This window comes from Medicago sativa, chromosome 2 (assembly GCF_051527215.1).
Source record: "Medicago sativa cultivar Bolivia chromosome 2, Bolivia_mono, whole genome shotgun sequence".
NCBI classification, from domain to species: Eukaryota; Viridiplantae; Streptophyta; class Magnoliopsida; order Fabales; family Fabaceae; genus Medicago; species Medicago sativa.
This window is the reverse complement of record NC_140750.1, coordinates 14,731,305-14,797,813: the sequence shown is the minus strand read 5'-3', so window position 1 is coordinate 14,797,813 and position 66,509 is coordinate 14,731,305. Positions and strand designations below refer to the sequence as shown.

Sequence of the window (66,509 nt, the reverse complement as noted above, 5' to 3'; positions counted from 1 at the left end):
ATATTCATCCTCTCTCAACCCATTCAAATATGTTTATTTTATATATAAAAAATATGTGGGTCAAGTGCAATATACATATAATATTGAACATTTTTAAATAGCCCCTAAATCTAGATGGTTTATTTGTCAAAAGAAAAATCTAGATGGTTTAAAGTGAGCGCTTGTGAAGCATAATGACAATTTATTGATGAGTTTAATGATGATAAGTTTCCATTAGATTTCAAGTATTCTACCCCACCCTCCATAGAGAATCAGGTCCACTGGTATGTAAAGTTGCATACTTATTTTCCACTTTTTCTCATTCATCACAACAGTGAAAATTATAGTCTGTGTGTTGTGGCAGGATATGTGGTGGGATTTAGTATGGGAAAGGGGAGTTGTTTCCCACCATGGGAAAGTTGATTATGTCCTTTAGATTAAATGAGGAACACATTCTTATCATACTCTCTCCACACTAGATTATTTTTTACACTATCTTTCATCCTCTCACATGTTCCCACACACCTACACCATTACCACCGCATCACATTCACATTTAACAACAAATCCATTATTCTCTTCATCTTCTTCAAAATTCCATTATGCTTCCAAACAGCATAAACACAACAACCATAGAAAGATATACTAAATTGAGTGAAATTCTTAAAATCAAATTCCAGAAAAATCTGATACACAAATGAATAATCAAAACAAGCATGCGGATGATAAAATTGGAATCTGAAATTTCATTATGCTTCCAAATTCTATGCTTTCCCTTCTTAGTCCACCGTTTTTCTCACCCTTACTTCCACGCCTAATCATATCGGACATGCTTCCGGAATGGATTCTTCTTCTCTGGTTCAAGAACCTGAACCTGTTATAGAATTGGGTATTGACCCGACCCGAGATAGTAGACGGGATGTGAGGGTTGCGTGGGAGAAACTGCCGTTGGTCAAGCGGTCTAAGTCTAATCCTGATGTGTTTTAAAGCACCAACAAGGTTTTGTTTTTATTTTTCATGTTCTTGGTGTGATTAGATTTAGGTGGTGGACCGATGAACATTAACAAAATCAAAGTGAAATGAATTTTGAAGATCCATGGCAGATTGGGTGATGGATTTGTGTTCCTCATTTTAAGAAATTCACGGAACTGAATGATATTGGAACAAAGGCAATTCAACTTGTTATTTTCTAAAACAAAACCCATATAAAACTGAGAAATTTGAGTTTTCCGGCAGCCATGGTGGTGCGTGGTGGTGCAGCGGTGGTCAGAAGGGTTGCTAAATCTGTGATTTAGTGGTGGTGGTGTGGGGACATGAAAGAGAGATGGTGAAAGATAATATAACAAATAATCTAGTGTGGAGAGAGTGTGATAAGAATATGTTCCTCATTTAATCTAAAGGACATAATCAACTTTTCCATGGTGGGAAACAACTCCCCTTTCCCATACTAAATCCCACCTTGAAGTGAAGACCAAAGCATGGGAGAGGGGGGGAAAATGGGGAATAAAGAAAAAGAAAATAAAAGAAAAGGGTCAAAAGATTCAAAAGGGTGTTCCAAGAGGTGGGGAAACGACCGTTTTATTTTGAATTATAAAAGTTTAGCAATCAATCTATGATAGTTTCTTTTTTTACAAAAGAGGTTAGATCATGAGAGAGAGAAAAAAAAAACTATAGGATTAAGACCTTTGCTTAATACATGAAAATGACAACAAAAAAAACAGCAGTAGTTAACTACCGTTGGAGGTATTTTAGACATTTTCATGTGTTATTAGGAACTTCTGAAAGTCAGAAAAGCAATTTTATAAGATTAAACAGACATTTTTAGATATAGATAGATGCTCTAGAGGAATGTCCAAAGCATAATTAGAATCAAAAGCTTCTATTTAATTAAGTTAGATCATCAAATAAAAGCTTTTGCAAAATGCAACTCACTAGGAGGAGTGTCCAAACAAGCACATTCACATGATCCATAAAAATGAAGTTTGAAACTTGATTAACACTCATATTTCTGTAATTTGTACTAAGCATGATTGATTTGCACAAGTCATCTCATCTTCAACAGTTTTCAAATACGCTAGACTAAAATAGAGATATTTATATTGAACTTGAAATTGTTAAAAATCATTTCGATCAGAATCTTCAAGTCATTTTCCAAGATGAGAAATTCCCTCCAAATCATGTTCAAACCCAAATACAACCCAAAGATAGCTTCTATTCTTTTTGCTATGTTTTTTTTTCCTTTTAGCAAGTTATTAATTAATTAAAATGAATAAAGAATTAAGTTATTTTACTTTTGAAAACCAAAACAAAAAGAGGCATGTTACATGCAACCCAAAGCAAGAGAGACCAGTGGGTTGGCGCAAAAATGCTTTGTTTGCACTGTCTATTCCATTCTCTCATTCTCATCATCATAAACACATGACCTTTTTTTTTAGGAAATAAACACATGACTTGTAATGGGCTACCTTATAAATCTCTTTTTTTTTTCTTTTACTTTTGCCCTAACTCCTTTTATAGTTAAAACATACTCTCATTTTAGCTTTTTATGGTTAGATATCAAATGGACTTTTATTGATGAATTTTTTTGGATTAATTAGTAAGTTGGCGCTACATTGGTATTTAATTAGATGATTCGTAATTTCCTTCTCAACCTAAAAATCAATTGCATTTTCATACCATAAATTTAAAAACAAATGTTATGTTTATCCAAGTGAAATTGAGCTTGGATTCTTTAAACAAGCTCGATCAAATCTCGTGGATGGTAAAAATATGGTTGAGATATTACACCATTAAAGATGGTTAGTCAAATTAATACTTCTTGTTCATGATCTATAATCAAAAGAATACTTAGTTGAGGGTTTAGTAGCTCAACAGGTTTAGACTAAGGGTTAAAGAGTTGAAGGTTTAGGTTCAATTAAAAAAAATACTCAGATTTAAAATCTATGTTCAATAACCTTCTAATTTGCTCCTAATTTGTAAGGAGTTTTAACTTTGTGTATTTAATTAGAGAATGAGAGACTAGTTAGAACTATTGTTCATAATTTGCTAAAAAAAAAAACTTTTGTTCACAAGTTTGTTTAATTAAGGAATTTTGTATTTTGGTAAAATAAATAATCTCAACCATTTATAAATAAACAAGTTAATAATTAACATTTTACCGATTTTCAAAAAAATTAACATTTTACCGAATCCTCTAAATTGTGAACTCATTTGAATGAAAATTGCTGTTCACACATTTGAGAAGGCTGGGACACACATGTAAAATACGTTTTTGCCCCCTCGGCAGTTAACTGCCGAGGAATTCAAAATCCGGCTGCAGTTAACTGCCGAGGAAAACCTCGGTAGTTAACTACCGAAATCTAATGAAAATCACAAAAGCACCGTAACAGTTATTGGCTTCCTGATGTATCTTATTGTTTTATTTTAACAGAGACAAAGAACCCCAACCAAACCTTGCTTCTTCTTCTTCTTCTTCTTCTTCTTCCAACAACATGCTAATAGTCCTCATCGCCAAAACGTTTTCCAAGCATTGTTCTTAACCATTTTTCACATCAATTACTGCATTATTTTTTCCAGAAGGTTCCTCGGTTTCTAGCCAAAAAATGCAAATCGTTGTCTGTTAATGGACGAAGAGAACAACATGGAAGGGTTGTTATTTTGTGCATCGTGTGATCATGCCAGGAAGCCAATTATATGAAAATAGTTCTTAAAGTGTAGAATGGATTTAAAAATTAAATTAAAATGTTTAAAGAATTTTCCAGAATCAGAATAAGAAAAATTCAATTGAAAATAACTCTAAAATTAATGTGGATAAAACCCATCTTATGAAATTTTCAAATATGTTTAATTTTCTTCAATTGATAAAGCTGAAAGATAATGAAAACGCAGTTTGTTGTTTTGACACAAGAAGCCAATAACTGTTACGGTGCTTTTGTGATTTTCATTAGATTTCGGTAGTTAACTACCGAGGTTTTCCTCTGCAGTTAACTGCAGCCGGATTTTGAATTCCTCGGCAGTTAACTGCCGAGGGGGCAAAAGCGTATTTTACATGTGTGTCCCAGCCTTCTCAAATGTGTGAACAGCAATTTTCCATTTGAATTGAAAGAGCCTATAGTTCAGTTCAATTATTAGTGAGGCAAGGCATGTTGTGAGTGAAAAAGTAAAGATAAGTGAGGCAACTAAAAAGTGAATTATTCTGTGTAGTCATAGTAGTAGCTTCATGTGCTTTTTTGAGCTTGTTGCTTTCTTTACCTTCTTCCCTTTCAACTGAAAAAGGATTAAAAGTCCCATTGATGATTGAACCGTGATAGAAGTCTTTGAACACTACTTACTCTTGTTTGTTCTTTGTTTCTTTCTCTTATTTCTTTCCTTTTTGTTTTTCGTTTCAAAATATCTTTTTGCTGTCCCAAAATATCATAAAGAAGAGGGGCCTAAATTACCTACATATTAGGTTAGGTTATGTGTGGGATTTAGCATGGGAAAGGGAAGTTTTTTCCCACCATGGAAAAGTGTGTTTTAACCATTTGATCAAATGAAGAACACAGTCTTATCATACTCTGTCAACATTAGATCTAACCACCAACTCTTTACAACTCATCTCCCTCTTTTCCAAACCACTACCAGCAAACTTCAAAATCTACACTGTTGTTCATGATCAAACTCAAGCTAATATTCTCCTAATTTTAGCATGAACTGTTCGACAAGAAATCAACCACCACAATGAATTATAGAATCCTATATAAAAATGAAACATTTTAATTAGGAGTGGATTTTCCAGTGACTAATTAGCACATCACAAGACTGTTTACAATCCATAGCCAGTACCTCCGTTTTTCCGGCGGCGTTGTTCAGTCCCTTACAACTTAGATCCATTCGATTTTCATGTAGAAGGATTCGAACCATGATAGAACTCACAGCGGAGGTGACCATAGGAGTCTTCGTTGGCCGTGATTGTCAGAAAAAATACTCGCCGGCGATGCATTTGGAATTCACCATTTTCTGACCCACTTTAATATTCACTTTCAGTTTTTGTTTTGTAATTTTAACCAATAGTTTTAATATTACTAGTTATGCACTTGTTTTGTGTAATATTTGGAGTACATCGCATCATTTTTTAGAGATATTAATAATAGTGTCAATTTTGTTTCTGGGTTTGTTTAACAGTTTAGTGAAAATGAATGAAAGAGGGAGATGAGAAGATGGGTTGTAGAAGATGAGTGGTTGGATCTGATACCGAGTATCTATGATAAAGATATGCTCTTCATTTGATCAAAGGGTTTTAAACACAATTTCCCATGGTGGGAAAAAACTTCCCTTTCCCATGCTAAATCCCACCTAGGTTATGTAGTAAAAAAATATCTTCAAATGATCTTATAATACCATAACCATTTACCCATTTTATTTATAAAAAAATGCAATTTATATGTATTACATCGTTAGTAGAAATGAGAATAGGTTGAATCGAGTCAAGTTTTGTATCATACAAGTTTACGATTTTAAAAAATGCTTCAACTACTAAGTAATGTCAAGAAAATTTATAATTTAATACAAATTAAAAAATTAGTGTAATAATAATAGTAATAAAAAATAGGCTAAATTGCATTTTTGGTCCCTTAACTATTTAGATACTATTCCTTTGGTCTTTTAATTAAAATTCGATTTATTTTTGCCCCTTAACTTCCCTCTGTTACACATTTTGGTCTTTTCCGTTAGTTTTAATTCAAAAATGTTAGGTTTTCTTCATTTTCTTCTCCTCTTTTTCATTTTCATATCATCTCCATCAACCTTCAACAACAAGAATCCCAGAAAAATTTCAGAAGAAAACCTAACGTTTTTGAATTAAAACTAACGGAAAGGACCAAAATGTGTAACAAAGAGAAGTTAAGGGACCAAAATAAATTAAATTTTAATTAAGGGACCAAAGCGATACTACCTAAATAATTAAGGGACCAAAAATGCAATTTAGCCTAAAAAATATTATACATATTTATTTAAATAAGTCGGATTAGTAGGCTTAAAAGACTTTTTTTTGTGGCTTGTAATTTTATTTTTCCTTACTAAATAGGCTTCTAAGAACTATAACATTCTCTATTAATAAAAACTGGTATAGCTTCAACCTGACATAGGTTAGATCCTAGAGCCATATAAAACACTTTAACCTTCTTTCAAAAAAAAAGAAAAAACACTTTAACCTATTTTCACCCTAATTGTTAGTGTGTCAACCAATATGATAATTGCAACATCATTCATAATATTTTACTTTATTCATACATAATTACTTGAAAGTTTCATATAAAAATGATGTAAGACTAGCTGTCGGCACAAAAAAAGAATTACATCGACAAATGCATCAAAAATTATAGATTCATTAGAAAACATAAGCATCCAAACTCAAAGCAAAATAAATAATGTAACATTGTCTAAATTCAATTACAATAAGTTTAAGAAATAGATTCCTGCATGACAGCACCTGAAGACAAAATCTATCCAGATGGAATGATTTAGAAGGGTCTGAAATCACAATCTGCACCTAATTGTTGGATTATTCGAGTTAACAAATGCACAATTTGAGCAAGTAATTAAGAAACACACTAGCTAGGAGAAATAATTGTGATTAGCATGAACATATTCCATGAATATAGCAAGTTTTTGTCCACGAAACATAATCAAATTCAAATTTCTGTCCATGAGTTATTTGGAATATTTAGGTAGACAATGCTTTTGTTCACATGTTTCAACCTAGACATATAACAACCAGACAAATGATAAAAAGCAAATAATATCCAATTTGATGTCTACATGAGTTGTTCAAGGTTCTCAATCACCAAACTTGAATATGCTATTTTTAATGCAGATTCAGTGTCAATGATTAAACTGGATATAGACATGCACAATCTGACTAATTTAAATCAATTAAAATTCTATTTAAAAAGATATTTTAATCATGATATGGACAAGACTTACATGAAGTACTTATAAGTTATAATACCGTTCTTATATTTTTCTCTCACAAAATGATTTCTTTTTAATGGACAGTTTATCCCTTTTTTGTAAAACTTATTTAAATATAAACTCTCCAGGTAACTTATAAAAATATCTTATACCTTTCATGGAAGATATTTTAACTCCATTTCCTCTTTTGTTAAAGAAATACCAGTGTTTAAAAAAAATTTGTTCATAGCCGTTTTTTTTTTTGCATGGCTAATCAAAACAAACAAACAAAACGAAAAAAGAAAAATAAAAAGCACAAAAACTACTCTGTAAAAAAGAAAGTTTCGGCCGCGTCAATCTTAAAGAGACTCAAAAAATCTGGTAGAGAGTCATGGAGGAGGAGGTTCTATGTCTTAGAAGCTTCAAGTTTAACCATAAAATTTGCACATTGGTTTTCCCTCGTGAAGAGTGTGGCAAATTTTGACATTACTTTGCTCAATAAAATCCTTGATGTTTTGAATTAAAACGGCATAAACATGGAACATCGTGTTGGGAACTTTAATAAGATTGATGCAATTTAAAGAATCCGAGTAGCAAACTAACTTCGAGATGTCCATCTCTTTGGCCAACATCAAGCCCTTGACAACAAATAACTCAACATGAAGAATATCAGAGGAATGTTGGATGTAGACAGAGAAACCTAATAAATAAAACCATGCATTATTTCTTAAGACACCACCATAACCAGCTCTAATAGGAGCGTCAAGACAACTACCATCAACATTAAGAATGATGTGGAGTAATTGTTAATGTTCCACTTGGTAAATATATAAGTTAAAGTGTCAATCGAAGCCGAAGGAAAGAAAATGGTTAATGTTTCAGCCATGTTGTGAATGTTAGAGGAGATACGGTTGATAGGCCAATTTCCATTGGTCAAACACATAAGATTTTGGTGGCGCCAAGCCCACCAAAATGTAGCAACAAAGTTGGCAGAATAGGATCTTGTGGTGCCAACCTTGAGCCAATCATGTTCGTTCAGGGTGATTGAAACCTACATGATTCCAAATGCTCGTTCATAGCCGGTTTGTTCTGGTTTTATTTTGTAAAAAAAATTAATAAGCATTTTTGTAAGTTTTTATAATCGTTCGTTCTCCTAAAAAAAGTTTTATATGTTTGTTACCGGCTTTTTAAAAATTAGAATATGTAAGTTTTTTACTAGATAAAGCAAGAGTATGAACTTGCATCAAAGCGGCAATAGACTTCTCAACTAAGTTGACACTCATAGAACCACAAATCCTTTACAAGCTTACGAAAAATTTATTAATAAAAGAGAGAAATCAGAAGAGTTGGGGTATATATGTGCCCGGACACAAGGCAAAGGAATTAGAAGATAAGAAGAACAAATAAAGCGCTAAGGAAACGGGAATTGGACAATTCTGGGCGATCTCTAAATGATGTTTGAGTTGAGAAACTATCGTAAACAACTTCTCTTAAAATTACTTCTTTATAACTGATTTTTAAAATCTCTTAATTGTTTTTTTTTTTTATGTTCATCTTGGTAAACAAACACAAATTATTTTCTATTTTTTTGGCCGGAATACCCCAATCTTTCACGAGCTTATGCTAAAACCTAAAAAGTCATAAAAACTGTTTATCAGTCAAAGTTTTAGATAATTTCTTAAACATCAATGAAGCATTCAAATTTTGAAACTTTTCAAACTCAATTAGCTTATCAAAAGTGGATATTTTTCTTGAAAGCAAGTTGTACTAGTAGAGCTAGAAAACGATAGATGCACCAAAGGAAAATAATGACATTGGTGAGAACTTAGGGAATCTCTCCTTTTGGGAATGACATATGAGAAAACAGTTGGTGATCCTCTTGCTTATCAAAAGAAGGTAAAGGGTAAAAGTTCATTGTGTCCCCGAAAACTTGTTGCTTGCTAGCTTACAAAGAAGAAATGTGTCTTATTGTTTGCTTCTATTAGTTGAATTTGACCTGGTCAAATCCATATTTTATAAGGGGCTTGAACTTGTATTATTATATGCATGCATTATGAACATTATGAACATGTTTCTCTAGGCCAACACAGGTTGGTCCAGTTGGTAAGGGTAAGGGGTTGATACCTCGTAGGGTCCCGAGCTCAACTTTCATTTATCGGCATAAATACGTATATTTGCCGATGCTCTGAGTCTTGAGACATTGCCCTAACTCTAACGAGTCTTCGGACCAAACTCACCTAAATTTTTTCATATCATACTTTGTTGCCGTCTTTGTCCATATCTTTTTTCTTAGTCATGAATCATAAATAGTCCTTCCTTAATACAAGCGCCTGATTTCATGGTGGTTGTAATTAAGAGGCATAATTTTGGCATTTTCTAATTGTTTTGACACCCTCACTTTTGATAGTCTATTAATCATAACATGGTTGGATTTTACGGATATGATAGTCACTTCTGAATTTTTTTGTGCCTACTTGGACCACAACATAAAGTGATAAAGATAAAGAAAGAAACAGTGATACATGCTACTTTAGAAATCCCATGATTAGAATGGAATGGTAAATCATTTGTTTATTTCAATTTTATTTGGACTTTGTAACTTAACGGTAAATAACACTTTTACTTTTCACAGTTCTCTATTCCAAAATAAAAAAGTCTTCCTCCTATCCCAAAACACCCTCATATAGTTATTGGCAATCATAGTAAGCCACTTATAAAATATACATTATTTTGGGGTGATAATATATATCTAACTATGGTTAGTATTAAATTATTGGTAACTAATCTATAGGCAGTAAGTGTTCTGCTGTAGTAAAACCCATTCAAAGGTTGAAGATTCAGTTTCAGCAATCAGTAAATTTCCTCAACCTGGGGATGAGATCTCTCCCCTACACAAAATGTATGATTTTTCTCATTTCTCACTTGTGCAAACTCATCCCATTGCCCTTCTGCAACATATGCATTAGCGTACATATCCTCCAGAACTAGATGATTCTAAATCTAATAGAATGGAATTGGCTAGTGGCTACTATACTATCCCCATGAATCTTGCAAGCACCAAGCAGTGCTACAAGAATAGCTTCATCCCTCTCAGAAGGAGGGATAGAAGATACTACATCCATGGCTTCATCGACAAGTGCTGCTCGACCTAGAATGTCTAAAAGGAAAAGTATTTGGTCTTAGGATTTAAATTATAAGTATCATTAATTGATTAAAACACGCTTCTACCTTGCTTGACAAGACCAGCATGACTACAAGCCGACAATAGTCCCACAAAGGTGACTTCGTCTGGCTTAGTTCCTGATATGAGAATGTGTGCGAATACCTGTAACGCATGATGACCATGACCATGATTTGCATAGGCTACTATCATTGCAGTCCATGACACTACATCTTTTGATTTTAGTAGCTCAAAAATAAGAATAGAAGAGGGAAGTTCCCCACTTTTGGAATACAAAGTAATAAGAGAATTTGCAAGCCTAATGTCTTGCTCAAACCCTAGAGATATGGCCATATAGCATGTCATGAGCTTGCATGATTTCCACCATGCCATCACAGAGTGATTACACTGGTCATAGTTGTTTTTACTTTTATTGGGTCTAAAACAAGATCTAAGCATCAAAAGAAGGGCAATGAGTTGAGTAACCATCGATCATATGCGGTGATCATTCCTTGAATAACCATCATCATTCCTTGAATAACAATCGATCATCGCATTCCAAGTCACAGCATTCTTCTCAAGCATTGAGTTGAGAAGTCTAGGAACTTCGCAGCCATGAAAAGCTAAACCTGAGAAAAGTGATTATTATTGAATGAATGAATTCAGTTACAGATCATGGCTTATATACAAGCTAGAAATGAAACCTCGGCATAACTAACTAGTAACAAACCTAATGCAATCTAAATGAAACTGAAATTTACATGAAATTCAAATTCACAAGATGTAACTTGCGCCCTAAGTCATCTCTAGCTTATCTTCTAAAACTCCTTCCTTCTTCTCATTTTTGCCTTGCTCTAATAAAAAGGTCGCGAACTTCATCCACCTGCTCCTCATCCACATACGCAATGATCATTGCAGACCATGCAGCAATGTCTTTATAAGGCATGATATGAAAATACTTCCTTGCTAACTCAATATATCATCTTGTTTTGCGCCAAACCCGAAACCATGGACGTCCATGAAACATGATACTTCTCCGTCTCCTGCATCGACTCAAACAACTGTATAGCTTCATAAAAGAAAAGTACATATATTCACTTGGATTTGGCCACATTATTAAAAGAAAAGTGCTTTATAGTAGTAATTGGTTTTGAGGGTTCAAACGTGGAGTGTGGCAAAATTGCAAAAGATGTAATAATTGAAGAAAAAACAATGTTTGATTTTGAAATGAATGGACCATTTTCAGAAGAGTGGAAAAATATGGGGACCAAAAGTACAATCAAACTTAAAATATATGTATCAGATTTCGTTTGGTTTGATTCAATTTTGAAAAAGGAATCTAAAATTTGATCTCAATGATCAGTTTCAATTCCTGTCAATTGTCATGCTTATATGTTGTTGGATTTGCTACTAGTTGCTAACCTCCGAATTTGTGAACTACAAAGGATGCTTAATCAAATAAGCAGAAATCTATACTTCAATGAAAGTGAACATTTGATCCCATGTAAAAGCTATTAGAAACCGTGAAGGACTAACTCTCTTAAAAGTTGAAACAGTTAGGTCAAGGTCATGCTAGTAAAAGATTATAACAGGCTTCTAGAGAATTATTGAAATTGAGCTTAACTCAACATTGCTTCATTGAGTATAGGCTTCATAATTCATGATCTGCACACAAAAGATACATTTCCTCCATATTTACACCAAACAAACAATACAAACATTTTTAACATGTAAAGCTTGAGACTATAAGACCCTGTTTGGATAAATAGCTTAATTAACACTTATTAGTGTTTATACATAAGCTTGTTTTCTTATAACGAAAGATAAAATAAAGTCAAACTGGTTTCATATAAACTATAACTTGGTTTCATAAACGCTTGCATATAGTCAAGCAAATGCTTATGTAAGACGATAAACTTGAATAAATCAATCCAAATAGACACTAAACACGAAATAGCACGAAGCAAGAAACCCACTATTTGTTCTACCTATAACTAGAAACCATAACATAACACGTTTCAATTCTTTAAACGGGAATGTTCCTTGCTCATTGAAAAAAAATAATGGATGAGAAAATATACTGCTACTATATAGTATAGTCTATCTAATTTATGTTAAGACATTCAAAGTTCAAACGGACATATTAAATAGTCCCACATCGGGAGTTTTAAGATAATAGAGAGAAGGATTCGTGTATAAAATCGCAGCGCATGTCTCATCAAAATTAACTTAGAAAAGTGGATTCAAATGCTTGGGAAAATATAAAGCGTTTGTTTTCACACTATCATTTGATGTTTTTCACTCAATCATTTGATAAAATCCACATAGATTCTACTACTTTACATTGAATCTATTTTCAAAGTGTAGGTTCCTACAAAGTGTGGGTCTTTGTTGATTTCATCTCATGAGAGAGTCCTAAAAAGAAAGTGTTGCTAACATGGTGACAACTAGGGTGCCCATGGAAGAATGGTGGGTAATTTATTTCAACCAATAAACATTAGTCACATAAGCACATTTCAATGAAATCTAAATTGCTTATTTTCATTGATTGGTGGGCTCATTTTCATTGATTGGTGGGTAAGTTACCCACCATTCTTTAAAGGTAATCTAGAAAAAACCTGCCAATATTGCTTTTGTTAAGATGAATCTTTAAAAAAAAAAACTTCTATTATATTTTAGATTTCTTCATCGTTCTTTAATGTTATGAACATGAAAATGGTGATAGAAGGTTTTCTTGTTCAAAACTATTAGAGAATAATAGAATGGAGTTATATTGAGACATTTTTAACCGTTTGAATATTTCAAAAGCAGAATAGAACAAAGATTCCATTTCGTGACCAAAAAACAAAGATTTCATTTCAAATTGGAACAGGTATTCATTACTTCTATATTTAAATATGTTTTTGCATGCACACCTAAAAAAGTTGATATTTTTATTAATTGTCCCATAATTTGTCAAGCTTCATCAACTAGAGATGTGGCTGCATATATTAATTTACCTAGTTCCTTATGCTTATTTCTTTGCAAACGGCGGTCTCTTGTGTGTTTGAGAATGTTTTACTTCAAAAGTGATGGCCTAATGATTATTATTGAACGAATGAATTCAGTTACAGATCATTATGGCTTTTATACAAGCTAGAAATGACACCTCAGCATAACTAACTTGTAACAAACCTAATGCAATGTAAATGAAATTGAAATTTACATAAAATTCAAATTCACAAGATGTAACTTGCGTCCTAAGTCATCTCTGGCTTATCTTCTAAAACTCCTTCCTTCTTCACATTTTTGCCTTGCTCTAATAAAAAGGTCGCGAACTTCACCCACCTGCCCCTCATCCACATATGCATTGATCATTGCAGACTATGCAGCAATGTCTTTATAAGGCATGATATGAAAATACTTCCTTGCTAACTCAATCATATTGTTTTGCGCCAAACCTGAAACCATGCATTCCATGAAACATGATACTTCTCTGCCTCTGGCATCAACTCAAACAACTGTATAGCTTCATTAAAAGAAAAGTACATATATTCACTTGGATTTGGCCACATTATTAAAAGAAAAGTGCTTTATATATAGTAGTAATTGGTTTTGAGGTTCCAAACGTGGAGTGTGGCAAAAATTGCAATAGATGTAATAATTGAAGAAAATACAATGCTTGATTTTGAAATGAATGGACCATTTTCGCAAGAGTGATAAAATATAGGGACCAAAAGTACAATCAAACTTAAAATATATGTATCCGATTTCTTTTGGTTTGATTCAATTTTGAAAAAGGAATCTAAAATTTGATCTCAATGATCAGTTTCAATTCCTGTCAATTGTCATGCTTATATGTTGTTGGATTTGCTACTAGTTACTAACCTCCGAATTTGTGAACTACAAAGGATGCTTAATCAAATAAGCAGAAATCTATACTTCAATGAAAGAGAACATTTGTTTCAAATCTATTCTGCTAATATAGACAAATTTCTTTGTATGCATAAGTTTTTTGGGTTCTAGACAAGGAAGAACATAAATACAAATTCAACTTCAAAATGAACCTCAGCTTCTAGTAGTTCCTGCACCTTGCTCCTGCATTATCTTAATTGTCTCCTTCATACGCGCCGCATCGCTGCTGCAAGCAAATGAAATCAACATACCAACTCATCCTAGATAACCTCTTTTGAAAAACAGAAAACCCAATTCAATGTCACACACCATAAGCCATTCAAAAAATTAAAATTAATGTCACAGCATAAAATTCCCAACCTTTACAGTATAAGTTCAAGAATCCAATCCAAATATTGGAGCTTTAGGTAAACTTTCAAAGCATCTTTCTTCTCTGACTTACTCAATGGCCGGTCATGAATCATGAACTGCACATAAAAAAATACATTTCTTCCTTTACACCAAACAAACAATACATTTTCATTTCAAAACATGCTGTGATAGAAGCACAAACATTTTTAACATGTAAAGCTTGAGACGATAAGGCCCTGTTTGGATAAATAGCTTAATTAACACTTATAAGTGTTTATACATAACCCTATTTTCTTTTAACAAAAGATATAATAAAGTCAAACTGGTTTGATATAAGCTATAAGTTGTTTTCATTAGCCATCATAGAGAGCATATGAAAACAACTTATAGACATGTCATAACTTGGTTTCATAAACTCTCTCAAATAGACACTAAACATGAAATAGCACGAAGCAAGAAACCCACTATTTGTTCTACCTATAACTAGAATTCATAACATAACACGTTTCAATTCTTTAAACGGGAATGTTCCTAGCTCATCGAAAAAAAATACTGGATGAGAATATAGTTTATCTAATTTATGTTAAGACATTCAAACGGACCTATTAAATAGTCCCACATCGGGAATTTTAAGATAATAGAGAGAAGGATTCATGTATAAAATCGCAGCGCATGTGCCATTAAAATTAACTTGAAATAGTTGATTAAACGATTGGGAAAATATAAAGGCGTTGTTTTCACTTTATCATTGGATGCAATCCGTGTTACTTTACTACTTTACGTGAGATCCATTTTTTAATGTGGATTCTATTAAAGCGATGGAGTTACATTGATTTCATATGAGAGAGTGAATGTTGCTCACAATTTTTTTTTATTAAAATGAGTCTCTAAAAAAGACTTCTATTTTATTTTAGATTTCTTTATTGTTCGTTAATGGTTTGAATATGAAAATTGTGATAGAAGGTTTTCTTGTTCAAAACTATTAGAGGTTAATGAAGTTTAATCTTATATTCTTTAAAGTTTTTTTTATGACCCCTTTCTTATAGTTTTTTTTTTTAAATTGATTTTTATTGTAACATATTTTTGTTATAATTTTTTTAACAGACTTTTATTTTAAGAAAGCTTCAAATCAAAAAATTTGTTTGAATACCTTATCTTAAAATGCTATTTTGAATATTTTTTTTATTTTGTTATAAATTTGTTTTAGATAATAAGATTTTAAAAATATCTAACTAAATAGCTTCTTATAAAGATGTCTTTTTTAAAAAAATGTAATTTTTATTATGTAAAATCTCTAACAATCTCTAACAATAAATATTTAAATTAATGAATGTCAAAATCTCTTTTTTAATTTATATCAAATGAGTTTGAAATAACTACTACTTTTGAAGTAAATTTCCAAATTAAAATAAAAAATCATTTCTAAAAATACAAAGAATAAATATATTTTTTTAAAATCCATAACATACGGGCCATTATTTTTTTTTATTTTAGGAACATTAAATTATTGTTGGAATCTATTAGCTTTTATTGATTTGATGAAATGGCACCACAACTCTTTATTCATAATTGAAATTTGAAACTTTACGACATACTGTTGGCCTAATGCTTTTAAGTGGATTTTTTGTATCTTTTTGTTTTAATGCTAACAAAGAACTATCAAGAGAACCTTCACTTGTGAGGGCTTGCTTGATTGAGAAAATTGTTCCTAATTTGGAATGCATTGCTTAAAATTTTAATCATTAGTTTCTCCCCAGATTTATTTTGCAATATTTATTTAGATATTGTTTGTGGCTTTGGGCTAATTACAAGGATACAGTACCAAATACCAAAGATAGGATATGAGTTGTTTGTTTAACACAAGTTAATTTGTCTATAAACTGTGTAAATGACTGTTTCTGTTTGCTGGTAAGCAAATGAGTAAATTGTCATTAAACATTGACGCTTATATTAAAACTAGTAGTATACTACATTAAACTTCACTTGTTACGGTGCCAAATTAATGACGAGTAATAAAAGCTTTTGTGGCCTTTTCCTGTCCATTTCTACGCATCATAGCTGACTCACTTGCCTTTTGTGGCCTTTCAAAGCTCTTGGTCAAATTAAAAGATCACTCTGGTCCAATTATAAGAAAAAAATATTCACTTTCTAGATTTATTATTATATATTTAAGGCTATATTAAATATTAGACAAACATTATATCAAAACAAATCCAATACATTACTACATTTCGTAACATGACTGTATAGAAGCATAGAAAGTTTGTTATAGTGTATACGAAAAAAAAAAAAAATTGAAATACAATGTACAATAGGGTCCAATCACAGTATCTATATAAATCAGTACACAGTTAAACTGATGTGCAAGGAAAAATATGTACACTAAATTGTGGCTAAAATAAAATTTCATACAGGGTAGTGTTAACTTGTGCCCTTATGGCACATGTTAAGAAACCCAAAAGAAGAAATATTCTTTGAAATTGCGTGCATTCAAATCATTAAAAAGTTAAAATTAAATATAACGCACATCTTCCAAGTCAACATTTCCCTTTCATATATTGATGGATTGTTGCCATCACATTCAGCAAAAGCTGCGGCCAATGCTTGTTTGATAGGTCTAGAAACAAGTAACAAAGAACATGCATGGCAACAAGTGGCTTCCAGAATCCTTAACAAGAGAAAGTTGTATGAGAATATGTGAAAAACAAAACCAGCGTGAGTTAACTCACGGTGGTGTTCAGAACGTGATTCAGCGTGATTTAACTCATGCAGCGTGAGTTAAGTCACGCAGCGTTTAACACCTGCGTGACTTAAGTTACGTATGGGCATTTTTGGAAGTTCAGTTGGGAGCGAGCAAAACGTGATGGGAGAAGAGCATTTTTCCTTTGAGTTACGTATGGACATTTTTGGAAGTTCAGTTGGGAGCGAGCAAAACGTGATGGGAGAAGAGCATTTTTCCTTTGGGCTTTGTTGTCACATTTATAAACAAATAACTGTTTTTTTTTTTTTTTAATTCATTGAATGTGTAATGTATTTGGTCTATGTTACTCTTCTTGCTTCTCAAATTGCATAAAGTTGCTCATAAATAATCAAATTGAGACCACTATTACATTCCAAGTGGAATGTTAGGGACACTCTTTTGTCAACACTCTCTCTAACGCCACTCTCTTATTGGAGGAAATAATGTATGCCCTACTATTTTTAGTGGAACCTATTTCCAAAGTGTGAGACACACCTTGATTAAAACCAATAAGAAAATGGGTGTTTCGGAGAGTGTTTAAAAGAGTGTTGTTAACACTACTCTACATCTCAATGCTACTAACGCCAACATAGGTATTAGCTTCGCGTGCCATTAAAAAAAAAGGATTAGCTTCACTATAAGTTACTCACAACCACTTGAGAATCAACATGCAACTCCACCATGTTATGAGTAACTTTTTTCTCCACCATGATATTTGTCAAAAACAATAGAAAGAGAAAAAGGAAGAGAGAGAATAAGAGCATGTAAGTATAAGATAGTTATCAAAAAGTTATCACAAAATGGTTGTACAAATATCATTTCTCCCATGTTAAAACCATAACTTTGGGGCCAACCACAAACTCTCCAAAACACCTCATAACTTTGTGACATATGCACTACAATTGTCCAAAATTTTAGAAAAACCACATGACCATTTCACCCTTCTCTCCTCGAATCAAGCCTCCACAACCCGCATGCAAACCTCCCTATAAGAGGTTATTCCCAATCATCCATGATTTGATGTTTCTCAGGTGCAACATTGAAAAAACCTGGAGTAGCTTACTTATACTGTACTATACTTTTTGCTACTACAGGGAGTTTACTTTCAAAGCTGTATTTTGCATACACATTTTGTCATTCAATATCTAGGTGTAATGGCAAAAATAGGGTGTGTTAATAGTTTTCTCTAATGAGAAAAAAATAGTTTTATTTTTCTCCAAAAGTGAAATCAATATCTAGGTGTAATGGCAAAAATAGGGTGTGTTAATAGTTTTCTCTAATGAGAAAAAAATAGTTTTATTTTTCTCCAAAAGTGAAATGCTCACTTAATTGCTGCTGATATAAGGGAATGAACAATTTCATAATTGAGAAGAGTAATCTTCAAATATTTTATTTATTGGACAGATTTTAACTGGTTAGCTTGAATTAGAGTCCACCGTCACTATCTTCCCAAATTGACCCAAATTTGTCTTAAACTTGCAACGGCACAATCTAGCCAACTTGACAGCTCTAGAGAAAGATTTACACATGATGAAAATGGGTTCCCACCACCATGCCATGACAATTCACAAAAGTGTTGTTTCTTTGTACCTACCATTTATTTCTTTTATGTTTCTATGCTTGTCTGTCCAATTAGGCAACACAGGAATGGGAGTTGGACCCTACCAAATTATGGAATGCACATGATGCCTCGTGTACTACAAGCTACCTCACTTCTACTTTTTCTCTAGTACCAACATTTTTTAACCATTTCCTAAGGAAGGTAATTCCTACCATACCTTCCTCCGTTTACAACTTAAAAATGCACTGTCGGTGTAGCTAATTATTGATTGATAATAACTACAACAAACCAACTTAACACTTTGGCTGCTAAAGTAACATCTACATGATAAACCTTCATTCTCACCACTTCTCTCTCACCAGGCAACAACAACTTTTGAGCTGTATATTGGTAAAATCCACCATGTCTAATTTTATTAATAAAACACAGTTAGACCAGTACACCATGGATCAATTTCTAGGTAAATTTTTCCTGTTAGGATCATAATTCCATACAGTAATAATATCATGCATTACTTAATCTCAGTCATTTGATTTGAGATCAGTTGGCTCAGATTACACATTTACTAAATCTATTTCAAATGATCTTGACCATTGATTTAGATCAGATGTTCGAAATCTAACCACAGTTACTGCAGGAAATTTGTTCCTGTTATATACATGTGCTGAACATAGGCTCTATCAACTAGTATCAAATGAAAGGATGGACTGAAACATGTCAAACAAAAAAGATAAACATGTTCAACAAGAGATTTATGATGAGTTAAAAATTGTTATTGCACCAAATATTGTTACATATTAGCAAAAGAATACTGCAGCCAACACTCGCTATTGAAGAGACTAAGAGAGTGTAAGCTTAAAATGAAACATGTACATATCAACTAATAGAAACGAGACGAGATATAAGAGATGTTCTGAGAAAGACACACTCTAAAACTTAAAGAATAGCCTCTTCATTTCATGTTCCATTTACAAGTACAGTTAGCATCTCTGCACCTTGTACGCTCTAAACCTTCTATGCGCCAATTCAAAAAATACTGATATAAAACATGAAAAAAAACTTAATACAAAAAATGAATTGTGAAGCTTTAAAAAAACAGAAGCCCTACACATTTAGGATTTGACATCACAAAACTTGAATGACGTCATACTGACCCATCTCTATCTACGGATTGATGTTGCATTCTCGCAAATAGACGTGATTATAGTTGACATACTTTGTCCAATAACCTCGAAACTTGGGAATACTTATCTCCAACCATGGCTTCATGTTCCCATTGTAGTGCATAACAGCAGCCCGTTCGATATCTTTTTGGTTGACATTGGGATTGTAGCCAAGACCCAACACATGCCACGCTTTGTTCAGTGGGAAAGTGCGTTTCCAGAAGGTTATGAGACCTGGTGGCAGTGTTCCTAACTTCCACAGTTGTCTATCATGATTCTGAATTTCAGTTAAGTAGAAACAAAATCATTTCACAATTCATTCAAGAAAGAAACAAAACATCCCAAAAACATAGGAATGTAACAGCAATTCCCCTAAATCATATGGTTAAAGTTATTTGACGCTGACACTTCATATTGAATGTGTGTCTAGTGTTCAACACTGATACGACATTGACATGAGTGATTACATTCAATTATTCTGTTTTCTCAAACTATCACTAGTGTCAGTGTCGACATGTCAGTGTTGTGTTTGGTGTCTGTGTCGGAGCTTCATGTCAATCATACCTGATACTAGCTAAAAAATAAACCAGTGTACATCACTTACCAAATTCTGCCAGTTGTGGTACACCTCTGTGATCTTTTGCCTCTTCCATTGGACTAAATCAAATACATTCATTCCGTAGGCCCACCCACAAGCATGTGGATCAAAATTCTTTGCAATAAGAGGATTTGAGAAGTTCAGATAACGATCAAATCGGTGGAAACTTTCTCCACAAGTTTCTACAGCTCCATTTACGTTGCCTTTCAAGTCAATTGACCAAAGACCGGTGAGATCTTTCTGCACAACTATATCATCGTCCAAAAACAGCACTTTGTTGAGCTTTGGAAACACCTCCGGCAGGTAAAAACGAAGATGGTTCAAGATAGATAAATACTTCGGATTCCGAAACTTTAGGTTTGAATCAGAAGTTGCTTTATGAGCCTTGAAGTAATAATCTATCATAGCTGGGGAAGCCAACTGCTTAAGAACAGGGCTGTAACTTGCATTCAACCATGTGAAGTCCTCAATGTTTTGAACCTGAATAGTTGCCTTGCCGGGTGAATTAACTAAAAACCACATCCTCATTGCAGCATAGTTGAGCCTATCGGTAACTATGTGGAAAACATGTTTTGATGCATCCTGAAATTTTATTGGAACAATATTACAATGAGCAACTGGTGTCATTAAGAAATAAAAGCACCATTGGTTTGTTGATTATTGAAAGTTCTCAAACTAGAAAATATTTACCTTAGCATTGAGAACAGTTGAGTTTACAACAACAGCTGTTGCCAATATGTTGTCTGAAAATATTGCATAATGGTATAGTTGCGGGTCTTCTAACTTCTCTTGATTCGGAAACTGCTGCTGAGAAGAATTCAACTTATAATACTCGGTTGTAAGTCGCAACGGAAGACAATGAAGACCTTTTGGCAGTGTTTTTGCTGTCAATTGTGTTAAAAACAGAGTCTGCTTCTTGAGCACATGTAGCTGCTCTTCTGTTGAATGGATCATAGCTCGGAGCTTCTTCACAACAGAAGCACAATCGTCTTGAATTTGCTTTCCTTTCAACAATGTTTGCTCCATTGCCTTCATCCTCTCTTTAGCGCTGCCATTAGTACAAATATACATTAAGACTGAAAAAGTTGCAAATCAGTGAAAAATTTGGGATATTCCACACGTTTATATGAATCATAATAACAGGACAATTTGAAAAAATATAACAGCATAACCTACTTTCTAGGTAAATCAGCATCTTTGGTTGCTTCTCCGAGTGTTCGTGTAACTTCTTTAACCCTTAAACGAAGCTCCCGAGTGAGATGAGGGTTGCTTTTAACCACTGGAAGGGAAAGATAGACCTTGGCTTGGATGAGTTGATCTTTTAGTTGCTGTACCCGAGCATCCGATGGCATTTGGTCATTTTGCTTATTGGTCTCAGGTCTTCTCTTGTTTATTCCGCTAGAAATTTCTGTTGTTTGTTGTTGCTCCAGCATGGTACCCTGAAAAGAGATTAATCACTTATGAAACGGAGAAAACCTAAATGCACTAATAAATGTTGAAACGGGCAACAATACGTCAGCAAATTTATTGTCCACTATCCTTGATCGAAATTAGTAGTTAAAATAACTGCCATTTGTTTCGATCTTTCTCATACTCAAACCCACATTTAAATACAACAAAAATATTATTCAAGAAATCAAATAAGGAAAAGTAGAAGATATTGCAGCCAATCAACTTCTCTATGTCATATCTGCACAAGATTGCACCCGACATCCTCTACAATTAAAACATGGTCGAGTCTTTAAAGATGTCTTTATCGTGAAGACTTTCTGAAAACATGCGCCTATTTATACTCAATGTAGAATTTATTTATCAAACTAAAAAAAACATACATAGTCAACCCCTTAAACATACACGTGTAAAACCTTTATTCCGAAAATTAACACCTATTTAAGACTTCCATGACAATGCAGCAGCAAATGATACAAACTGAACAGAGAAACAACATATAAACCAAAAGGAAAATATATCACCTACCTTGACTAAAGGCTCTTGAGTAGAATCATGAGACGATTTAGCGAGTTTCCCATCATTATCATCAACATCAATAGCATCTTCCCCGTTTACATTTTCACCAGTTGCATCGGCTTTCTCCAAGGTACCCTCACCGCCTTGATTTCCTTGCTTAATTTCATCCGTCACAAGTTTGATGGTGGCATCCTTTTCAGCTTGATCTTCCTTGGTTGTGGCTGACAATACCCTTGCAGACACGTGCTCCCTTGTTTTCGCCAATTCCAAACCTGGGTCAACATAACATAACAATAATGTTACAAATGAACAAAACTTCAATAACCATGACCCCGCAAATCTAATTAAACAACAGAAGAAATCATAAATAAAATACCTCGAGGCAAATTCCTTCTGTTAATTGAATCCTCATTTGTATACACAACTCCAATAGGTTCCTTAAGAACTGTCGAAGTTTCCTATTTACAAAACAACATATATTTCAGCCATAAATAAAAATCATCACAAATTCAGCATTCATAAAAATTTCTTCCTACAAATACACACACACACACACACACACACACACACACACACACACGAACATGCACAATTACACACATACACATACAAATTTAGATATATTAATATATAGAATATAAAAAATTAAATAGAAAAATAAAGGAACATTACCTGAGGAAGCAGATTCAAGTGACCAGAGTCTGCTGTACTCAAAGGCTGATGACAAAACACAAAAACAAGATTTCAAAACTCAAAGATCTCTCTAACTATCACTAATAATCACTAATTAGTCCTAATTATACAAAACAAAAGAAAGAACCAAAGAATCACTTACCAAAACAGTAACATCTTCAATAAACTCTTGTTTAGCTGGCAAAACACATTAAAAAAAAACAAAAATTAACCAAAATCATCATTATGAAATAAATAACCAAAATTAAAGAAATTATTGAGAAAGAAAAACTCACTGGAGGGTGAAGATTCAAAGGAACCAAGACGATCAGTGTAAAGAACAATAGGAGCAACAACAGTGATACAAAGCAATAACAACACAATGTTTCTAACCCCCATCATTGTTCAGATCCTATTGAGTTATATATAAAGAATGAAACTTTGGGGAAAATAAAGATGACCCAGTTTGAGTTATTGTTGTGGGTGTGTTTGAAATTGAATTGAGAGTGTAAAGTTTGAAGCTTTTGTTAAAAGGGTTATGGAAGATTGAATAGTTTCAAGCAGTTACATTGAGTTTTAGAGAGAGAAAGAAGGGTTATGAAAAAGATGCGATTTTTGTTGATGGGTTTGTGAAATTGATGTTGAAAATGCAGAAGCAGGGTTGAGAAAGAAAGAGAAGAGAAAAACGAAGATTGAGAGAGAGAGAGAGAGAGAGAGAGAGAGAGAGAACAAATCTGTGTGTAAAAGCTTGAGAATTGAAATTCTGATTATTATGTTTTTTTATTTTTGCAACTATTTGCAAACGGAAACTTTTTTTTTATTCTTAATTGATAAGTATTTGATATTATAATTAATTTTCTCCAAAAAAAACAACTAATTAATTTTTTTTTGAGGGAAAAAACAACTAATTAATTAAAACGTGTGATAATAAATGGAAACATATATCTGTAAAAATTGAAAAAGAGACAATGAAATAAAGGAAATCACGTGTGAAATCCAGAAAAATTGAAAAAGTTTACTTTCTCCAAAAAAAAAACATACTGTAACCAAAAAAAATATATATATATCCATAAGGTCAATTTTTATCTAAATTCATTCATTTAAATTATTTTTCTCTTTCTTTTGGTCAATTTTTCAGTTTTTCTTTTGTTTTTTTTATGTTTTTGTGTCTTAACTCTTAACAGGATATTGTTTGTTTTTATTGTGTGTTTCGTGCTTTTTTTTATTTTTTTTTCTTTGTGCAGTGTTTGTAGGGTTTATTTAATTTAGATTGAAAGATTAATTTGAGAAATAAAGATTTATCAATAATTTTTGTCTCGTCAATGTTACACTTAATATAGTCATATTTGTGAGTTTGTTTGTTGTTCCATCTTTTTGTTTTTAAACAACTTCAAATTTATGTTGTATCGTTGTACTCTATCAATTTTAATGAATAGATAAATATCATTTAATTTGTAAGAAAAAATGAAGAACGTTAAACTTTTAATTATCAACTATTATGATGGATTGAATGTGTACAAGTTATCTACACTGTGATTTTTTTTTTTTAGCAAATAACTTAATGGTTAGAGGTAACACATTTTAAACGTGAAGAAGTGAGAAGTTCGAAGTTGTGCACTTGTGCTTACATGACTACAAATATAAAATATTATTCGATGATTTCGATAGCGTCAACATTACATACCAGATACATGGATCTTACATCTTCAAAGACTAAATTGATGTGAAATCCATCAATAATTTACATATTCATTTAACAATAACTAAATCTCTCTCTCTCTCTCTCTCTCTCTCTCATTTCTATGTGTTTCATGTTCCTTCCTTCTTTTCTATTACCACATCCTATTTACGTTCTCTCTCTCTCCCCAGCATGAATAAAGACTTTATCATAATTCAGAGACTTTTCATCACCATGATCATTAGAAGCAACAGTTCCAAATGGATTCCCACAATAAGTAACAACAACATACCTTCATGTTCAATTTTTGACAACTCCTTCTCAACTTTATTATACTCACTCAAATCATTCGAATTATCATCTAAACTTACATTCAAACCATCACATTTTTCCTAAAATCTTCCTCTAATTTATTTAGATCACCTTTTTCAAACATTAGGGTTTCACATTCAAACCACTTTGAATGAAAATATTCTCACAACTTTGTCAATAACATTAGAATCGACCGATGTAGAATGGTTTCTAAATTTCGAAGCTACATTTGGTATCAATGATACAACCCTAGGCTTAATTAACACTACCAATATTACCACAAACACTAGTACTACAATTCCTTGAGTTAGCCCAATTCGAATCGGTAACGCTAAAAACTCTATAATTCAAACTAGTCACATGTATATAACATACAATCTTAGCATTATATCTAGAGTATATATGGCTATGGATTGATGTAGGATAGCTTTAGACCATCTCTATTGGGCGGGTCTTAACTATTTAAGACCTGGTACCTATTAGGTACCCTCAATGGGGAGAATCTTTTTCAGGGTCTTATAAGACCCGAGGTCTTACTTAATACCCCTATTTTTAAGTGGGACATGCACTCTTTTAATATTAAAAATTTGAAATATAATGATATAAAGTTATTGATAGTTGATTAGTGAGTCTCATTTAAGAACTTTGTGTGAGATCTGCGTTGAAGTGATTGAGTGCTTATTAGGTACTACAGTTAAAAAATTATAAATAAGTGATGTGTACACGTGAGACCCATTTAAGAACCCAAAAATGGATGTCTCCATTGTGGATGCTCTTATATGGACAAAATACTCATCATGCATTGTTACGCCCAATTGAGCTAAGCTGACGAAAACAATTGTTACAAAATTGTTTGTTTTGTAGGAATATTTAATTTTCCATTTTTATTTACGTGTAAATTTTGTAGTCACGTGATGAATAAAGCTTTGTTTGGCTGGCCACTTCTACGTGCGTGATTGCCGCTCCCTTCCTTCTTATAACATCAAACATTGCTACTATTAATTAAGCTATGATGATAGCTTTTTTTGGGTAACTTTTAAAACCTTTTTTACAATATAAGGTTGAATATGTACTGGGGCTAACAATTGATGTCACTATAGTGACTATACACATAAACAAAAAAACATGTAATGCGTGTGTAGTGCAGCCACTTAGTTGTGCTTTCATTTAAATGTTTGTTAATAACAAAGTGGGGTCAGGCCATTAAGCATGCAGCAGGACTTATTTGCCATAAAGATGATCATATCTTCTACATAAAGTGCAGAGGGGCATGCCCTATTTATATCTGTTATTTGTGGTAGTAGTAGTAGTGCTATGCTGATTGCTGAGCGAGTTGCTATAATTTTTTTTTTTTTGAAGGAAGCGAGTGGCTATAATTTTAATATTTTTTTTTTTGAAAGAGTGGCTATAATTTTAATCTTACTCTATTTTTATTTTATTTTTGTTTTCCATACATCTTGAAATAATCATATTGGGAGATATATAGATGCCCCTCTTCTTTTTTGGTTAGTAATAAAAATTTCACCTTTTTTTAACATATGAACAGATGAAAATTTTCGAGTTTAGACTGACCCTTCTATATTGCAATGTCGGTGTCACTAATCTATGTCCATACAGAGAGTTGCACACCTCTTCTAACCATCACTCAAATTTTAGTTTTTTTATATTATGAGAGTGTAATTATTTTCGTTGTATCCAACTCTAATTTATGAAGGTCAAGTCTATGGTGTACAAGCAAGATAAATCTTGTACCATAACTTTATAAATCTTGTAGAACTGTTATTATTTATAAGCTTTAATTAATATTTTATGAGTACATTCCTTCCGGCCAATAACTTTAGGGGGATGAAATTAAAAAAATGTTGAATTCCTTTTGGTGGGAGGGTTAAATAGACAAAATGGAAAAGGAAAAAATTGGTTAAGATGTGAGAAGCTGGCTATGAGAAAGGAACACAGTGGTATTGGTTCTCGCCATACGTATGGATTTAATTTGGTTATGCCAGGGAATCAAGGTTGGAGCCCAAAAACCAACCAAGATACTATAGTAGCACGAGTCTTCAAAGCTAGATATTTCTTAAGGGGTTTTTTGTTAATGTAATGTTGGGTCATAACTTGAGTTTTGTTTGGTGTAATATTCATGCTTGACATGTATTAGTCAAAAATTCATTTTTCCCACACCATAGAAACCACACGATTTGACAACTCTTCCACCGTGATAAAATAAAAGTTAGGAATGGTGGCTTTAAGATAAATGCACGTCTATTGCTAATTTACCACAAAAACAAACAAGCTATATATCTTCAAGTCGTTCATTGGCTTTCATTAAATAACCTCTTAGATTTTCTTTATCTTTACTCTAGTGTCTCTTCCCGATAACAAGATATATATATATATATATTTTTTTTAAAAGGATAACCTCATATGACTAATGAATGAATGATATATGATAGAAAACAAGATAGGGAAAAACAAAGAGAGAATGAGTGTATAAGAAAATTTAGGAGAAACGATAAAAAATAAAAATTTAAAATCAGTGGTATTATACTGTGAAAGTCACATCCAACTGATCAAATTAAGGATTTGGACGAAATGTGCTTGTGAACCAAAATTTACACCATCAATGAACCAATCTTGAGGAACTAAGCTGGTGAAATCTTCAAGCATTAGTGGCTATTTGGGTTAACAAAAAGAGGTGGCTATTTGGGTTTGAGAAACTCACTATTAAAAATATTCATTCTAAAGTTACCACTTTCCTTCAAGCATATGTGACCCAAACTCATTTTACTTTTATTAAAGACCAATTTCTATTTATTTTATAGTAGACTCACTATCAAATCTGCATCATGTTCTAAATATACTAGATTAAATTTTGTAAGAGTTAAGTCTGATCTTCTTTACAAATTGTTAGACCGTTTTATATATTATCAATCGTAGACTCATTTTTAGGATTTAGTTTAACCTCTTAAAAGCTTATCCGAGAATTCTACTTCACTATTTTTTTTAGTACAAAAATCTACGACATTTTAGTGGCGAGCAATGTAGACTTTAGCAAATAGACTAACAAAGTTAATAGGTCAATGCTATTGAATTCTACTTTGAAATCTAACATGATCTTTTAGAGAATATAACTTTATACGACATCATGCTTTGAATTTTGTATTTAAATATGTCAAAAGTTCATGTAAGTATGATATTTTTGCTAGTAGATGAAGTGACAACAACCATAAAAAAATTAACACACACAACTGCGGGATTCCTTGCTTGAATCTAGATGAAGGTGTTCGACCTAGCAATATCAACATTTTTTTATTAATGAAAAATGTTAACAATTAATTAGTATGTTAATATTTACTCCTTCATCTGAGTTGAACTCAGAACCTCCAAATCTTTATCCCTTAACTCAAACTAATTGAGCTACCAATCCCTTAGCAATATCAACATTTAGCGGTTGAGCTAGGTCATTATGTTTTAATGACACAAAATTTTATCAAATTTATGATTTAACAAAGCACAAAATTTAATATAATACTATGCCCCTAGTCATAAACACCATTTGCAAATAATATTATATCTGAGTATAATTCTTTCAGAAGTATGACTTTGGTGTCTAAATCCGTACCAAAGTGATACTTTTACTATTAAAACTGTTTTTTTTCCTTGCAAAAAATACTATTTCTTAAACAAAACATGCCATGTAATCATTTTATTGAAGGAAAAAAGTTTTGAGAAGCATGGAGTTGTTTATAGGTACAAATATCATCACAACTACAGCAAGCCGCACTCAGTCCTTTTCAAAGTAACGAATAATGCCTTTAATATTACTGCATCAACCATTAAGCCAAAATACGTATGTCCACCACTAAAAAAATGATGAGAATAATGTCATAAACAAAGCAAATTGTGAGTCTATAAGCATGTTTCCACTTAAATCAAAAGTCAAATAGGGATACATCATTGTCAATGATCCATATTAATGTGTAATAACCTTTTGCACGTCGGAATAGTCAAATATCACACTCATGCACTCAAACACGCTAGGATAAGATGATTCAAGTCTCTTTTAGGTTAATCATATGTGTCAAGTTTAAATCTAAACTTATAGTACTTTTTGCGAAAAACGTTGCAAATGTGATCTTAGACAACTCAACCCATGTTTGTTTTAGCAATACAATTGCAGTAGACGCACGTTTGGACAAACTCTACAATTAGCAGCTTCTCAAAAACCACAACAAATGTACATAGGGACGCAATATTTCCCTTGTTGCCGCTAAACCAAACACCCTCTTAAAAGATTAACGGTTGCACATAAAAGATCCCATATTTATAAAATAAAAAAATTACATTTTATTTCAACCTTTAATAACCCCAACAAAGCTACAAATTACTCTCCAATCTATACTATGTTATTCACAAAATTCCCTTTTGTCTTAACTGTATAACAAGTTTTGTTCATTTCTGGACCTAATTTGGAGACTGCCGAACAAAATATTAAGGTTTCAAATTTTCATACTTTATATGAGGGTTTAGGGGGTGAAACAGAATGAAGTCTAATCTTTTGTACTGAGAAAGTATCAGCAATTCCACCCATTTTAGGATACATTCATGTCATAAAGAAAGTAGTAGTAAATGCAGAAAAATATTGAATATTATATGTATTACATCCCCACATTTTACTTGTTCAACATACAAAAAAATGAATGAAAAAGTTTAACAAGAATATTCATGTCATAGCTTACTTAAATAAAGCCTGCAGAAGGAGGTGGGGAATATAGTGAAAGAAAAACTAGAACTAACCACCAATAGGGGTTGAAAATCATGGTTAATAACGTTCAAAATCGTGGTTAATTGTGTTTAATGGATGATTACAGAGTTGCGGCATATTGTTATGTTCATCAATCATCCACTGAACATAATTAACCATATATTTGAACCGTGATAACCATATGAATTCTTGTCGGAAATTTTCCGATTTTGTTTCAAATAACCCATTTCTAATACAAGGGTGATATATTCATCTATGATGAAAAGATTGTAACTAGAACTAATAACATTAAAAAAAAAAATACCCTATGTTGTTTGGTTGTATGAAAGAGGCTTAATTGTTTAGCAAAGAGCTACAAATACAATCCAAATCTTCTGCTTCAAGCTCCAATCTATTAACCTCAAATGGCAGCCACAGATCCTCCATTGATCCCTTTGGAGCCTCACACAATCTATCATTTTCCTCAAAGAAATCAATACCAGAAGAAACCTTGAAACAAGTGTTGTCTTGGTCTTGTAATGATGACAAGAAATTGTCTTCAAAATCAATTAAACAATCTTCTAATTTGTATATGACACCATCTTTCAACCAAGGGAAATCAAACACTCCAAATGCTAAACAACCTTTCTCTTCCACTTCATTCTTTTCCTTGGTGAAACTTGTGCCACATACATCTCTTTTTTTAGCTTTCTTGTTATTATTCTCAAAAGAAAACCAAATCTTTGCTTCAACATCATCATATTCTCTTGCTCTCTTATTCTTCTCTTGCTCCATTTATATTCCTTTTTCTGTCCATGCAAGATCACAAACATTGTTATTATTAATCAAACAAAAGAACATAAAAAAAAAAAAAAAAACTGTAATAATGAACAAAGAAAAACACAACTTAGGTCCATACATACATAACATATAGATAAAAACAAAACAAAACATACTATGAAAATGAACAATAAAACCTCTTTTTTCAATGTATATGAAAAAACAAAATGTGTAAGAAAGAATTGATACAAATTATTGAGAATGATTAATTGATAATAATTCTCAATAATGATGATAATTATGAGTAAAGGGTAGTTGAATACCTATGAGATGAGTATTAATCTTAAGGGGAAATTAAGGGAAAGCTAAGACTTATATATGATTTTGATTTGTATTTGGAACAGTTGGTGGTAACGTAATCTAAAGATAACTGATTAGAAATGGTGAGCTTTGTACACACGCTATGCTTATTTTAAGGAAAAAACATGTCACAACTCAATACAAGCATAACAGCACACACAATTCATCACAGGGACACATGCACACGTACACATTATTTTATTTTAATTTTGTTTCACCTTTCATCATCACCAGCAATGAAATGTGAGATAGGTGTTTTCTCCTCTTTTTTTGGTTCTAATTTTGGCTATAAGGAAATACCACAAAAGAAAACTAAGCAAGGGGATAATTACATCCTTATATAAAGATTTGTTTCCCTCCAATGTTAATCGGAAACAAATCCCTTACAGTGCAACAACCATGGAGACCGTAATAGTTTAAAGGAGAAAATTTCTCTAACTAGATCTAACAGTTTCCACGGTTGTTGCATGGATGGTGATGTTTTTGTGTTGTGACCCAGAACAATTGTTTATTTTTATGGTAATTTTAGAAGAATTTAAGGGTATATGCAATGACGTGTTTACACTATCAATTAATCACAATCGTCGTATCAATATAACATTTGACATTTGCTATATTCACTTCTATAGTCACATATATGATTGATTGTTATGAACTGATAGTGTAAAATTTACACCGATGGTGTGTTGAAAATAAACTCAATTAGCTAATTCATGATTTTTAGGCTAGCCCATTTTCTCTTTTCCATTTTTAAGCTTTTTTGTTGTTCTCTCTAGTAAAAGTTTTGGAGTAGTTAAGTACCAATGGCTTCACTTTGGCAGGTTATCATGTGAGTTCTGTACATTTTTTCTTCCTGTGATGGTCAATGATCTATCATAAGCACCAGGACCAGGATTCCATGACTTTTGGGCGGGAAAAGTCATGTGACTTTCAACAAATCTTGCCCGTTGAAAATTTTTTAACGTACCAGATTGTTTCATTTTGTTTTTATCTTTTTAAACCGGTTATTTGAAAAAGCGATTTTAAAAGTTTTTGTCTTTTTCTGAAAAATAATATTTTTATCTTTATTTTCAGTTTCATTTTTATCCCTTAGGATTGTATTACTGGCTCTGATACCAGGTAGTGGGCAGAATCGTCAGCGGAATTTTCTCGAACTTGATTTAACATTTGTTCGATTTTAATTAAACCTTGAAATGGTTTTAAGAGTGTTTTAGCTCTTTCTTTTTGTGTATTTGTTAGTTTTTCTAAGTCTTCTATATCTCTTAGAAAATCTTCAATATATTCTATATGATATTGTACTAATTCTTTAGAATGGAAAAGAATTTGTCTTAGAACAATTCTTTGGTTATAATATTCTATATCAGAGACTATGTTCTCTAATCTTTCTTTAAAGAGTTTTAATTCTGTTATAAGACCTAAACCAGGCATTATAGAATTTTTTCTAATGATTGTTCAAATTCAAAAAGTTTTTGAGATGGCCATAACAGAGTTGTGGCTCTTTCTTTTTGTGTAACAGAAATATTTTCTGTTTCTTCTAGTTCTTTTATCATTTCATCTATATATGAAATTTGTAAAATCATTAAATCATGGATTCCCCAAATTGTGTTCTTCATTTCTATTCTAAAGAAATTTTCTTCTATTTTGTTAACTAGGGCATCTAGTTTTATTCTGAATAATTTTAGTTCATTTTTTATTGTTATTCCTGGCATTATAATTTTCTATTAATACCTGAAAGTTCAGTTTTTATTTCTGATAAAGCTTTATTAAGCTTTCTTTTTTCATAACTATCTAATGAAGTTCTAGCTGGTAGAAACTTTGGTTCACTAGTATTTTCTTCTTGTTTTAGAAGAGGTGTTCTTTCTATAGTCATAATTGATTTTGACCTTTTTAGTGGTTTTAGAATTGGTGATTCTAATTTTATTAGTGGGGCAAATAGTTCATCTATTTGTATTTTTTCTTTTCCACTAAATTCTATACTGTAATGAGAATTACTTAATGCATAATTCATTTTATAACTTATACTAAAAGGATGGTTTCCTGGTCTCATAAGAGTTTGGTCCTTAAGTTTATAATGAATTACTAAAGATCTGTCTAGATCTATATCATTTAGACTTAAGCCTATCTGTAACTTTATGTCAAATTTTAATTTTCCACACTTTAAATTTCCCTCACCTTGGGTTATTAGTGAATGTTTTTCATTCATCCTAGCATCTTCGATAAGAAGTTCTAGTTCTGCATCTATTCCTTTCATAAAAGTACTTTTTATGATTATTTGGATAGTTGATATATGAATATATCCTATCTTCTGTCTTTTTTCTAACGATAAATGTTTTAATCTACTATTAATTTGTTCATTATCAATCAAGGATATTACAACAGATCCATCTGTTGATTCCATTGGTATGGCAACTTCTCCTACCATCATTCCATATTTTAGAATATTTTCTCTAGATAGTCTTTCTTTTATTAAAGAAAAAATATTTTTCTGTTTAAAATTTTCTTCTGGTTTTAAGGTAAAATCTACCTTTTCTATATGATTTGTTAATACATCTGCTATAAAACCAGATGAATTTTCTTTTATCATGCTATATTCCATGTAAAAATTATAAAATCATACCTGACTTTGTCTTGGATCTTGATGGTTCTGATCTTTCGATCCTTTGAAATTTGAAATAATCTTTCGATTATTGATATTGAAAACTAAAAATCTTTCAATTTGGTAATGACAACCTCAAATCCTGCGAAGCCCTTTCCCACAATGTTTTTCATAAACTAAAGGTACTTACTTCGTTGATTTTAGTCGTAATTTACAAGTGAGCATCGAGGCTCTTATTTATAGAAGGAAAGGACTTACAAGTGGTTCACCTGTCCTTATCCATGACAGCAAAAAAGAAAAACAATTGAAACACGCAAAGAAAAAGAAAACGCATTATCACCTAAAGTGATAATATTCTTATCTCTAAGTGGACCCCATCTGACTCAGATGATAGGGTTTCACTATTACATCATGATAATTATATGACGCGTGTCTAAGCTTTTTCTGTAGCCTTATCTTTTGTTGCTGAAGTTGTCGGTATTTTGTCTTCTTCTGCCGACACTTTGTCTTTTGCACACCATTTACAGATATGCCCTTTGTAGGTTGAGAAGTATTGGCAACATTCCTGTTGTACTTCGTCTGGAATTCTGTGGAGACCATTTTCGAATCCTGAGAATAATTCTTCGAATTGAAGTGTTTGTTTGAGGTGCTCTGTAGAGACCTTTTTCTTTGAGTCGCAGACCATGAAACAATAATCTGAAACATATTAGACTTTATAATTGGTAATGGATGACCCATATTTGATTAGGCAGTCATAAAAACGCTTCATTTGTTGAACAAATGAGATTAATGTCCATCCAACACTTGTTGCATTTGGTTCTAGATAGGTTTTGTTTGAGATACCTATCTTTATAGCTGTTCTTGGTCTTACAGCCATCTGATTATTTTCTTCTTCGAACCATGGATATGTTTGTTCGAATTGGAGAAATATTTCTCTTCCTTTGGCAAGGAAGTCATTAAATCTTTTTGCTGTATCACCGATCTCTTTTGGAAGATCAGCCAGTTCTTGAAATCTATAACCTTCTTTTTCCTCAAGATATACAGTCTTGAGCATTCCATAGTCATAGAATTCTTTAAGTAATTCCTTGGATATTCCTGGAACTGTATTAGCTTTTACCCCATGTTTGGTATTAACTGGATAAAAACATTCAATTGCTAGTTCTTCCTTGAAGTTGGCTAGCCATCTCCATTTTCCCATGAAATCATCAATGGTTTTTATCTTGTTTTTTTCTTTTTGGAGGTTTATAATTGATCCTACTGAAACCTTCTTTTTAGATTCCATTTTTGATGGTTGGCCAATATCCTTTGCTATGGCCATTTCCTTGTAGGAGGCCTTGTAAGCTTCTTTTGCTTTCTCCATTGTTGGATAAGCTTTGTGTCTGACATTTTTGCCATTGATGTGGAGGCTTGCAATTGCCCAATTGTTGTAGATGCCTTTCATTGGACCATCAAAAATGACATACACATTCTTTTCTGGTTGTAGATCGACAGCATCGCTTGGTTGGTCTAAACCATTTTTTGACTCTTCATCTTCTTGTTCAACTTTTTCGTATCTTCCTCTGGCATAGAACCTGCTGAAGATGTTGATGAAAAACTTTGTTGTTCATTCAAAGTCTTTTTTGTTGGTTCTTCTGTTGTTGTTGGAGTTTCAACATTTATGATCTTGGTTAGGCTTTCGATCATTTTAATCATCTCCCCCCTCTCTGAAGAGAGTTGTTTTAGCTTTTGGCTATGAATTTCAATCTGTTCATCTTTTTGCTTCAAGCTATTGTAGAGAACTTTTAGAGCTTGCTCCATTCTCTTGTCAGAGTATCTGCAAAACAATTGTTTTCTGATTTTATTAGTTGAATATAAGGATAGAATTGTTGGATGCGCATTTGCCATCTAACAAGTCTTCCTTGTTTATGATCAACTTTTAAATTGTAGCGCCAAAATCCGCTAGCATAAGTTGAATCAGTTCTTAGTAAAAATCTTGATGGAATTAAATCCATTCTCCATTTTTCTAAAACATTTAAACAAGAAAGGGTTTCTTTCTCATTGATATGATATCTTGTTTCAGCATCTTTAAAAGAGCCTGAAACATATTTGCATAAAACAAGATCTTTATCCTTAATTCGGATATTATTACTTGAATAATCAAGTTTTGAATCAGTTGAAACTGATGTTTTATCTGATCGTCCGTTAGGGATATCTGATTTTAACTGTGGGGTTGCGCCCACAATGGTATAGGATTGTTGTGGGGTTTCATCCTCAACATATCCATTGAGATTTAATCCCAATTTTTGTTTACCATTTGGTAGAGCTCTCATAACTCCAGCCCAGGTAAACTGGTTTGCATCAACATTTACAACCAAAAAATCATTTTCTGTTGGGTTGTATAGTTGTGGTAAAACTTTTAATTTTTCTTTTAAAGATTTTACAGCCTTAGTATCTTTTTGTGTCCATGACCATGGCACTTTTTCAGATATCTTCCTCTGTAAAATTTTTCTATCATTTGCTAAGTCTTGGAGAAATCCTTCGTTAGCAACATAATTTAAACATCCCAAAAATCTTTGGATTTGTTTTCTATCTGCTAATTGATCAGGGAAAAGTAAAAAAATTTCTTGAACATGTGGTGATAGATCGAGTTTTCCTCCTTCTCTTATGATAAGACCAAGGAATTCGATTTCTTGTTTCAAAAGTATTGACTTTTTTCTGGATAAAACAATACCTTTTTCTTTTATTCTGTTTAAAACAGTCGTAACATCTTTGATATGTTGTTCTTTACTTCCTTTAGTGAAAATAAGAATATCATCAATGTATACAAAGCAAATATGATCAAGACCTTTAAGAGTATTGTCCATAAATCTTTGGTATATTGATGGTGCTTGTTTTAAACCAAATGGTAAAACATTCCATTCGAAATGTCCTTCTGGACAACTGAAAGCTGTTAAAGGTTTAGTTTCTTCTGATAACCTTAACTGCCAGTACCCAGATTTTGCATCTAAAGATGAAAACCAATTACATCCTCTTATTTTTTCAAAAATGTAATCTTTTCTTGGTAACTTATATGAGTCACTTATAGTTTCCTCATTAAGTTTTTTATAATTGATCACCATTCGAGCTTTTCCTCTTTTTATTTCATTGTGTTTTCTGACATAAAAAGCTGGCGCTGAATGTGGACTAATTGAAGGACTTATTAATCCTTTTTCTAATAGTTCTGCTATTTCTTTTTTAAATTCTTCCTTATCTTCTCCTGAGTAAGGGATCTTGTATAAGGCCTTGACTTCCTTTCTGGAATCTTTAAGTTTTACAACAATTAAATCTTGTATTTTGTTTACTATAGTATCCAATGGATTTTCAGAACAAACTTGATCTAGATGATGTTCTAGATTTTGTTCAGTTGTTAAGTAAAACTTTCTTTTATCCCACATACATCTAAGTATGTTAAGATTTTCTGAAATTGCCTTTAAAATTTCATTTTTTGTTATAATGTTTGTTGTAACAAATTCACTTTCTTTTGGATTATTGACATCAAACCAATTTAATGTTATAGTGTCAATTTTTTGAATAAAAGGGTTATATAACTTTAAAAAGTTATTTCCTATTATCAAATCTATTCCAGAGTCATGTTCATAAATTGATTTTACATAGAAGTATTTATGTTCAATTTTTATAAAAACATGTTTTAAAACAAACCAAATTTGGTGTTTTTTCTTATCAGCAAAGATAATTTCTTTTGGTTTTTGTAGTCTAATCCATCCTTCCTTTATTATGGATCTCCTACCAAAACATAAAGTAGCTCCAGTATCAATATAACCCATAATTTTCTTTTTATTCAATGTTATTTGAATAAACGTTGCATTAGGGTTTCCAATTTTTAAAATTTTCCTACTCATTCTTCAATTTCTTCTTCAGTAGTATATTCAAAAATACTACTTTCGTCAGAATCTATATCTGATTCTATTGGTTCGAAACCTACTTCCCAAATTAATTTCAAGGTTTCTTTTTTAGAATCTTTCTTATTAGGACATTCATTTGCATAATGTCCTTCTTCATTACACAACCAACATGTGCATGTTTTCTTACCTTTAGGACATGAATTCTTTTTAGGGTATTTTTTATTCCTCCTAAAGTATTTTTGTTTATTAAATTTCTTAGGAAATTTCCTTTTTCTTTTATATTCAGAATGATTAATTTTCCTAAAAACTTTTTTCTTTTTCTTTCTTCTAGGTTTACTACAACCGTAGTTTCCTACTTTATTTTGAATTCTATCACAGCAAACATTTATTTTTGCTTCTCTTTTAGCAGTTTTTTCCATGCATTTTTCGGATATCCACTTCCTTAATGCAGTTATTATTGTTCCTAGTGTATCTTCTAAACCTACAAACATTTCTAGGTGTTGTTGGATTTCTTTTTCCATTATTGTCCCTACGGATGATGGAAGTTTATTGTAAAATAATCCTAAAAGATTGTATTGTAATCTTTTTTGAGGATTTATTGCATAATAATATTTGCTAAACTCACATATAAATGGTTCAACATAACACATATCACAGATTCTTAGATTAAAGATTCTATGGATGTTTGTATTCATTAGGTCTGCTTCTGCTTCTGGCGCATCAAAACCTACGAATTCTTTTTTCAGAATTGAATAGACATGATTTATCACATCTTCAGTTGTTGATGGGAGCTCTGAATCTGATTGTTCAGACATAAAACTCCAAGCATTTCCTATGATTTTAGTTTTTAAATAGTTGAAAATACTCTTTGGACTTAGTTTTCCTAAGGTAGGGTCTAATTGGATAGTTACCATGTGATCATGATACCAACTTCTTAGTTCTTTTTTAGTATCCTCACTACAATCAATATTTAAAACATTATCTTCTTTGTGACGATTTATTGTAGGTATATATTTAGATGGTATTTGTTTGAATTTTCTTTCATCCATTTTATTTTGAATGATTTGTTGGTCGATAAATTTTTCACTATCCTCTTGACGTCCTCTTTTACGTCCTTGTTCTGATGATTCTGGTTGCTCATTAGTTTTTACAAGTCCTACTTGTGGTTCTTCTTCCATACTGAAAGAACTTTCTGAATCAAAGTCGTAAACAAACTTGTTTTCGTCATCAGATTCTTCGGTTATTTGGTTTTTCCTATTAATGTCTAGGGAAGCCATTAATGTTTGTAATTCATTTAGCTGGTTTGCTATCTCTTCTTCTGTTTCGTCCATATTAGGGTAATGGCGCGAAAAAGTTAATTTCTTTTTCTGATTTTTCAATATTTTCTGAAATTTCTATCATGTCTCCCCCCTCTTTTTTGACAAAAGTTTGTAATTGTTCTAGAGTTAGACATTTTTCTCTTGAAGGTAAGAGTTTTAATAGATCAATTAAATCATCTATTTTTACACAAAGTTTTTCGTCTAGTGATCTTTGGTTCTCCTCTAGACTAGATAATTTTTCATTGAGTTTTTCTTCAAACTCTTTTTCTAGTAGGACCTCTACTATTTTATCTAACTGTTTCTGAAGTACTGTTAGATTCTCAAAAATATCTTGTATTTTTTCACTTACACCCTTATTAGCCATGTATAAACTTTTGTATTTTAAGGCTTAAAAGATTTGCAAAGTTTTCATATTCCCAATATGTAGAATAATTATTTTCAATTATTAGGAACCAATATGCTGTTTCTCTTAACCAATTAATTTGATTTCTCATTCTAATTATATTATTATAATTAGGTTCTAATATAAATGGTTGGGGTATTATTTTTCCAAATGGATTAATAAGACCATCCATGATTTATCTGACTAATTTTTGAAGATTTTTTCTTAACGAATCAGCTAATTCTATATTTTCTTTAAAGAGAAAATAATCAAAATCTTCTTTTAGATAATATCGAGCTGTTTCTTCGCACCATTTAATTTGTGCTTTCACTTGAGTAATATCTTGATAATTTGGATCTAAAATAAATGGTAGTAAAATCATTTTTCCTTTTGGATTTATTTTATAAATCCTTAACCTTCTAAGTCGTTTTTTGTAATAGCTGGTTTTAAAAGATTTTGACATGTGTCAAAATTTTGTTGGTCAAAGTTACAAAGGTACTGAGTGCCAAAGGCACTGAATCCGCTTCCCTTAAATTCACTCCAAAACAAGACAACACGTTAATAAAAAAAAAATGCTATTATTGGTGACCACAGTTTCTTTAAACAACAACAACAACAACAATAACCAAGCCTTATCTCACTAAGTGGGGTCGGCTACATGGATCAAATAATGTCATTGTGTTCTATCAAATACCTTTTCTAATGGTTTCTCTAATGGTTTTCTTAGGTCTTCCTCTACCTCTTTTAACCTGACTCTCCTCCATTTGATCTACTCTTCTTACAACAGCATCTACGGGTCTTCTCTCTACATGTCCAAACCATCTAAGCCTATTTTCTACCAACTTTTCTACTATAGGTGCTACCTCCACTCTCTCTCTAATGGTGTCATTCCTAATCTTATCCTGTCTAGTCTTACCACTCATCCAACGCAACATCCGCATCTAATTTTTTTCCTAACGCCAAAGCCTTGTAAAAACATTGCCAAATAACTATATATTAAATAGATCTCAATTAGTCTCTTGCTACCAACTAGAGATACCACCCCTATTGACAGCCAATTTACATAAACTTCTCAACAAGCAAAATAGATAAAAAAAAAATATTAAAATAATTGTAAGTATTTTAAACAATATTAGCTTCTCAATAAATTGAAATCAACTTCTACATCCCTTTTTTTTCAAAATTTTTTTATTTAACTTTTCATAAACATCAACAAACTTTTTTCTAAGAAAATTCATAAAGTTATTTAAATTGAGAAACTCTTGTGGATAAACAAAACTAATCCAAATTGCACCTTAATCTCCAGCAAAAGTCTAAAATGTTGACTACATCCTTTCATTCCTGCAGCATTAACAGGAAAGTCCAGGAAGAAGACCTTCAATCTAAATTGCTACATTGAGTGTAATAAAGTTTACATAAATGGGAGGCTCTCATTTCATTATTAATGACTGCAAATTTTAATACATTTAAGACACCAGAGAGCCAACCCACACACAACACTGCTTCTGAAGCCAACCAACCTCAATGTCCATTTCACAATAACGTTGTATAAACAGATCTATAACGATTCTGACCTTTCTCTGAACGCTGTCGTGTCGTGGTGAGAGCTTTATAGTATCATAAGCAGCACAAAAGCTTATCCTGCCATAACTGCTAGTGAAGCACTTGACTACTTGGTGCAGCCACTCCAATCCTCAACTGCTAGCAACCCTTGATTCAGTTTTTATTCCGATTGCAGTTTTGAAACCAATGTGATTTAACTTCTTCATATGAGGATGTCATACCTTTTCCTTGTATGTGAAGATGAAAGAGAAACTAATCCACACAAATCAGTTGTATAAAGGAAACTACACACAGTAGTTCACTTCATCCCCCTCCAAACTATCTATACAAACCAACGATGATACTCATTTACAGCTCATTAACACAGAGTTTATAACATGCATGAGAAGGCGGATTGTGCTAGCTTCTGAAGGGGAATTAGATGGTAAACTACGATGATGGCCTAATGTTCGGTATACTTGATCCAATATTGGCCGCACATGCGCTGCAATCCTAGTATCTTCCGGGTTTATAGCAGCAGCCACATCTGTCATCCATTGCAATTTTCTCGGTGTCTCGTTATTGATGTCACAGGATAATTGTTGTAGAAGAGATAAAAGTACTCCTTGGCTTAATGGCAGTGGCACCATTGTCAAGATACTGGTTAAATCAACCTGGTCATTAAGAGGTTTGAAATTCAATGTTAGCTATATTGACTTTGTATTGACGTAATCTTGCAAACCACAAAATATATGCATTAACCACTAATTATATGGAGATCAAATTTGATCGTTCGTGATTGGAGTGGATTTATGAAATGTGATTTCAACCTTGTCAGACGTAAAAGATGGACCAAATTATCATAGGAACAGCAAATAAATTTCAAAATTAATATTACATGTTAAGAGCCTGTAAGGATTAGCCTATTTGAGCTTATCTACTAACATAAAGACTTGTGAGACTGTACGGGAGAGTTTATGAAAACAACAAGTTTTCAACTTATTTTCACAAGTTCTCCAAGATAGCTCATGAAAACATCAACGGGTTAATGAAGTTTCCCCGATATCACTGAAAAGTTGTTAGAAATATATAGGATCGAGTTTTCATTATCTACAGTTTCAATAAAAAAAATTACGCTCTCAATTCACTATCATTACAAACTTCATTTCACAATGATTAATTCTTCATAAGCACCATTGCCAACATAATGAAATTCTCAATGGTTACTCAATTCAACTAAACAAATAATTGTCATACACATATACCTGAGAACATAACCAAGAAACTATTGAAACATCACTTCTATGAAGGGCTCCGGTAAATGCTTCCTCAAATTTTCCCTCACTTGTTAACCTTGTTAGTTCTTTGGTAGGATCCTCGGTCTGTCAAATAACAAGTTCTCACGGTAAGAAAATATCAAGAACACTGTTCAGAAATGGGAAGACAAGGGGAATGAAAAACAGACATACCATTTCATGCAAGCCATTGTTAATTTGTGTTACAAAAGGATCAGAAGCCACTTTGGAATTAGCTGCCATTTCCAACAGTTTACGTTGGCCATCAGCTAATTGCCCACTCAAAGTTTGAGTGAGCGATGATGCTGAATTAATCGTTTCCTGCAAAATCACGACACCACATATTGAGTATTCAAACATGATAGATCAGACATTCAAGATTAGGTTAAAGAGACGAATCCTTTAATATATTTGATCTGGTAGTCAACAAAGATTCAACCAAGCCTATAAAAATAACTGGACCTTTTTTTCTGGTGAGAAATGAAGTTAAACTTATAGTTCCAAAAATAATTTACTTGCAGAAAATCTTTTATATGATAGTTATTTTGGAAAAGAAAATAAATCATGATAGATCGTTTGTTCTAGAATCCTTTAAAAGATTCAATGCAAAATGAAATGAAATCCTATTACTACATTCATCTAAAAATCATGTACTTTTCAAAGGAACAAATTATTTAGATATATACGACACAAGCTATATATATTACAAAGTTGTAAGAATATCCTTGCCAATCAAGGTAACATAAATTCCCTCAAAAAAAAAATCAATGTAACATAAATAATATTGCATAATGATAGAAGTCTTGTTATCTATTTTCAAAACAAGTATCATATACATACCCTCAAAGTCACAGCTAGCGGAGAATGAGTAGAATCATACTGCTGTTGAATAGCAGTTGTGTGGTTCAGAAGTCCATTCTGAAATGTGCTATCAATTTGCTCAAACATAACTCTGCAAGACTTCTCAAAGGCAGGAACTAATGTAGCTTCCACACTAGTCTTAAGTGCTTCCTACAAAGTGCAAACCACACAAAATATTAAAGAAAGTCGCTTACAAGGGAACCAGATTCCTGACCATCTTGAAAGCAAACGTAAAAATAAATCCAAAATATGAAGTTAATTTGAATTGCACTATCATATGATTTGCAAAGATGATTGATGACTATTATTTAAGAATTTCAGTAGCACTTAAAAAATACAAGTTCCAAGAAATGGGTTTTGTTGAAAATAAAATCGGATCGTGTACATCAAGAGAATATCATGTATTTTGGAGTATGACATCATGTAATTCTTCCTGTTATTATTTATATTTATTACCTTTTAAGTATATATAAAGAATTTTTGTTGTGTAGTTGAAACACATAGTATTCACCATACGCCTCTCGTATCCAGAGCTTATTGTGAGGCAACCCTAAATTATGCTTAGAAGTAACAATGCAGTCACGAGAATGAGCCAAACAACTGACTGATAGGGAAGGAAGGATTTGGATTATACCAATCCCTTCGGATCGTGTTTGGGAACCATTGTTTGACGTTATCTCTTGTTTGTCACAAGAATATTAGGACACCAATTTATCAGCCTGTGATGCCTTATCTTAACAATACAACACCCCAAGTTTTTTTTAAGCCAATGGTCCTCCATATGCACATCCTAAAAGAAGGCAGTACTTGATACAACGATGCAAAGGAGTCATTGCATGAACCAGTCATATTTTTACAACGAAGAAGAGATTTGTAGTTGTCCTATTATTTTCATTTTACAAATTCAACGAGCATCGATAATCAATATGCTTGACGGGCACCAATTACGTACACCCTCCGGTCACTATTATAAACAAAATTCTACTTTTTAGATTCATTCAATAAATAATGTATGTGGTCCATTAAATAGACCACATACATCATTTATTGAATGAACCTAAAAAGTAAAATTTTGCTTATAATAGTGACCGGAGGGTGTATATATTTGCATATAATGCGCATGATAAAGAAAAAGCACGATAAGACAGAAATCCATACACACAACATGTTAAAAAAAGATAAGAAAATAATAAGTGTTTTTTAAATGCATTGTCTATGTTGACTTGCTGCTTACCTGAAGTGCCTGCTTGCCAGTAGTTTGAAATTGTGCTTGTATCTGCCTAGCCACTGTAGCTTCAAGTTTTGAGCTAACTGACTTTTCTAGTTGATTCAATGCTTTGTCTCCGACCCCCTTCTGCAGAATTTATAACATAACCTCGGTCAGTTATATTAAAACAAAAATCATCACTTCATTAGCGAAGAAAAATGTGAGGGAAAGTTTGAAGCGGAAACTCATCATATAAGATAGAAAACTAAATAATATTAGTTTGTAAACCATAATTGTCACGCAAAGATTTCTGATATAAAACATTTAAGCAGGCACTGTGCAAACAGAATACGAATTTTCCAAAGCAAATTAACAAAAAACTAATTTTACTGGTAATATGCGTACTCTATTTGAAAAGTAGCATTTTCAAATGTTGAAATAAAATATAAACCTGGAATGACTCGGTAACAGCCGTTGATATTGCTTTTTCCATGTTTTGACTAAGTGAACGGGTAATGGTTGTTCCAATTGAAGATATTTCCTTCTTAATGATTTTCTCCATTAGCGATGACATATCCTTGTTTATGTAATTGGAGATCAAATTTGTTATTTGCTGCACATGGTCTTGCTCTGATTTCTCTTGCTTAGCATTTTCTTCTTGTATGTGAGCCCACAAAGCATCAGTGTTAGCCTTGACTACCTTCTCCATGCTTCGGCCCAATGACCCTTCTAATCTTTTACCTTCCTTAGTAACTGGAACGGAAACCATCGCATTCATTTGCTTTTGCATCTCTTTTTGCATGCTTAATAGCTGTAAAATAAAGAAAAATGAAGATCAAGACAAAAAACTAAATATAGCTCATCGTATGACACGACTATATGCAAGAGCGCCAAAACCAAATAAACGATGTGAAAGGATGTCTTCCTAGTCCTACGAAATAACAATCAACTATGCTCTACTTGTAGCATGTTGAACCTATATTACAGTACACAAAACACTTGATGAATTGAGTCATAAAGATCAGCACTAGAAAAATCATTGGTACTTTTAGAAATATTTGGATTGTATGGACCATAATTTGTGAAACCAAGAAAAAAATATTAGCAAAGTTCTAATGAAAATTAATGACCTGGCCCATCATATCTTGTATAGTAGATAATTGTGGTAAAGCAGCCTCCATGGACGAGCCTGCTGGATTTCCACCTTGATCCTTTGATGAATCCGCTGAGTTAAAAGGGCTGGGAGAAGCGGAAGGTGTACCAGACACTTGAGAACCTTTACCTTTCTGTTTTTTACCTTTCGTGGAAGGTGCTGGGGACGGCAAAGGTGCAGCCACAACTTCTGATTCTCTTGTGTTTTCAGGTACCTCCTTACTCGTGTCTTGAACTTCTCCCTCAATCGATGCACTATTATTTTCAGAAGCGTCAATAGTATTAGTATTATCAGCTTGAAGATCTCCCTCGATATTATGGATGTCTCGATCAGCTTGACGAACTCCCTTAATATTATAGGTGTCTTTATCAGCCTGATGAACTCTCTCGATATTATAGGCGTCTCTGGCCATCCGAATGCCAAGATCTGAGGCCTGGGAATGGAATAACTTCTCTTTCTTCTTAGCGGCATCGGTATGTGAGCCTCGGTCTCTGTCATGCTCGGTGTTTTCTTGATTGGAACCTGTCTCAATCTCGTCTACCACTTTAACTTCTACTTCAAACTTTTCTGCATCACTATGTGCAGCAACACCTTGAACATTCATGCCTTCAGAGATATTGGAATTAGCAGGAGATAGGGCAGCTTTAGAGAATATCTCAGATGGAGTTACCAAATGGGTTGGGTGTTTAAATATCATAGGGGAATCAGACACCGCAGAAACATCAGTTTGTACAACTTTGTCACTTTCTTGCAAATTGTCGCCTGATACAAGCACATCCGCCAGATTATCTTTTTCAGATTTTATTCTTTCTTCTACAGAGGGATCAAGATTTGCTGGCTCATTTTTGTGATCGCTGGCGCTAGCTGAGCTGGTTGCTAAAATATTAGAAGAACTTTTGGAAGCAGATAACTTGCGAGACAATCTTGGACTCGGAGGATGTGGGGGTGGAGCAGCGTGGACATGATCAAAACCATTATGAGAAGGTAAATCATTTGGCTTGATCTCAGTATTTGATACAAAAGCTTCAGGCGGACCATGAATATTTGAAGAAGACAAATTCACAGCACTTTCAGAAGAGCTCACTTGTGGCATGTTAACAGTTTCCAGATCAGCAGATCCATCCCAAGCACGAGATACACTCGGTTCTGTTTTTTCAAGTTCAACATTGTCTAGTGGCGGAGGCAAACATTGTGACAAATTGAGTCCGTACTGTTGAATAGCTTGTGTTTGAACACAATATATCTGCACAAGATGGTCTCCATCCGGTAAACCATCACTAGTTCCAATAAGGCTTAATATAGGCATTGTAACTATGAACTCGGAAATATAATCCATACGAGTAGCAGTTGGATTGGGTCCATACTCTATGTGCACAGCATATATTGTGTTTTTTTTGGCATTTGCTAGCAGAACCAAACCAGCACGAGGCAACGCTACAACTTGATTAAAGAATGCTTCCTCAGGGTTGGCTTCAGAAGAACTTCTTATGTCCAAAGCTTGAACACAAATCCATGACTCGGAATCACTAGGCAATAACCAACCTTCCTCGTAACCGGATACCCATATCTTCACTTCCTGATTTAGTGGCCCCTATAGTAAAGGAAACATATACAAAACGGATTTAGTTAACAACAGATAAACTTAAGAATATCAATGTACCATGTTTCCAATAATGGGAAAAGCTAGGAACATATACCGCTGTGACAAGAACGATGTGATCCGGACGGTGTGGAGCAGTCAAGAACGTCACAGAATTAACAGGTTTACCATCATGTGGTCTTAAAACAGCAAGTGGTGTCGCCTTACGTTCTTCCCATATCTTCACCTGTTGAAATAAAAGACCAAACAATGATAAGACTTTTCTTCAAATGAACAACTCCAAGATGTAATACAATAACATGAATGACTTAAAGGTAAGGATTCAAAATTATATAATTTATTCATAAATTTCACTAGCGAAAACAAATTGGATAACGGGAAAAAATGTAAAGCAGGAAAGAGCCAAATGCAGACCGTGCCATCTGCTGATGCTGAAGCTAATCGACTCTTCATCCATTGGCACATTGACAACTCGGTGATGTTGTCATCATGTTTACCAATAAGGTGCACCCCGTCAATCAACTTATCAATGTTACATTTGAGAGGCTCCTCTGCAGAAAAGGTTTCACCTTTTCCAGCTTTCATGGTGTCGATTTTGAGGATACGGTTTCCAATAGCAACAATTAAAATCTCCTGTTGGTCAATTCCAACAACTATAAGCTAACACTTTAAAGGAGTTAAAACCAATTGAAAGATAATAAACTTAAGGAACAAAATTAAAAAATCACTATTACTTGTTTATGAGGATGCCAGCATACTCGCGGATGAACTGACTCACTCTCTCCTAGTATTTGAATGGCCAGGATAACTCTTCCAGTAATTTGAGGCTTGTCTTCCTCATCAGGGCCCTCATTGATTTTCCATATGAAAACTCTCCCATCAGTGCTAGCACTGTGAATGCATGAGCATATTCAAAGGGAAAATTAATAAATTTATGCTGCAAAAGAAAATATGACAAACATAAACATAAAAGGTATTTACCTGGCTAACAGGTGAACATCCTCAGCGAAGAAAGCCATGTCTGATACTCTCTACATAAAGATTTGATATCCACAAAATTGGAGGGGGGTATGGATTGAAAGTATAATAAAAGGGAGAAAATAACATCTCAATGTGTGTAGCAGCATAACACTCATCATAAGAGACAAAGCAAGCATTGCAAAAAACATAAATAACTCAAATAATATTTCTTTCTCAAATGTCAAAAATGACTCATGTCGTTATGTGCTCATACCATATATCTCGACTTTCTGCAAACAAGGATCTAAACTGAGCAAGAAAAATCAAGAGAAAGAAACATGAAATACAGATGAAAACTTAAAAAGTATAACTATATAGCCCAACACATTTCCTAACTGCAAAAAATTTCATAAGTTTACGAGGAAATGAGAAAATCACGTGCCTTTTTCACGTCTCATGGCAACATACAACATAGGCAGTTAATATATACGCAGTGATTACAACGAAAGGAATATAACTTGACTAAGGACTGTTTGGATTTGCTAATTTGAACTTATCAACTGTTTGGGAGAATTTATGGGAACAATTTATTTATGACATATCCATAAACTCTCCATGATATCTTATGAAAACAACTTATAGCTTATATAAAAACAGTTTGACTTAATTTTATCTTTCGCTATAGAAACAACTTATACATAAGCACTTATACGATAAGTTTTTGCGCTGTAAGCACTTAATTAATATGTTTATCCAACCAGGAGAAAACCATGCAAAACAATACCTTAACTAATTAAGATGTTTATCGAAACACAATGAGCTTTTGTGCTGTAAGCGCTTAATTAAGATGTTTATCCAAACAAGGCAAACCATGCAAAACAATACTTCAGCTACTAAACTCCAATGATTACAAAAGCATCAAAACATAACATCAAAGTGGAGTAAGTACAAGCCAAAAGCAACACATCCCACCCGAATATGACCATGAAGCCATAACTGACTACTTAATTAACAGTTTACATGCAAAAACAAATCATTCAATACCTTAACTACTAAAATCCAATCACTACAAACAAAAGCATCAAAACTTAATACCTGAGTATGACCTCGAAGCAAATATCTCAATGCGGTATTGATATTAAGAACCCGAATAGCACCGAGTTTGAGTCCATAGCAAATATAAGATCTATTCACAGCAATTTGTCTCCCAAGCACAAGACCAGGATCAGAAGCATACTTAGTAATTGGAGTAACTTCAAGCTGAGGCTGCATTTCCCCCGGCAACTTAACATCAATATCATAAACAACATTGTCTCCTTTCAAATGCCTACCCTTTGGAACCTTAGCACTCAGCATCCTTGCAGGTGTTGACTGAGGACTTGCAACATTCACTGTAGAAGAACCTGAACTCACCATAGGATTTGCTGACACCGAAAACTCCGACGAAACCGATGAAGTTTCTTGAGTGTTCAACATAGCCATTAACCTTGCACCAGAGGTAGTGGTTGGATTTGGAGATGAAGGAGATTGAAAAATGGGTCTTTGAGTTTGAGGCGCATGCATTTGAGGGTGATGTTGAAGGATAAGAGGGTTTTCAGGAAAAGGAATATTATAAGGAAGATGATAAGGGTATGTACCAGTTGGTGGAGGGTAAGAAGAAGAGGGGGTAGGGTAAGAAGAAGGAGGGGGTGTAGAAAGTGAAGGTGAAGGAAATGATGGAGAAGAGTTCAAATTTGAAGGATTTTGATTTGTTTGTGTTGTTCCTTTGAAAAGCTTTTGCAAATCAAATTGGGTTTGTTGTTGATTTTGATTTGGATTTCCAGAAGAAGCCATAAAACTTTGACCCAAAATCTTAGATTGAAGAAAAAGGGGAAAATAAAAATCAAAACTTTATGATGCAAAATTGAGATCTGAAATTAACGTTGGTGTTTGTGTTTCTTTTGTTTCAACTGTTGTTACTTGGTACTTTGGTCTCTGTGTTCCTCGTACTAGTATAGTAATTTCAGAAAGAAAAAAAAATTGATAAAAAAGAAGAAAAATGCAAAACCTTTGGTTCGGTCTTCTTCTGTTTTTTCTCTCTTATGTGGTGTGACTGAAATTGAATGAATGCTTAGATTGGATTGGTGTGAGGAAAAGGATTATTAATCAATAGTTTATGTTTTTGCATCATCCAATTAAGCAAGGATGGCAATGGTAGCATCATAGCATAGCATAGAAATAGAATATATGAAATCATCATGAAGCCGGGGAAACTGATATTATTCAAGCAATTATAAATGATTGTGTCAAAAAAAGCAATTATAAATTATTTTTCAAATTCATAATTTTTTCTTTTTTTTTTGATAAATTTATAATTTTCTTAAAGTTTGTTGCTAAAAAAGGTGTGTAAAGGTGCATTTTTAGTTAAGAATCATACCAAAAATATACAAGAAAATGCATTTAAGTTTGGTCTTTTTTTTAATTAATTTAAATTTTTAATAATCTATTATATTTATATCAATATTAATTTTAGATATTGATGAATGAGATATTTTCCTTTTTATTCTTTTATATGGATACTCACAATTTTTTTTTTAATCTTTGTGTGTTCATCATTGTTCAACTAGCTTTTGATTTGGTCTTTGTTGATCTTTCCGGATTTTATTATTTTTGTGTTTAGGTTTAAGTTCTCCTGTGTTGTTGGGTTGCTTCGACAGTTTGGTCGGTGACATTGTGGGTTTGTGTTTCACTCGGTCGTTGTGGCGTGTCCACGGAAGTTTCTTGTTTCAAGTTTCCCTCGAATCATGGATTTGACGGTGGTCTTGTTACCAACATAACAACGAACTTTTGTTCAAGTGTTGTCCTCTCAATGTGAGGTCCAAATGAGTTAGTTGTTCTTTCCCTTTGTCAAAGGGGACTCTGTCATGATCAAATAACATAAGAATAGTATGTCAAGGGACTCAAAAGTTATAGAAACAACAATTTGCACATAAGAATAATCTTATCCAAAGGGGAAAAATTACTTTTTTGCGTGTTGTCTTCAAGTATAACTCTCCAACCTGTGGAAATTTATGGTTCATGTAAATTGGTGACATTGGGTATAGGGTTTTTTTTATTTAGCTTCTCCAACCATGATGATCTTCAAAAAGTGTGGTCCCCTAATTTCACCATCAACACACAAAAGTGAACCAGGGCACAAGTTTGAATTAGGCTTGTTGACCTGCCCCAAGCATATTGGAGGCATCAAACCCTCTTTGAAATTGCTAATGATTAATGAGCATCTATTTCACTAGATGATGCTACAAAAATTAGGTTGTTTGGGCACTATGCCAAAGTGCTGATTGATTTGAACCTCTCTAAAAGACTTTATCAATCCATTCTTGTAGAAAGGGAAAACTTTGCATTCTCTGTCCCTATACTTTAAGAAAAAAATGTCGGATTTTTACACAAAATGTCAATCTATTGGACATTGTTTATCAAGTTGTAATAAGCTAAATAGAAGGAACATGTTGTTAGAGTGGATCCTCCTAAATATCAACCCATCAAGAAGGATATAAGTCAAAAGCCTAGAAAAGAAACTACTTAGAGCAACATGGCTCGATGTAACAAGGATAAGGGAACCAAGGAACCTGCCCAACCTAGCTAACAATAAAATATGGATCGTTGTAATGTAAAATCCCCCTCTGATCAAGAAAATATTGATAAGAATCATGTTGATGATTTCATAATCAATTGATAATTTCTTTTGTGGGGTGCATCGTGAGAAAGTATTGGCAGATTCACTTCCTTAGGGAACATTGGTCGACAACTTACTCTTGTAGATTCATTTATTCCTATTATGGCTCAACAAAATATGCAATTTCAGAGTGAATCGTGGGCCAACATGGCTCATAACGAAGAGTTAACATTAACACACACAAGTAGATTTTTTGTAGAAATTTACCTTCAAATCAGATAGTAACTTGGAAAGAAATACAATAGTTTTTGTGATATGTATATTGCACTAACATGGTTAAAATTGTGAATGTCAATCTCTTGTTATTCTTCTTTTTTCTGCACAAATTTTTGTCGTACTTTAGCAATGTACATCATTTTATAATACCAATCAATTACAATCGTCTTAATATTATAAATATTTATATTTTATCAGAGTAACTTTTAAGGTCGTATGAATGATTGATTGTGATTGTCTATTATAAATAATTTTTTTTTATAAAGTTATGTATAAAAAAAAATACCTATAGAAATTAATCTACAATTTTTTTTTATAAAGTTATGTTGTCACGACCCAAAAACTAGAATCGTGACCGGCGCACAGACTTATACATTTTAGTCCGGCAAGCCTAACAACCAAGCTCGACAAATGATATAAAAAAAATTTACAGATAACTATTTTCATCAAAATAATATTTACAGAAATTTGGACAGAGTATCCCCTGTATTTTTAACGTTTCCAAGATATAAATCCTGTCCATAAACCTGTTCCATCATTCAGAAGCTCAAAAAGACAATTTTTACATAAGTGTACAACTCAAAATAAGACACTCTAAACTCCATATAGCTGCAGATACAATGACTGAATATTTACATAAACAAAAGAACCATCCATCAAGGAGGCCTACCAAAAATGGAAATGATGGACTTCGGATATACTTGCAGCTTCCTACTCAGCTGCTCGGGAATCTGAAAAAAAATAGACAAGGAAAGAGTAAGCCACAAGGACTTAGTGAGGAGACAACAACCACCACCGACTAGAAGGGAAACACACAAGGCACGATTATTTATATTTCTCAAAATTTAATATTAATTTACAAATCTAGTAGCCGTATGAAATTCTTATAATCCGCAAACGTTTATACATAAAAATCCGCACGTTATAATTGTTTACTATCAAATGGGTATACCTCAATGAAAATCCAACATCGTAAAGACATAACATTACAAGCCTTTTAAAAAAATATGTATTGCCGAAAGTCTTAATAAAAACCTTTAAAGAAAATATTGAAAACTCCATTTAGCGAAAATAAGTAAAATGGATGAATCGAGAACTAGCTCCATCTCGTTGATAGCCCTCTCCTCCTAATGGTGGCCTTTCCATAGGGGCGGCTCCATCTAACGGATAGCTCTTTTCTCTCGACTCAAAACAAAATGAAAAATATGTTCAATTAGGGAGTTTACCTCTCATTGATAGCCCTCTCCTCCTAATGGTGGCCATTCCATAGGGGCGGCTCCATCTAATGGGGTAACTTTACCTAATTGAATTCACATACTAGGTGCACCTAGGTCGTCGCAATAATAATCATTTTTCTCAAAACATATAGCTTTAAAACCACAATTCGTAAAATATCAAGCTTGTGTCAGAGCACACAATCAAATCCCAAATTAACTTGTAATGTGAAATTGCTTTCCTTAGGTGAATAATTTTTCCTTATGGGTGTTTGATTAGTGTATGGAATTGATTGATTTTGGAAAGAAAAGAAACAAAATGGAAAAAAAAAAATGAGAACAGAGAGAGAGCGCTACGGGAGAAAAGAAGAAATGAGGGAAGTGTTATTTTTCTTTTTATGTGTGTCTAGTAACTTCTATATATATATATATATATATATTATATTATTAATATTATTACTTTTTTTTTTTTCCTCACGTGTGTGTGTGTTGTGTTATGATATATAAATATTATTATTATTTATTTATTTCTTTTCTTTTCTCAATGAAATGAAACGGTGCATTTCAATCTTCCCCCCTTAAGAAAATTCGTCCTCGAATTTTGATCGTGACACAAATACCACTAACCTGGATTTTCAAATAACTGTGGGTACTTTTCACGCATTACTTCTTCGGGTTCCCAAGTGGTTTCTTCGCTGGACGGTCCTTTCCAAAGAACCTTCACCGAAACAATATCTTTTGATCGTAAACGTCTCACTTCCTTATCTACTATAGCTACCGGATGTTCGGTGTATGATAAATTCTCATCTAATTGCACATCTTCATGATTAATTACGTGAGAAGGATCATAAAGGTATTTCCGAAGCATAGAAATATGAAAGACCGGATGAACTCCCGAAAGATCAGGTGGAAGTGCTAATCGATAAGCTACAGATCCGACTCTCTCCAAAATCTCAAACGGCCCAATGAACCTTGGAGTTAGTTTGCCCCTTTTTCCAAACCGCAAAACACCCTTCATTGGTGAAACACGTAAAAATACATGCTCCCCTACAGTAAACTCTAAGGGACGTCGCCTCTTATCAGAATAAGATTTTTGTCTACTCTGGGCAGTTACTAAGCGATCTCGAATCAACTTAACCTTATCAATGGCATCTTGAATCAACTCGGGACCTACTAACTTAGCTTCTCCAACTTCAAACCATCCTATAGGAGACCTACATCGCCTACCATACAATGCCTCAAAAGGTGCCATTTGGATACTTGATTGGTAACTGTTGTTGTATGCAAATTCCATCATAGGCAAATATCGATCCCAACTTCCTCCAAAATCAAGAACACAAGCACGGAGCATATCCTCTAGAATTTGAATAGTTCTCTCAGATTGACCATCAGTTTGAGGATGAAAAGCTGTACTAAGATTCAAACGAGTTCCCAATGCAGCTTGAAAAGACTTCCAGAACTGAGCAGTAAATTGAGCCCCACGGTCAGAGATAATAGAAATTGGTACACCATGCAAAGAAACAATTTCCTCTAAATAAATTTTAGCATACTGAGAAGCAGTATAGGTAGTCTTCACAGGTAAGAAATGTGCAGACTTTGTCAAGCGGTCTATAATCACCCATACAGAATCATAACCCTTCTGAGTTCGTGGTAAACCCGTAACAAAATCCATAGCAACGCCTTCCCACTTCCATTCAGGTATTTCAATAGGTTGCAGTAAACCTGCAAGCTTCTGGTGTTCAGCCTTCACTTGCTGGCACACTAAACATTTAGAGACAAAATCCGCTACATCTCTCTTCATTCCTTCCCACCAATAAAATTCTCGTAAATCTTGATACATCTTATTATAACCTGGATGAATAGTATAAGAAGAATAATGAGCCTCCTGTAAGATTTTTCTTCTTAAATCACCAACATTTGGAACACAAATTCGAGACTTCAACCACAAAATACCATCAGAATCAACTGAGAAATTTGAAATTTTACCCTTTCGCACATCATCCACCATCTTCATCAAATTTGAATCTTGACTTTGAGCCTGTTTGATATCATCAATTAAGGTAGAACAGATTTTCATGTGGGCTAACAATGTCCTTGAATGACCAATCTCAAATTGAACTCCACTTTCAACAATTTCTTGAAATTCTTTAACTATAGGCCTCTTAATTGTGGTCAAATGAGCAAGACTACCCATGGATTTCCTACTTAAAGCATCTGCAACAACATTAGCTTTACCAGGGTGATATAAGATCGTGCAGTCATAATCTTTCAAAAGCTCCACCCATCTTCTCTGTCTTAAATTCAAATCTCGTTGCTCAAAAATATACTTAAGACTCTTGTGATCGGTGTAAATCTCACAAGTCTCTCCATATAGATAATGCCTCCAAATTTTAAGAGCAAAAATCACTGCTGCCATCTCTAAATCATGTGTAGGATAATTCTGCTCATGCCTTTTAAGTTGTCTAGATGCATAGGCGATAACTTTACCATGCTGCATAAGAACACAACCAAGACCAACTCTAGAAGCATCACAGTAAACAACAAAACCTCCACCACTCGTTGGTAATGCCAAAATAGGTGCTGAAATCAAACATTCCTTTACCTTTTGAAAGCTTTCTTCACATGCATCGGTCCATTTAAACTCAACTTTCTTTTGGGTTAATCTAGTTAATGGAAACGCAAGTTTGGAGAAATCCTTCACAAAACGACGATAATAGCCAGCTAGACCAAGAAAACTTCGAATCTCCTTCACTGAAGTGGGTCTAGGCCAATTCTGCACTGCCTCAACCTTGCTTGGGTCAACACTTATTCCATTCTTTGATACAATATGTCCTAGAAACGCCACACTCTCCAGCCAAAATTCGCATTTAGAGAATTTGGCGTACAACTGTTTCTCCCTTAAAGTTTGTAAAACTAATCTCAGATGTTGCTCGTGCTCCTCTTTACTCTTGGAATAAATAAGGATGTCATCAATAAAAACAATCACAAATCGATCCAAGAATGGTTTAAATACACGATTCATCAAATCTATAAAAGCAGCTGGAGCATTTGTAAGCCCAAAAGACATAACAAGAAATTCATAATGCCCATAACGTGTGCGAAAAGCTGTCTTTGATATATCCTCATTCTTAATCTTCAATTGGTAATACCCAGATCGTAAGTCAATCTTAGAAAAACATTGGGCACCTTGAAGTTGATCAAACAACTCATCAATCCGAGGTAAAGGATATTTATTCATTATTGTTACCTTGTTCAATTGTCTGTAATCTACACATAATCGCATAGATCCATCTTTCTTCTTTACAAACAATACTGGTGCACCCCATGGAGAACTACTAGGACGAATAAAACCCTTGTCAAGAAGATCTTGTAGCTACTCCCTTAACTCTTTTAGTTCTGCTGGGGCCATTCGGTAAGGAGGTATAGATATGGGCTGAGTGCCAGGAATTAAGTCTATAGAGAACTCTATTTCCCTATCAGGGGGTAATCCCGGAAGTTCTTCTGGGAAAACATCTGCAAACTCACACACTATGGGAACATTTTCTAATTTTTCTTCACCCGCTTGGATATTCCTAATCAATGCTAAGTACCCTTGACAACCTCTTCTTAGCAGTTTGTTAGCTTTCAATGATGAGATTAAATTGATTGGTAAACAATTACGTTCTCCTTGAAATGAGAAGGTTGCTTCCCCAGGTGGTTCAAATTTCACTACTTTATTATGACAGTCTACGGTGGCATGATGTAAAGACAACCAATCCATACCCAGAATCACATCAAAATCTACCATGTTAAGGACTACTAGATCCGCGGGTAACACTTTGCCCTCAATAGATACTTCACAAGAAAAATATACAGACTTTGCTAGCACATTATTACCAACCGGTGTAGTCACAACTAAGATCTCATCTAGAAAAGATGAACTTTTACCAAGTCGAGGAGCAAAGCATGGTGATACAAAAGAATATGTAGCGCCAGGGTCAAACAAAACATAGGCATCTTGGGAACAAACAGAAAGTGTACCTGTAACCACTGCATTAGATGCCTGAGCATCTTGACGAGTCAAAGCAAAAACTCGAGCATGACCTCTTCCTGCTTGTGACTGACCTCTACCTCCAGGTCCTCTACCTCCATGTTGAGATGATCCTGAACCTCGAACAAAAGAATTTCCCCCTTGTCTGACAGGTGTAGCAGGGGTATGAGAAGATGCTAATGCTGCAGGTGCTGATGCATGACTAGATGATGGTTGTGTTGTAGGTACGGGACAATTCTTCTTAATGTGACCCTTTTGACCACATTGAAAGCACTCTCTGTCATCATTAAAACAAGTTCCAGAATGAAATCTACCACAAACAGAACAAGCTCTAGTCGTACCACTAGAATGCCTATGAGGAAAAGTAGATCCTGTTGACCCCCGGTGACCCGACCTATGACTTTGCACTGTACCAGATGATTGTGCACTAAAACCACCCTTATGTGATACTGATTTTTGCTGCCCCTGATAACCAAACATAGATCCACCCCCACGATTGGAATAATTACTGTGAGATCCTTCCACTCGTTGTTTCTTGCGAGAATCTTGTCTACTACTTCCTTTATCCTTCTGTCGTTGTTCAATCTGAAGTGCTAGACTCAAAACATCCGCAAAAGTCTTACAATTAGAACCGACCACTGATCTGAATATGTATTCCCTTAACCCTCTAATGAACTTCTTGATACGCATCTCTTCTGTGATATGATAGGGAGCATGCCTAGAAAGCTGTGTAAAACGGGCACTATACTCTGAAACCGACATTCCTTCTGTTTGCTCGAATATCTCAAACTCATGAGCTAATTGATCTCTAACACTTTCAGGAAGAAAACGAGCCATGAATAATTCAGAGAATTCTTTCCATGCCATGGGAGGTGATCCCATTTGTCTTCCATGTGTCACTGTTTCAAATCAGTCATGTGCCACACCTTCCAACTGATAAGAGGTCAATTCCACTGCCCTTACATCTGAACATCCCAATGCTCTCCATAACCTTTCTAATCCATCGATGAATCGTTGTGGATCTTCACTCACATTAGACCCGGAAAAAGTGGGTGGTTTAAGTTTCAAAAATTCTGCTAAAGTAACCTGAATCCCACTTGTTGGAGCTGCCATCACTTGATTAACTTGTCTAACTTCTTGCTGAGCGCCAACATTTTCATGTATTTGGTCTCTTTGTTGCTGCCCAGCAAATATTCCAACAAGTTGTTGAACAACCTGTTGTAGACCTTGTAGATTTACATTTTCCACGGGTTGATTTCCACGACTTCTTCTAGGAACCTCAACATTAAATAACCCTTCAACAGGGGCATGTCTATCTGCATTAACTCCACGTCCTCTAACGTTAACCCCACGTCCACCTCGACCACGACCCCGACCTCTTTGACGAGTGTCTTGAGGAGGTGCGTTTGACTCATCAACAACTTCCCTTCTAGTACCGTTCCTAGTCCGGGGTGGCATCCTCACCTAATAAGATAACATTCATTAGGAAGAGAAGCAGACAACAACGAGGAAAGTGACACCAATCAAGGACCACATGGATCAAAGACACAAATTCAGACAACAAATGAGACTATCATAGAGTTCTAATAGCTTTTTGCGAGTAAATGGTGCCGCGGTTCACAATTTACTAGCAAAAATTTATTATCACTCTATGTCTGCAGCTACTTGGACCTAAAACCGGAGCTCTGATACCAACTTTGTCACGACCCAAAAACTAGAATCGTGACCGGCGCACAGACTTATACATTTTAGTCCGGCAAGCCTAACAACCAAGCTCGACAAATGATATAAAAAAAATTTACAGATAACTATTTTCATCAAAATAATATTTACAGAAATTTGGACAGAGTATCCCCTGTATTTTTAACGTTTCCAAGATATAAATCCTGTCCATAAACCTGTTCCATCATTCAGAAGCTCAAAAAGACAATTTTTACATAAGTGTACAACTCAAAATAAGACACTCTAAACTCCATATAGCTGCAGATACAATGACTGAATATTTACATAAACAAAAGAACCATCCATCAAGGAGGCCTACCAAAAATGGAAATGATGGACTTCGGATATACTTGCAGCTTCCTACTCAGCTGCTCGGGAATCTGAAAAAAAATAGACAAGGAAAGAGTAAGCCACAAGGACTTAGTGAGGAGACAACAACCACCACCGACTAGAAGGGAAACACACAAGGCACGATTATTTATATTTCTCAAAATTTAATATTAATTTACAAATCTAGTAGCCGTATGAAATTCTTATAATCCGCAAACGTTTATACATAAAAATCCGCACGTTATAATTGTTTACTATCAAATGGGTATACCTCAATGAAAATCCAACATCGTAAAGACATAACATTACAAGCCTTTTAAAAAAATATGTATTGCCGAAAGTCTTAATAAAAACCTTTAAAGAAAATATTGAAAACTCCATTTAGCGAAAATAAGTAAAATGGATGAATCGAGAACTAGCTCCATCTCGTTGATAGCCCTCTCCTCCTAATGGTGGCCTTTCCATAGGGGCGGCTCCATCTAACGGATAGCTCTTTTCTCTCGACTCAAAACAAAATGAAAAATATGTTCAATTAGGGAGTTTACCTCTCATTGATAGCCCTCTCCTCCTAATGGTGGCCATTCCATAGGGGCGGCTCCATCTAATGGGGTAACTTTACCTAATTGAATTCACATACTAGGTGCACCTAGGTCGTCGCAATAATAATCATTTTTCTCAAAACATATAGCTTTAAAACCACAATTCGTAAAATATCAAGCTTGTGTCAGAGCACACAATCAAATCCCAAATTAACTTGTAATGTGAAATTGCTTTCCTTAGGTGAATAATTTTTCCTTATGGGTGTTTGATTAGTGTATGGAATTGATTGATTTTGGAAAGAAAAGAAACAAAATGGAAAAAAAAATGAGAACAGAGAGAGAGCGCTACGGGAGAAAAGAAGAAATGAGGGAAGTGTTATTTTTCTTTTTATGTGTGTCTAGTAACTTCTATATATATATATATATATATATATATATATATATATATATATATATATATATATATATATATATATATATATATATATATATATATATAATATTATTACTTTTTTTTTTTCCTCACGTGTGTGTGTGTTGTGTTATGATATATAAATATTATTATTATTTATTTATTTCTTTTCTTTTCTCAATGAAATGAAACGGTGCATTTCATATGTATAAAAAAAATACCTATAGAAATTAAACTACATATTGTATATCACTATAATCTAGAAGGGTTCCTGATTTTTATTTTCGTATATCACTATAATCTAGAAGGGTTCCTGATTTTTATTTTCAAGGGCAGAAGGGTTCCTGATAGTTCTCGCTAGAATATATATTACATTGAATTCAAATTGTCAGCATATAAAATAAACATTATAGCCTTAACTTTTAGCGATCTACATTATCTAAAAAAGACAAACAACACATTACAGTTTTACGACCATATCTTTCTTCAAACAAATAAAAATAAATTATGACTATATCTCCCTTCAAAATTATTTTTTATGACCATATCTGCCTTTCACTTTTAATAAATTATTATTTCTTTGACGAAATTTTTAAATGATTATTATTAGACCCGTTTTATTTTTTCAGGAGATTTTTTAGACCGTTTGTTGATATTTATCTTTTTCTTCAAAGCATTATTTTCCCCGAGCAAGTTTTTTTTTTTTTTTGACGCATTAGATATTTTATTACAGCAATACAAGGTAGAGTTACATCAAAAATATTGCGAGAAGTATGGAACTAAGTTGTCCTTGCAAGAGTACGAGTGCTTTGTTTGCTTGATGCCTATTAAACACAACTTCATGGTTGTTAAAATCTTGGAGTAAAATTTTGCAATTTTTAACTATTAAACCATATTCCAAATGATTCGCCTGTTGGAATGCACATCATCAACTAACATCTTGCACTCAGATTAAAAAATGACCTATTGATGGCCCAAAGTTGTGATCCACTTGAGATTTTGATGCAAACCCCCAAACTTCACTCTTCGTTGGAGTCATAAAAGTCTTTAAAACACCTCTCATTGCCCCTACAAACTATCTGTCACCATCTCGTAAGACCGTTCCCAAGTTAATTTTCTGATAAGTGGTGGAAATTGTGGCGTCGACATTGCCTTTTAACAAACCAGCCCCGAGAGGTTGCTAAACTGCGACATGTGTCTGTTGCAGAGTTGTGGTCTTAGTCTGATGTACTCGCTTAACACATTGTCAGTGTTGAGCACTGCCGTGTACCCTGCAAAATCTGATCGAGTGATTTAATTTTATTTTCTCACAATTACAAATTTTGTGTTTTCCATATACTCTAAGTAGTCATAGCAAAACTCAACAGTTGCTTCATTGACAACTACATGCGGGTGAAAACATCATCAAAGCTTTCATCCTCATCCATCAGTTCTTCCAACAAAGGTCAGAGATTTACTTTCCTCCAGCATGTTATACTATCCGCACAACCAAGAAACAAATGCCAATTGTACTCTATCTAAGATTGGCAAATTACACAATTTGAGGTACACTATACTCCTTTACAACTCATTTTTTTTGTCTATTCCGTAAACAATCCCTTCTAAGGCGCCACATAAAATGCTTAACCTCTAGAGGAATCAGTAGAGACCACAGCTTATTCCAATCACCCTCTACTTTCCAATCATTTCTATTAAACAACATATCTATGCAACACACGGTATGCACTTTTAACCAAATAAACACCTTTCTTATGAAACCTCCAAATAATTGCATCATTTCGCTCACAGTCAAGTAAAGGAATTTTGAGAATCTCATCAACATCCTTTAAATTAAAATTATTCTTAATCAACGCTTCATTCCAAGATCCATTTTGAGGATCAATTAAATGACCTACGGTGGTAGTTGTTGCATGTTGAATGGTTGGAGTTGCTATAATATGATTCACTTCATTTCGGAGCCAAGGAGAATGCCAAATTGAAATGCTTGAACCATCACCGGTTATCTCGCGTTGTTGGGTTGCTTCGACAGTTTAAAAGGAGTATTTTAGCAAAGATATAACTAAAAAGTTGTTAAATACACCTTAAGGTGCATGTTGCTATAACACACCTTCTAAAAAATAAGTGGGTGTAAGTTAACAACTCCTACGAGCATTTGCTAGAATACACCTAGCTGATAACTAAAAAGTTGGTAAATACACCCTAAGGTGCATGTTGCTAAAATACACCTTCATAAAAACAAGTGACATATATATATATATATATATATATATATATATATATATATATATATAGTTTTGGACGAGTGTTACAGGGTGAAAACGGGGAGTGGATTTGCGATCTCTCAAAAGAATTAGGGAGTTGTGACGTGCATGTAGGTGAGTCTTGGGGTGCATTTGAAGGTTTAAAGTTGGGTGGAGCTTGTTGTTTTAACAGGGTGGAGCTTCATATTGATTATTGGGTAGTGACCACTACTTTGTTCCTCGAAAGTGGGAATAGCAACATGATGAAATTTATTGCAACATATGAATTGGGAGGTCCGAATTTATCATTCGTAGAGAGAAACTAATGTTTGTGAGAAACTAATGTTTGTGTCGACGCTCTTGCAACTATAGCTTATGACAAGGGGTTTCACTTTGATATTATATGAGCATTGTCCTCTAAAATTAGTGTGTTATTTTTAGCTGATTTAGCTGGTATTTTACTCTACGTCTTGTTAGGCGGAAGTTTTTTTTTTTTTGGGCTTACGCCATTTTGTTATAAAAAAAAAAAAAAAAACCGCACTAGTGGAGTATCCTAATCACTAATTAGTTTTGCAAATATCTAATTATGAATAGGATTTGATAAATTTATGGCCTTTACGGCTAGTCTAATGCCAAGAATTATATTTCAACAGAAGTTAGAAGAATGACACAACAGATCAATTAATTATGCACACAAATATAAACAAATAGTGAGTTTCAGTGAAAGATACAAAGTCAAGATTAAAAAGAAAGCATTATACAATTATCTGATTTTATCAACGCACGTAGAATGTATATACTTTCATATTTCCAAACCCAGAAGAGAAGACAGAAAGAACTACATTGAAGCAAATAGGTTGCGATATGTTTCACTTCAACTGCAGCAGCCTCCACCCGCAGCAGAAGGGCCATCCCTACCTCCAGATGGTCCAGGAATTCCACCATACCCTACTTTTATTCCATAAGACTGCAAGCATATGAAAATTATCAGTGACTTGTTTCTTGAATCAGAAGGGCTACACTTTTCACTTTATAATAATCACTAGCCTTTTCTTGAAACATACACAGATTGTATTATAAAAATAAAGGAGACAGTGAAATTGAATATCCCACAAATCCTTAATGATATTAATAATGAAGTGATAAAACAAACAAGGTAACAAATGACAAATCTAAAAAAATGAAAAAAAGAAACTAACCTCATTTGATACATCAAAAACTCCATCCTGAATCTTTTTGTATATGGTTCCAGCTGTTTTTATGAATGCCTGCAAAAGGATAGGTTATATTAAATAAAACTTTTATACAGATAATTTTCCAAAATATTGAACCTAAGAACCTGTTATGTATAAAATCTGACTTTCCTTGTGGGAGGGTGGATGGGAAAGAAATGAAGAAAACAATAGATATGATGTGAGTTCTGACCTCTTCAACATTCTGAGCAGTTTTTGCTGAGGCCTCCATGAAAATCAACCCGTTCTCCTTTGCAAACTGTTCACCTTCTTCCGTGCTTACAGCCCGTCTGTGAGCAAGATCACACTTGTTGCCAATCAGCATAATTGTCATATTTGCATTTGCATGCTGCCTTGCATCTTCCAACCAGCTAGCTAAGTGATTAAATGTCTCCCTCCTATTCATAAACACGGTCAGGATTATTTATATTGTGCCTTATTTAGTTATTTACATTAAACAACACATAACACTAACATGAAACTACATAGACATCCATGTATCAAAATTGTCCAATATAGTATGTTGTTCCATGAAATTGGATGCACTCAAAACATGCAACTCCCAAGGCATATAAAAACTCAAAATGACGGTAATCAATGTTTTCCAATAAATTGATTTTTGTTGGACAAACTCGTCATATCTTCCCTAGAAAAAATCTAAAAGCTATTTAGCCCAAGTTATGAAATTGTATTTAAACAGTTGCATTTTAGAAATAAACAGACCAAAATGATTTGCAAATCATATTTCAAAGATTGGAAGATATAACATTAATATTTCATATAATCCTTGAGATGGACTGCGAAGTGGTGGCAGGTGTAGTTCCTAACCCTAAGGAAGATCATACGATAGTGTCTCTCTTTTCTTCCAAATTTTGGTGAGATTATTTAAGAGACAATCGAACGAGTAACTTATAGTCTAATACGAACGACTCCATTCATGACTTGTCCCAGTGATTTTCATCATCCCCCACAATGTATTGCTTCTTTAATTTTAAGTGAAAATAGTTATTGTATTTTGGGATTTCAAACTCAGATAATAGAAGTCAAAGCTTGAGGATACCTGGTTATATCATAAACAAGCAGTGCACCTGCAGCTCCTCTGTAATATGACCTTGTGATAGATCTGAAGGATTCTTGACCCGCCTGAAATATAGTGAATAAGTTCAGTACCTTCAGCTTCACAATTTATAAAACTCAACCAACAAATGAACAATGTTTCCACCACTGAAATCTGGATAATCATTCTATGCTGAAAAGGGACTGGATTATCTCATGTTGAAATTTCACAGAACCTCATCTGGGTCAAATTTTGTTTTTATATCTCTGTTTATATATTAAGTGGAACATTGAAGATTTTTTAACATTATAGAGTTATAGACACAAAATTTCAGAATAACAAGGCGACATAAATTTCAATATGAGAGGACGTATTTCTGTTGTCAATCTTGTAAAACTATCCATTTAAAAACTGGAAGGTACCTTAAGGGTCACCATTACCAAACTACACTCCCATCTATTAGATAAAATCTTTCCATTCATACCCCATGACCACTTGAGAAGATGAGTTTAGAAACCTATCTTACATCTACAAAGCCATAATTTATTTCATGTATATAGTAACTTTTACAGATAAATTCAAATCATCCCCAAATAATTAGGTTCTCATTATCAACAATGTAAATGGATTACCCCCCAAGGAAACTATAGATCACACTTAGCAGAGTATTCTTTGAAACAAAATGGCATGGATATCAAAATTATAGCAACAGACTACAGATATGACAAACGGCGGCAGCATCAACCCTAAGCCTACTACTCAATATAGTTACTATCTGCATAGCTCTTCATATGAAAATCAGCCAATGAATCAACATAAAATAATAATAATATGAAATATCATTATCAACCAAATAGAAATCTTCAGGGTGAAATTAAAAGACCCTGGATTGAAATGATCATCACAACCAATTACCAATTCCTAGAAACGAGAAACAGCAATAATGTTTCACAGATTTGTATGTAAATCAGTAATTAAGTATGAACATTGAACAAGTTGGAAGGAGTAATAAACAAGTTCTATGAAAGAGTTGACAAACATACCGTATCCCATATTTGCAACTTGATTGGCTTGTTATCGATGGTGATCATCCTAGCACCAAATTCAACACCGATGGTCAAGTCATGAACAGGTTGAAAGCGCTTGTCAGTGAACTGAAGTAGAAGACACGACTTTCCAACTCCTGCACAATTTTTTTCAAAAAAACGTCAAAAAAACCAAGTCCTCTCGGCATGAATTGACAAAATACAAATCAAACGGAAAAAAAAAAAAAAAAGATTCAACTATTACCCACTTAGCGGTTTTGATTCTTAGTGAATGAAACAAAAGTAACAATAAAGGGTCCATCGCAGTAACAAAATTGAATAAACCATCAAAACTATGATCTTCTCTCCAATTTAGTCCATAAAATATCACCTTCTCTCTAATCTAGTCCCTAAACTATGTAAATATAATAATTAGTCTCTAAACTATGTGAATATAATCCCTGCTATTAACACAGTGAAGTAATGTTCTTTTGGTAAAAACCTCCGGCTCCTTGGTAAAAGGGCATAGGTTAACCAATAATTGTTGGAGTTAGTTATCAGAACTCGGGTGCTTCTGATCGATTCTTGATTAATTAAACTTTCATTAACTAGTAAATACTTATGATGATTTAGTAATAAACAAAATTGTTAGCTTGTTAAAATAACACGAGAGAATCAACATCAAATATAATATATCATCATATTATACATGTATATAAAATAATTCTCAAACAAAACAAAAACCCTGAAAAGAAAAATGAATAAATCCGATCGGAAATCGAAGCTGGAACTGTTGGAAAACGCATGATTAAGAGAATTGAGATTAATTAAGATTGATAAAAAGAGATTAGAAAGGGTTAATTGAGATAATTACCAGTATCGCCGATGATGATGTATTTGAAGAGGTATGCGTAAGACATTGTTGTGTTGTGTTGTGTTGTGTTGTGTTGTGTGCGAGAGAGAACGATGGAGAAAGAAAGAAAGAAAGAAAGAAAAGGGAAAGAAAAAGCGAAGAGGGGAAAAAGGGAGAAAGAAAAATTAGAGATGGAATAAGAGAAAAGAGAATGATAGAGTTTCCAGCGAGGCAATAATAC

The 66,509-nt window shown here is 33.4% G+C and overlaps 5 protein-coding genes, 1 long non-coding RNA gene and 1 pseudogene across 7 annotated transcripts in view; all 7 read right to left on the bottom strand.

Moving 5' to 3' along the window:
* Positions 1–6,650: 6,650 nt before the first annotated feature.
* LOC146944845 (putative pentatricopeptide repeat-containing protein At3g11460, mitochondrial) lies at positions 6,651–13,623 on the bottom strand (annotated as a pseudogene).
* A 184-nt stretch (positions 13,624–13,807) lies between these two features.
* On the bottom strand, positions 13,808–14,897 carry LOC146944844 (uncharacterized). Its single transcript, XR_015026106.1, has 3 exons — positions 14,792–14,897; positions 14,324–14,430; positions 13,808–14,189 (listed from the first exon to the last, which is right to left on the bottom strand). It is a non-coding gene; the product is annotated as an uncharacterized LOC146944844 (long non-coding RNA).
* Positions 14,898–19,366: 4,469 nt separating this feature from the next.
* Positions 19,367–23,758, bottom strand: LOC146944843 (putative galacturonosyltransferase 4). The gene is made up of 9 exons (XM_085743190.1): positions 23,313–23,758; positions 23,180–23,214; positions 23,017–23,061; positions 22,721–22,802; positions 22,354–22,616; positions 21,553–21,815; positions 21,067–21,424; positions 20,383–20,958; positions 19,367–20,055 (listed from the first exon to the last, which is right to left on the bottom strand). The coding sequence occupies exons 1-9, from the start codon at positions 23,416–23,418 to the stop codon at positions 19,780–19,782; spliced, it is 2,004 nt and encodes a 667-aa protein (XP_085599316.1). The 5' UTR covers positions 23,419–23,758; the 3' UTR covers positions 19,367–19,779.
* A 5,871-nt stretch (positions 23,759–29,629) lies between these two features.
* LOC146944842 (uncharacterized) lies at positions 29,630–31,037 on the bottom strand. 2 transcript variants are annotated; one of them, XM_085743188.1, is made up of 2 exons: positions 30,851–31,037; positions 29,630–30,556 (listed from the first exon to the last, which is right to left on the bottom strand). In XM_085743188.1, the coding sequence occupies exon 2, from the start codon at positions 30,540–30,542 to the stop codon at positions 30,102–30,104; it is 441 nt and encodes a 146-aa protein (XP_085599314.1). In that variant the 5' UTR covers positions 30,543–30,556; positions 30,851–31,037; the 3' UTR covers positions 29,630–30,101. The 2 variants fall into 2 exon arrangements, with proteins under 2 accessions (XP_085599314.1, XP_085599315.1); XM_085743189.1 differs by lacking the exon at positions 30,851–31,037 and adding an exon at positions 30,704–30,726.
* Positions 31,038–40,639: 9,602 nt separating this feature from the next.
* On the bottom strand, positions 40,640–49,795 carry LOC146944841 (enhancer of mRNA-decapping protein 4-like). The gene is made up of 12 exons (XM_085743187.1): positions 48,779–49,795; positions 47,705–47,754; positions 47,458–47,614; positions 47,138–47,356; positions 46,821–46,949; positions 45,101–46,714; positions 44,422–44,781; positions 43,998–44,117; positions 42,743–42,913; positions 42,077–42,223; positions 41,873–41,989; positions 40,640–41,281 (listed from the first exon to the last, which is right to left on the bottom strand). Exons 1-12 carry the CDS (start codon positions 49,514–49,516, stop codon positions 40,973–40,975), a joined length of 4,131 nt encoding a protein of 1,376 aa, XP_085599313.1. The 5' UTR covers positions 49,517–49,795; the 3' UTR covers positions 40,640–40,972.
* A 3,420-nt stretch (positions 49,796–53,215) lies between these two features.
* Positions 53,216–57,740, bottom strand: LOC146944840 (uncharacterized). The gene has a single exon (XM_085743186.1). The coding sequence runs from the start codon at positions 57,738–57,740 to the stop codon at positions 56,202–56,204; it is 1,539 nt and encodes a 512-aa protein (XP_085599312.1). The 3' UTR covers positions 53,216–56,201.
* Positions 57,741–62,759: 5,019 nt separating this feature from the next.
* The window catches only part of LOC146944839 (ras-related protein RABB1c), a 3,764-nt gene continuing 14 nt past the window's right edge, over positions 62,760–66,509 (bottom strand). The window contains exons 1-6 of the mRNA XM_085743185.1: positions 66,290–66,509; positions 65,434–65,573; positions 64,394–64,476; positions 63,527–63,731; positions 63,301–63,369; positions 62,760–63,068 (exon numbers count right to left, since the gene is read on the bottom strand). The exon at positions 66,290–66,509 is cut by the window's right edge and continues 14 nt beyond it. Coding sequence (XP_085599311.1) covers positions 62,976–63,068; positions 63,301–63,369; positions 63,527–63,731; positions 64,394–64,476; positions 65,434–65,573; positions 66,290–66,335 — 636 coding nt within the window. The 5' untranslated portion in view covers positions 66,336–66,509 and the 3' untranslated portion in view covers positions 62,760–62,975. The remainder of the gene's footprint in view (positions 63,069–63,300; positions 63,370–63,526; positions 63,732–64,393; positions 64,477–65,433; positions 65,574–66,289) is intronic.

What these genes read in the sequence shown, in the direction of transcription:
- LOC146944843 (XM_085743190.1), bottom strand. Translation starts at nt 23,418, where the DNA reads ATGATGGGGGTTAGAAACATTGTGTTGTTATTGCTTTGTATCACTGTT. An exon ending in CTTTGAATCTTCACCCTCCA is followed by an intron (nt 23,215 to 23,312) that starts GTGAGTTTTTCT and finishes GTGTTTTGCCAG; the next exon opens with CTAAACAAGAGTTTATTGAA. An exon ending in ACTTGAATCTGCTTCCTCAG is followed by an intron (nt 22,803 to 23,016) that starts GTAATGTTCCTT and finishes TTTTGTAAATAG; the next exon opens with GAAACTTCGACAGTTCTTAA.
- LOC146944842 (XM_085743188.1), bottom strand. Translation starts at nt 30,542, where the DNA reads ATGGAGCAAGAGAAGAATAAGAGAGCAAGAGAATATGATGATGTTGAA.
- LOC146944841 (XM_085743187.1), bottom strand. Translation starts at nt 49,516, where the DNA reads ATGGCTTCTTCTGGAAATCCAAATCAAAATCAACAACAAACCCAATTT. An exon ending in TACAAGATATGATGGGCCAG is followed by an intron (nt 44,782 to 45,100) that starts GTCATTAATTTT and finishes TTTATTTTACAG; the next exon opens with CTATTAAGCATGCAAAAAGA. An exon ending in ACAATGGCTTGCATGAAATG is followed by an intron (nt 41,990 to 42,076) that starts GTATGTCTGTTT and finishes GTTATTTGACAG; the next exon opens with ACCGAGGATCCTACCAAAGA.
- LOC146944840 (XM_085743186.1), bottom strand. Translation starts at nt 57,740, where the DNA reads ATGGGATCACCTCCCATGGCATGGAAAGAATTCTCTGAATTATTCATG.